At 32.2% G+C, this 72,089-nt stretch overlaps 1 protein-coding gene across 2 annotated transcripts; it reads left to right on the top strand.

The window, feature by feature from the left end:
• The first annotated feature begins 37,471 nt into the window (after positions 1-37,471).
• LOC139502894 (uncharacterized) lies at positions 37,472-66,129 on the top strand. Of its 2 annotated transcripts, XM_071292561.1 has the most exons (7): positions 37,472-37,600; positions 39,140-39,229; positions 43,810-44,081; positions 61,370-61,532; positions 62,957-63,106; positions 64,217-64,345; positions 65,176-66,129. In XM_071292561.1, the coding sequence occupies exons 2-7, from the start codon at positions 39,157-39,159 to the stop codon at positions 65,289-65,291; spliced, it is 903 nt and encodes a 300-aa protein (XP_071148662.1). In that variant the 5' UTR covers positions 37,472-37,600; positions 39,140-39,156; the 3' UTR covers positions 65,292-66,129. The 2 variants fall into 2 exon arrangements, with proteins under 2 accessions (XP_071148662.1, XP_071148663.1); XM_071292562.1 differs by lacking the exon at positions 39,140-39,229 and having other exon boundaries at positions 37,508-37,600.
• The last annotated feature ends 5,960 nt before the right edge of the window (positions 66,130-72,089 follow it).

Here is a 72,089-nt window from a genome sequence, read left to right as displayed (position 1 = left end):
CGAAAAATAACTAGTTGCGTGATTAAAACTTTGATGAACTAGTAAAGTAGTATAGTATGAGTAGTATAGTTGGCCAACGATTGTAGAGGAAAGCTCCCAAGTGAGTGTACAGTAAATTCGCAAGCGATTGTACATTCAACAAAAATATTCGACATGGATAAAATTAATGTATTTGGTTTTCTACTGCGATAATGGTTTTGAAACTTCCAGACAGGTAAGACTATATACCAGAAATGGTACACGTGAACATTCTGGTAGCAACGATTGTTTTCTCGATGTTTATTTGACATTTTTTATCGCTGTTTTGTGGCAGTTTCGATCGTTTTACTCGGAGCTCCTCCATTCTAAGGAAAACGTTTGGATGGATATTTCTTTTTTACCATTTAATTGAATTTACATGTTGAATGTTTTAGCTACCGAAACTTGAAGCAGAAACGTTAAACAGTAACATAAGAGTTCATCAAAGTTTTCTTCAAGCAACTTGTTATATTTCATGTGACAATATGATGGCTTAAAATATATATATAGATATATATTATATATATTTATATTTATATTTAGGATTATATATTCTCAAAAATGTTTATTAAATTGAATAAAATTCAGGGGAATATCTATTAAGAAAAACATGACCTTGTAAAAGGTTGTTCAATTGACCTCTAGGTTATATATATATATAACATGTTTACATTCAGACCAGGTGGTGACATGTAGCAATTAGTTAAAACAATGGATATACGTGCATTCTTTGACCATCAATCTCCAGGTTGGTCAAAGCATGTCAAAACATGTCAATTAGAGACAACTTAATAGATATTCATCCCTGTATCTTTTGATTTAAGACTATAATGATCAAATTAATAGAAACCTTGACACTGTTTATATTCTGTATATATACTTGTGTATTTTACTGGATAGGGGAGACCGTCCGTTATGGACACTGGTCCAGACGGGCTTCAATAAACTACGATTCCAAATAACCATGTGTTGTGTTACATGTGGTTATTTTTGGTTAACCGTGACCAAAGGATATTAAGGTAAAGTGACTTTGTATTTGATACTCTTTATTTAATTTCTCAAAATGGCTGATAAAGAATTTAATTTTAGGTCTGTTTTTCAAAATTTAGAAACACAAGTTCAAAGTCTCACTCAAAAGATATTTAAAAACGGCATTAATTCGATTGAAGGCTTTAATGGTTCAAAATCAGACAAATTAGGAATAGGTGTATCAGATGTGAGCACAATTGTTCATGATCAAGATGCTGATTAACTCATTAAAAAAAATGTTTTATTAAATAATGTTTTTTTTAAGCAAAAATGTAGATATTTATTTTTTTGATGAATCAATGGTGAAGGTTTAATTTTTTTATTGATATTTTGTTTATGTAATCATTATCATAAGGGTGAAGGTACTTATAATAGGTATTTGATTGTTTTAGTCAGTATAAAAGACTGTCAATTTTGTTAGGTATTTGATAGTATAAGTCAATATATAAAATTTGCGTACATATTGAAATGATATAATGAGAAGTTTTTATATGCTGTTTTTTAAAAGACAGAATAGATATTTAAATAAGAAAAAAAAAACAACACTTGAATATTAATATTTAAGAAATTAAATAACAATAGGTAAACATATTTTAAAGATGTTGGTTATATTTTAAAGTATTTAATTGCATGAATAATGATAATATTAAAACATTTAATATATCTTGATTTTGAATATAATAATTTAATTTTTGATTCATATTTTGAGCTGTTTTCTGAAGAGACAATCTGTAATTCTAGAATATACGCGCCTATATACATTGGTATAAGAAAGTTTCATAAGCACACTTTTGGCGACGAATTTAAGGGTATTTCTGCGATGTTATAATCATATGGTTGTTGAAATATGGTTGACGCAGTTGGAAGTAAGTGCGTAAGCACATTTGTTTAGAGAAACAAAATATTCTATGTTATTTAGAATCCAAACCTTTATTTTCGCACTGTTATTGTGGTATTTTTAAAGAACGGCAGACCTATCTTCAGAAGATAGCACACGAATGATCAAAATTGATATAATTGTTTAAGTACACTCTTAGGGAAATGTAGGGTTTTATAAGTTTTAAAAGTATTTAGCGATAGTTGAAATATAGGATTATTTAAAGAGTACATAAATCTATACTAAGGGTAAAAATGAAAATGTTTTCATAATAAAACAATTTGGGACTTAAAATATGGAAATAAGTATCATATGATTAATCGTTGTAAACAATGACGCGATACATCTTCCGCAAATATTTTAATGTGATGCTGATTGAATTAAAAGCAAATTAGCAAACCAAGAAAAAAACGAGATAAAGGGTCATAAGGTCATCTATAACTTCCGGTTAAAATGAGATGACAAATGATTTTAGTTCTGATAGATAAAGTGTAGAAAGTAGTCAAAATATATATGTTGATAAAAATTATAACACCAAAGAAATCATAAGTCTGAAAGAAAGACAAATTAATGTTAAATTTTCTCTCAAACATTTCTTGTTATCTTAATAAAAAAATGAACGACTAACATGTCGTAGACGTATAGGCTTCATGATGATTGTTTTTAAATTAATATATGTGTATATAAAATAATTATGTTTTGATTAATTATTATAATTCTCGCTTCAGATTGATCGCTGAAAAACTGTTGATTGTTTAGAAATCCTATAAATATCAATAATCTCTGAATCACAGCTTTGTTTATGAAAAAGGAAGGAAAGTGTTGGTTGAATGTCAAACCTTATTTAAATCATTTTTTCATTCCTTACTAGAGAAAAGTTTATCTTATCAGTTTAATTTTTTTTTATTGTTGTTCTTTTTTTTAAATAGATAACATATCGATAAATTATTTTTTCAAAATTAAAGCAGTTAGAACTTGAGGACGACTTTGAACTATCAATGCAGTAATTTATTTTGTTGCTATATTTATAGGTATTTTTTTATTAATCTATTCTTAAGTTTAATATTTGGTGTTTAGCCAAGAGAATTTAGTAATAGAGAGGTTCAAATAGTCACACGATACCTTGGTGGCGATCAAATGGTGTCAACTAATGTTGAGGGCGATGGTACTGCCTCCAGAGATGTTAAAATAGCTTCTGCACCATTACAAGAACCAGCCACTAAGAACCATTATCCAGTATTGGATATTGGCTTTGATCATTGGACACAACGCAGACGATTAGATGTACATAAAACTATACGATCACATAACTTATATTGGTAGAGGGAATCGTTCTACATCATCACAGGTAGATTTGCCTGTAATGTTTCAGCCGGTGATAACTGAGCAACCTAGTCAGGGACTCTGAATTACCAGAGTAGGTAAGCTAGGTCAGTTAGGAGTAAATCAACGACAGATGGTGGATCACATGCAAGTTGGATTTTCGACGATGGATGGTGGATCACATGCAGGTTGGAGTTTTCGACGATGGATGGTGGATCACATGCAAGTTGGATTTTCGACGATGGATGGTGGATCACATGCAGGTTGGAGTTTTCGACGATGGATGGTGGATCACATGCAAGTTGGATTTTCGACGATGGATGGTGGATCACATGAAGGTTGGAGTTTTCGACGATGGATGGTGGATCACATGCAGGTTGGAGTTTTCAACGATGGATGGTGGATCACATGCAGGTCGGAGTAATTGCAGTACTTCTAAATGACGGGAATTGACGTTGCAGATAAACAAATGGATTGTTGGAGTTGACAACGACGATCAGAGGAGCAGTTCACTGGAGTCGGAGTTATGAAGACGGTCCGCAGTTGATGGTTGCGCCTTTTTCTGGAAATAAGAAGTTCCGATATTTGATGTTACGAACTTAGTTATTCACACAAGAATTGTATGAACTATACATTGCTGAACATTTAGATGTTGTTGAACTTTTGAAATGATTTTGTTTATGAATATTTTTTGTTGTTTTTAGGGAAATTGCAAGCATTCATATTGTCACCGATTTTAACTAAAATATAAAATTATATTTCTTAAGAAAGGGAGGAATGTGACAATATGATGGCTTAAAATATATATGTAGATATATATTATATATATTTATATTTATATTTAGGATTATATATTCTCAAAAATGTTTATTAAATTGAATAAAATTCAGGGGAATATCTATTAAGAAAAACATGACCTTGTAAAAGGTTGTTCAATTGACCTCTAGGTTATATATATATATATAACATGTTTACATTCAGACCAGGTGGTGACATGTAGCAATTAGTTAAAACAATGGATATACGTGCATTCTTTGACCATCAATCTCCAGGTTGGTCAAAGCATGTCAATACATGTCAATTAGAGACAACTTAATAGATATTCATCCCTGTATCTTTTGATTTAAGACTATAATGATCAAATTAATAGAAACCTTGACACTGTTTATATTCTGTATATATACTTGTGTATTTTACTGGATAGGGGAGACCGTCCGTTATGGACACTGGTCCAGACGGGCTTCAATAAACTACGATTCCAAATAACCATGTGTTGTGTTACACATATGTCGGAGCCCCGCTAGACAGTCTCCCAAATAACCAAACTATTAGAAAACCGTACAGTTCCGTTCCTACACTGTGATATACAGTTGATACATTTACAGATCGGACTACTGTTCTAGATTTTATATCTAAATGAGTTGACCTTAATGAGACGTGGGTGCTATTGGCAGAGCCCGGAACTGTATAAATGGAGCCTTGGGCGACAATATATTGGTTATGTTTTAAGAATGATAAGAGCAAAAACTAACTATGTTTGCATATTATTCTATTTAAAGAATTCACAAGTGTTTTGTCTTGTCTTGTGCTTTGATTTTTATAAGAATTTGCGTTTTCATCCAAAAAAAAACTTTTTTCGAAAGTATTAATAAAAAAACATTTTTTTGGTTTAGATTTTTTTACCAATTTTTGTTAAAAAAATAAAATTTCAATTTTCAAAGAAAGTCATAATAGAATTCGGTCTATTTTCATTTCTTACACTTCTTGTCTGGATTAAGATTACTGAACTCAAAAAAATAATAAATGTGTTGGTCTAGTAAGTTATCTCCAAATGAAACATTGTTAAACTTTGTTAATTCTCCAAACAACATAAATTGTTATTGGAGTGCCGTGTTTCTGTAGATATAAACGAACAATGACATTTCCATATCTGATTTACAAATTTAATTTGATATTTGCATGCTACAAATATTGTCTATAATATATTACAGAATGAGATTTAGAACGATTTTTATTAAAATAAAGACCTTACCACTGCCCTTTTGTTAAATGATAGAGTAGTTAATTGTAGTAGTTGACAGGTAAATTTTAAACTTTAGTGCACTATTCATATAACTTGCTGGCCTTGCATTGTGGTGAAATTGATTTTATACAAATAAAATTTAGGGATGATTGTCTACTTAAAAAGAAAATTGCGGAGAAAGATGTCAACACGGTCGATTAAAGAAAATTTATGTCACGTATATTATACTAGATGTTCATTTTTTGTATTTTAAGAAAAAATATAACATCAAAACTATAGTTTTTTCAATCACTAGAATAGGTAACTGGTTATTGATCGAATGATGACCGTGAAAGTAAATTCATGTGTGTTCTACTGGCCCTTTATGACGTACATGCTGTACAAAAAGAATTCCCTGACCAGTTTTAGCAATGAAATTTCAAAACCTGTACATTAGAATATATTTAAACCGCAACACCAAAAGTTGCGGAGTGCGATACATGCGGTAGTCGGTTGAAGAGCTCTCGAATGGTGCTCATTTGTTTTCTGTTATTATGTATATATATGTCCACTTTAAATAAAACTTACTAACTTTCTTACTTTCAATCGTGTTAGTAACAGTGAAAAACATGTGTTTATCTCTTGGACGATTCATGCATTGAATCTTCCGTCTGTCATATGTCCGGAGAGTTCGGCCAAGTACACCCACAGCTAGGTGCGTCTACTTAATACGCTGGATCAGACATTCACGATTTTTACTTCCGTCCTGTTGAAAATTTTAACTTTTATTAAAACTTGAAAAACATTTATTTAATCACGACAACAATCAGTTTGTTCTGGAAGCGTCAAAATTCAGTTTTTTTTCATCCAAACTTGTACCGATTATCCCGTCCTCCATCCGATTTTAGTCCGATTTGCATCTTTCCCATGGTTAAAAACGACCGAATATATCCTGACAGCGTCCCTATGAAGCTGAATGCGACCCAACAGACATCAGACAGTGACCAGACAGTGAACCGACGCTGACGGAAGATATCCGTTAGAAAACTGTCGCTATATTTGGGATGATCAGGTACTGTCGGAACGCAATCCTATCACAGTCTTCTGGACCGCATTTCAAACGGCTTTGTATGGACTCGTATCGTGTTCTGTAATTTTCGGGACTCAGACGAGGGTATTGTTGCCAATTTCGTATTAATAACGGGACTGTTCCGGAACGGTTTCGTCAAAGACGGTTCGTATTCAGGATGTAATCTGGACTCAACCGACAAAACACAGCAATGACAAATCTCACCAAATCATGCCCGGTCCACAGGACAATGTCTAGACAACTCAGAACATTGTTACGATTTCGATCCGATACAGCAGAATCTGTCATGACATAATCATGATTGTAATCCGACTAGACAAAATCGGATGAGTTTTCCCGAATGTTACGAGACGCATCTAACTATCTGGGGTGCTTGTCCGACCTCTTCGATCCGTAAGAATATGTAACGAACGTTTACAACAGCGTTCAGGCAATAATAGGATATTCCAGATCATTGTGGAATCCGACTTTTTTACTTTTCGTGTTTTAACGATGTCTGATTTCTTACGGGAGCAATAATCGGCACTGTGTGAACGCCGCATAAACGTTTCAATTTTCAGTTACGATACACAGGATCTTAATCAGACTTGGGATAAATTCGAATCCGGAATTATCCTGTCATGGACAACAGTAAAAATCGTGAATGTGTAACCCTGGCTTAAATCGGCTCTATTTTAATGTCTCCGCGACAAATTGTCAGCGGGGCATATTTTTTTTTTATATCCCTGTCTTTCCGTCGTCTGTAAATCTAATTTACAATAACAGTGGTACATATATATATTAAATGCTACCCCTCTATCAGCATATATGCTATATCCTATTAAGTAAAGTTAAGTTTCTGCTTTAACATGTTTAATGTAAATATTTTTAACATTTCTGAAATGGGTTTTCTAAGCAAAAGCAAATTCAGGATAAGAATAAGAATAAGAATATTTTATTATTCCAATCAAGGGCCCTTGATGGGCAGCATAACATGTACACATAGAACAATACATCATGATTTGTAACAGACAAACATTTGTATGCCCCACCTACATAGAAGAGGGGCATTATGTTTTCTGGTCTGTGCCTCCGTTTGTCCGTCCGTTCGTTCGTTCGTCCCGCTTCAGGTTAAAGTTTTTGGTCGAGGTAGTTTTTGATGAAGTTGAAGTCCAATCAATTTGAAACTTAGTACACATGTTCCCTATGATATGATCTTTCTAATTTTAATGTCAAATTAAAGTGTTGACCCCAATTTCATGGTCCACTGAACAAAGAAAAAGATAGTGTGAAGCTCAGGTTAAAGTTTTTGGTCAAGGTAGTTTTTGATGAAGTTGAAGTCCAATCAACTTGAAAATTAGTACACATGTTAACCATGATATGATCTTTCTAATTTAATGCCAAATTAAAGTATTGACCCCAATTTCACGGTCCAGTGAACATGTAAAATGATAGTGCGAGTGGGGCATCCGTGTACTATGGACACATCCTTGTTATATAATAAAATGAAACATAAAAAAAAAAAAAAAAATTCAGACAGGTGTTATTATCTTCATTCTATAAAAATCAAATACAGTTAGTTCCAGGCAGGATCAGAACCATAAAATCATTATTTGATTGTTATCACATACATTAATTAACATTTCGTCTAACATCTAGACATGTAATAATATAGCTCCCTAAATATTTAAGTAGAGACAAATTTTCATTAGTAAATAACCAAACAAATTTTGCCTCATTTGAAAGATGTATAAAATAAGAACAAATACAGTTTATCTCCTTGAAAAATATCTCCCTATCATTTTTGTATGCTGGACAACTAGTTATAAAATGTTGTTCATCTTCAACCAGATTTATGATTAGGATATGATTTAGATGTTTAAATTATTTTTGACGACCACTTCTTTAAAACACATTTTCTAATATACATATGGAAATGGGGAATATGTCAAAGAGTCAACAACCCGACCAAAGAGCAGACAATAGCCGAAAGCCACTAATGGATCTTCAACGCAGCGAGAAAATCCCACACCCGGAAGTGGTCCTCAGCTGGCCCCTACATAATTTAGTGTACTAGTTAATTATATATATAAAAAAAAATCAATACCCCTTCAGTCTGTCCCTGCTCACCAAGTGAATGATAGTTAGAATTCTAGCAGAATAAGTTTATTGTTAAAGTTTACAAATCTCAATTACACGTAAACCGTAACAGTTTGTCGTCAACAGCACATTTGTATATTTACAAAATTAATCTAAGTACATATGTTAGCAACATTTATGGTGAACTACAACCTTGCAATATCTTTTCTACATTACATCCTATACATTTGACTGACAAAGTTCCTTTTTTTTCTTAACCATATAATACTATTGTGAACCTCCTATATTTTTTTTTTCTACATCAATTTTGGAGAATATAGCAAATCACGAACTTTGTGAGGAGTAGGTGGTATCATTTTATTGTGAGAGCTATGCGATCTATACTTCTATTTATGTACGAGTATACGGTCCGGACCGTACGCGTACGGTTTTAAATACTCATATGGTCTGGAACATATCTACATTTACGAAGGGAATTATAATGTTTTAGTTCCGTTTCTTCCTCTTTTTTTTTTATCTTTTTTTTTCATTCAAGCTTTCCATGCAGGTAGTGTTTGGTTTTTTTTTTTACATTTTTTTGTTTTGTCTTTCAAATTTTAGCATATGAATAAATTATTACTTTTTACTGTATTTTTCATTTGTAGATTATATGTCAAAAATGGTTGCTGATGAATAGTTTACATTTTTTGGATTATTATCATTTTATTTAAAGACACAAAGATGACCAAGACAATAAGATAAAAAATAAATCAGTCATCATGGCAGAAATCCTTATAATTGAGCCCTTGTATGAGTAATTTTCTTTCTGTAGAACCTCTAGTCTTATTGTCATTCTGAATTCTGCCCAACATTGTAATTATATAGAATGTATACATATAATTTGAATTTTGAATCAGTGTGGCTGTATCATATCTCTATCGTTGTTTCGGGTTGCCTTTTCTTATCTGAACAGCAATAGTGTATGTTTCTATAAGGGCAACTATAATGATCAGCTTATATGGTTATGTGAAGTATTTGGAATTTGCTTTTATGCATTAAAACAAAGGGACAATCAAACTCATAACCAGAAGACAAACTGACATTGCACACACGTCATAGCAAAAAATCAAACAATAAAAAAAGACTAGCGCCAGTCTTCAAAGCACTACACAGAAAGCTAAGGATCAACAAATACCTAACAAATACTGGAAGAGGTCTCAGATGCCCAGCAAGGGTGAGCAGATCCTGCTCCACATGTGACAATAGTCTTGATGGTCATGTTTAATTCAGCTGACAAGTCTCGTGCATTCGAAGTGATGTCATATTTGAGGAAGGTTACAGAGGATTGTGGTAACAACACTTGGAAAATATCCGTGTCTCAGATATTCCCTAATGGTCAACCAACTCGTGATGGGTCTGTAAATAAGTCAAGGGAGGACTGCAACTTTATATGGTTGATACCCTAGGTTTTATGAGCTTCTTTGTAAGCAGCAACCCTCTACCACATAAATCATGTAAACTTCATAACATGACATCAACTTGGATATTTACTTCATATAAAGGAACTTCATCCATAGAAAATGAAATGTTCACAATAAGGAAGCTGAAACTAGAATTGTGAGCCTTCTCACAATAGCATTCCCCAATCCCGCACTACTTTATGCACATCCTCATGTCTTGTACTATAACTGTCCATCCTTCCACACCAGTCCATCCGTTACGGAGGAGTTGCGCTTACCAGACAAATGGACAGACATGCAGACCTAATGACAGATGGACGCGGACGGACGAATGGATGGACATGGTGATTCGTATATACACCTAAAGCTTTGCTTGCGGGAGGTATACTCATGATCCCTTTGTATTGTTCACAAGAGACCATATATAGCTTTAGGTTAGATACGGTTTGTAAACAATTATATCTGTGTTAACCTTGACGTTAATTTAATGTACGACGAATCCAGAGTCACATATTTGAAATGTTTAAACTTAGATGATTGGCCAAATTATTTTTATTTCAAAAGTAGTCAATTATAATTTTTGTTAACGTCGCTCGATTCTGGTGATCTATTAGTAACGTGCATGCTTTGCACGTATACGTAGGAGGTATTAGGGTCGTTCTCGGTCGGATATTGGTATTTGCAACCTGATCCCAAGCACGCACTCAGTGGGGGCGACCGACTAGAAAATTCTTTTTCATTCTTGTATACTATCAGATTATTACGTTTCCCAGATAAATTATGGAATAACCTATGTACATACATGGTTTCATGAGAAATAAACTATCTAATAAACTATCTATCAGCCGAGTGATCTATGTCAGTGCTCGAGTCTTTGGCTCGTGGGCTTACATTGACCGAAGATTAATAATACATCTGGGGCCGTGTCAACGAAACTGTCATATAACTAGGACGTGTCTAAGGATGGTCTCAGAACAATACATTATATACTTAACTATAGAAACCACTAAAGAAATAACCAGCAAAGCCCCTGGATGACTGCGGGTAGGCAGAATAACCAGTGGCAGATCACGAGGGCCATAGAGGGTGTACGCACCCCTTACTTGCACTTTTCTTTTTATTAGGACTATAATATAATTAATCCCACTAGATATCGTTGTTAACCTTGTCATTTCCCGTATATCTAATTTTTATGGGACAATTCGTTATATATAAATAATTTGTTCGTTTCTATTTACGTGTAATATATTATTGATTGATATTTCAACGTCACATGATTTGGCAAATTGCCACCGTGGACGTTGACCAACGTCACTCGGTCATTATTACAGTAAATAAACTCATCATAGATACCAGGACTAAATTTTGTATATACGCCAGACGCGCGTTTCGTCTACAAAAGACTCATCAGGGACGCTCGAATACATTGCTTAGGTTAAAAATGACAGGCATGATGCCTTCAAAGCGACAAAGGATGGATCAAGGACGTATTGACCCCCTATTTCACAATTCCACCCAACAGAAGGTAATACTCTATAACAAAATGTTCCACTGCTTTAGTATTAACATACAAAACATGTTTAACCCCACACGCCCCAGTCCATTTGTACCTGAGTGATTGATAATGATCCCCAGTCAGTAATTCCTATTTAATTAAAAGTCAATAATACGGACCATTTGATTTTCGCAGGGGGAAGGAGAGGGGGAGGTTGATTTTGAACCTGATTTTTTCTAAAACAACTATGATTGTACCTGGGTTGAAAACAATAATCTAGTCCACTTTTTTTTCTATAAGACAAAATTAATTTCCAACAAATTCATTATTTTTATTTTTATTCGTACTATTTTTATAAAGAAAAAACAGCGTATTTTTTTTTTTTCGCATGTAAATCCAAGGCAACCCCCAAAAAATCAAATGGTCCGTACCTTAATTTTTGTTGGTATTTGAATTACTTTTCTTCTGTTCCTTAATGTTTTTAACAAGATAGGGCTGTGACCGGAATGGCTGTTCCGCCGAAATGATATACTAGGTCCTTTTTCAAGGACCGACTGCAACTTGCCTGCTGGGAATCCCCTTTTCTCAACCGTCATTCACAACTTTATTGTCATTTCAGACTCATTCGTATAAAGCCTTTGATAGATATGGAACCACTCATTTTCCTTGTTGGGTTAAAAATTTCAACCGTAAATTGGGATAAAACAAATGCTTGTTTGTCTTTCTTTATTTATGTCGGTCGTATCGTACATTTCATTAAATGGCCGTAAATCTTGTTTACAACAAGAAACCTGTGAGGTTATGCTAATTAATCTTACAACAAGCGTCAGTCACCGTTGCAATTATTCGTCTCTCCTTCGACTTGACTAGGATAGTGATCCGGTTTTATCCTGCAATATGGTGTCCTACTATACAGATACAGCCCTACAGCCTAACAGTCCTACATATATCGCTATGCTGTATCTGTATACTATACTGATATCGCTTTAAAGCTCCGCCCACTGCCGGACTGAGTGTTGTATGAACCTGCGTGACCTCAGAATGTGTATTGCAGTCGCCTTCCAATGACGTATTGTTTGACCTTATGCGAATTAACGATTCAAAGCTGTCCTAAGATACGTAGTCATACCTGTGTAAAATGCTCTTATGGCTGTCATAACTAAGAGACATATTTCCTTTGATTAAGATAGACAAAAATAAATAAACAAATGATAATAAGGATGAGCATAATTATTATTACCATTCTTCTTATTTACGACTCTGCGTTCATGTATTTTCAAACAGGAATGGTTACATGTATCTGATCGTAAATATTTAACGACTCGTACATCGAGTACCTACATTTGTACTGAACGAAATGCCGCGCAAAAAAAAAAACGTTGATAAAGTACTCAATTAGGAAAGATATAATATGACTGTATAGTTATTATATACAAAATCACGGTCAAGAAAAATAGTCTAAGATTTACGTAGCAGGAGATTCAAATTTTAATTGACGAAGTGGAAAAGAACAAATCTTTACTATTTAGCCGACTGAGCAACACAACTATTATTTCTATTATAATTAACATGAAAATATACATCGAAAGTAATTTACATTTTAGTTGATAATCATAAGGCCATCACCAGTCATATCACGAGAACTCTTCAATTCTAAATTTAAGGTTTGCCGGGATATAGGTATAGGAAGATGTGGTATGAGTGCCAATGAGACAACACTCCATCCAAATAACAATTTATAAAAGTAAACCATTATAGGTTAAGGTACGGCCTTCAACACGGAGCCTTGGCTCACGCCGAACAACAAGCTATAAAGGGCCCCACAGTTACAAGTGTTAAACCATTCCAACCAGAAAACCAACGGTCTAATCTATATAAAAAAAATTAGAAACGAGAAACACGTATAAATTACATTAACAAACGACAACTACTGTACATCAGATTCATGACTTAGGACAGGTGCAAACATTTGCAGCGGGATTAAACGTTTTAATGGTACCAAACCTTCTCCCTTTTACTGAGACAATAGTATAACATCACAACATAGAAAAACACACGATAAAATATCAATTAGAAGGCTTAACTCAATCAAAAAACGTAAATTAACACACCATGAACGAATAAATTTGAGATGCGATACCTGAATGCATATACATAGTACATTGTATAGATCAGCAACACTGCAATAGACATATTTTGTCGAAAATTGCATCTGGTGCAATAAAGGAGTAGGTTCAGTAAGACCCCTTTTTGGCCCCAAAATATAGCAGTTTTACAAAATTGGGAAAATGTAATCGTTAAGCTATTTGTTGGAAAGAAGAATGATTCTGCTATATAAATATGGGCTGATTTTGACAATACAATGCACATATACCCAGTATTAGCATCATTAAGTCATGCTAATTTACTGAAATCTTCACAATTTTAGCATTTTAGTTAAATTTCAGACGGTTTCCGTCTGAAATGAAAGTGGCCGCATTCGTGTTCATTCATAATATTGAAATGTAAGTTGTATTTGATGATAATACATGATATATATAAAGGTTGAGGATGAACACGGATGCGGCCACTTTCGTTTTTGACGGAAACCGTCTGAAATTTAACTAAAATGCTAAAATTGTGAAGATTTCAGTAAATTAGACAAAAACCATCTGACAAATTACGATTTTTGGCATATTTAATAGATTTTTCATATTTAAGCTTGCATAGGAGCGTTTTTAATGACTTAATCAGGTAAAATCTGTCACATAAACTAATGGAATCAATTGAAATAGTCACTTAAATGTTTAAAAAGTGTCTAAAATATTTCGTTAGGTGAACTTGAAAATTGAGGCCAAAATCGGCCCTTACCGGACCTACTCCTTTGTATCCATAGTCATGGTACTAGCATTTGTTCATGTTTGAATATTAATAGCATGTAATCTTTATTGTTGGTGGTTTGTACTTGGTTGAAGGTCAAATAGAGACAGCCCATTGCTTCTACGGGTGTGTTTAACTACATTGACTACTCATGAGAGTCCTGTGAGTTGTCAATTTGACTATCATATCACATTTCCTATATCTTTCTATCAGATTTCGTCCATTTTTGTACACAATATTTGCCACTGAACGTTAGACCCCCATTTGTCACTGTCAGTACTGTGGTGTCTTTTTCACGTTTTTACATGCCGTCTCATATATATAATCATGGTGGAACTTTCTAGAGCATGAATTTTTTATGTGTTTTGTATTTCAAAATTAAAGAATATATACATATGGAAAAAGTAATGCAACGCCGTATCTTTTTTTTTTTTAACCTTAGAAAACTAGCCTCCTTTTTTTTGATATGATATGATAAATTATTGGTATAATGATATTTAAACATTTTACTGTAATCGAACATTACGATGTCAGACATTCAAAAAACATAACTATAAAATGATTGTTCACATCATGTATGGTTGATCTTATGCGAAAAGGGATCAATACTTGGTGCAGCTTCTATTCGACAAATTTGTTGCTGAGGTAACCTCAACCATTCCTGATGAAGGACATTGTTTATTTCATGCAATGTTTGAACTGGGGTGTCTTTGTGCACTTTGCGCCCAATAATGTCTCATATATGCTCGATATGATTTAAATTCGGGCCTCGATCAGGCCAAGGAAGATAAACCAACTTTCATTGGACCGATGGATCTTCCTCCAAGATACTAATTTACAACGTTGGCGAGCTCTGCACAGTTGGATACAGGCCACTCTTTGTTCGTAAACAAAGGTCTCAGAAATGGGCTTTTCGCACGATAACCAGTAATTATGAGTCGATTTCGAACAGTTCTTGTTATAGTCTCCTGTATGTCAACCACTCTCTCTTTTTAGGGGGGAGGGGGGATTGTACTGTTTGCAAATGGTTCCTTCTGACCAACCTTCATAAGGTTTGGTTTTCCCTATTTGTTGTTATATGGGGGTATTTCTGATCTCGGTAGGTCTTTTAAGCCTCGGTCACTCCTTAACGGATAGCTTGATCGGATGCCTAAACGGATAACTTTTTTTCAATCTGTTCATGTCCGTTAGACGTCCGTTCTTATCCGTTAGACGTCCGTTCTTATCCGTTAGACGTCCGTCCATATCTGTTACATGCCCTTTAGCGTACGGTTTATCCGTCGACGACTGTTCTGTCCGGTGGAAAATTTTGAGCATTTTATGAAATGTCCGTTGAACGTCCGGTAGGCATCCGTTTTGTACGATACCTATCCGTTTCGTTTCCGTTTTGTATCCGTTACGTGTCCGTTATACATCTGTTGGAGGTCTGGCAGATAAATTCACTAACGGACTTCTAACGGACGTCTAACGGATAAAACGGATGTTGAACGAATGTGAAACGGACTTCTAACGGACGTCTAACGGATAAAACTGATGTTGAACGAATGTGAAACGGACTTCTAACGGACGTGTAACGGATAAAACGGATGATGAACGCATCTGAACTGGATAAATGCCAATTGAAAATGTCGCGTCAGAAATGCCAATTAGATTTCGTAAGGTTCATGAATTCTTATTATTCATAATCGATCTTAGAGTAAGGGCACGTCTTCACAATCAAGTAGCTCTTATTCAGACCAGACACTGCCCTTTGGCGGCATTTTGAATATCAAACCAAAACCAGTTACACAGAAACATTTTGAATATTTATGCAATTTACATGTTTTATTATTGTCGCCTTTAATTTTTCCGTATATCTTGTCCATCCGTTTTATCCGGTACGCTTTCGTTAGGTGTCCGTTTTATGCAGTACTCGTCCGTTGGATGTACGTTCGACATCCGTTCTGTCCGTGTCCGGTACGTTTCCGTTTCTGGTACGTTGCATATCCGGTGTGTGTCCGTTATGCATTCGTTACGCGTCAATTTTTATTTGTCAGTACATCAACGGCCTCCCAATGGATAACAATTTTGTCAACGGACACCTTTTCTTTCATCCGTTAGTCGTCTGTTCGTGCTATCTGGTAAGGTGTGACCTAGGCTTAACATGATTTGTTGCCTGATTTTTATTCATAAAACGACTTATAGTTGAGTATGGTGCTGACCAACTATAATTTGTCGAACAGACATACCTGCTTGTCTCATGCTGATATTCCGCCGTCTTACTCCAGTTAAGAGTTGTCGAGAACCCATTACATGGTTTCATTCACATAACTTTACAAACTTGTTAAAGTTTGTTAAAGTTATTGACCAAGCAAGTCGGCATATATCATTTAACCCACACAAATACACGGACGATAATCCGCAATCCCGGAATCCCATGAAAGTTTCTTGTAGGCTAAAGAAAGGGAAATTACACTCTTATGTAGTTAAAGGTGTGTAAGTATTTAATAACTATTAACTTTTTTACATTTTTTGAGAATTCGATTTAATGGTAGATTTTTTTTTCGTTTCTGTTAAATTTATTCTCAATTTTTATATAAATAAGTGACGAATCTGTGTAGAGACCTCTATTGTTGAATACTGCTTCATGTTGCCCTCTATAGATGTCCTTAACTTCTGTTTGTCGTCTGTATGCTGTCTTATTGACGTATAATCTACATCTCCAGAGCTAGTTTTAGTTCGGTTTGGTGTACTTTTTGAATATGCAAGAAAAAATCAAAATTGACAGGGTTATTAAGTTAAGATTAATTGAATTTCTTTCGCTAAATAATATGCTTAGAGGAAGATGAACCAAGGATAGATCTACATAAATTTATACAGATAAAGTAAACTGAAAGAAAAAAAAATCTCGTTTCAATCTTTAAATTTGTTTCTACTGTGTTAATTATTGAAGACATGTCGTATCTTTATAAAGTCTGGTTGATCTGCAGCTTATTCCCCCTGAAATATGACCCTCCTGAAAATCGAGCATAAAAAAGTCACTTAAAAGGCATACATACATGTATCTAAATAGTCGGAATAAAATCCATTGAGTAAAAAACTAATCCAAATCGGATTTAATTTATTTGGATATTCTATAAAAAAAAATGAGTATGGAAAACCCGACCAAAGAGCAGAGAACAGCAGGAAGGTCACCAATAGGTCTTAAATGCAGCGAGAAACTCCCGCACCCGGAATCGTGCTTCAGCTTGCCCCTAAACAAAAAAAAAAGTATATAAGTTAAATTAGAATACAGATAGATAGATATACATCACTGTTTTAACAAAAATTACCAAAACAATGTTTTTTTTATCGGTTTGACTTTGAAACACTGATTTGAGATTTACATTGAATACAAAAAAAATCATAAAATTGTCAAAAGTGTTTTTAGTCTCGTTGCACACGATGATGTTTTTTTTTTTTTTTTTTTTTTTTTTTTTTAAACTTTATGGAATTACATGTACACACCTTTCAAAATCCAGGGTCCGCTCCTACAGGTCAGAGTATTTTGAACTGTGCAATATATCTGATGTAGTTTATGCACACTTTTACTATGCATTATCCATATTATAGCACAGTAATAACAAAGAGACTTTACCCAGGTCATGTGTTAAAAACAATGAGGATAAAAGCAGTTATTTTGCTGTTTACGGGAAAAGTAAAGAGAACTTATCGAGTCGACATTTATTTCGATTAAACTCGAGTGAGATTTAAATAATGTTTAACTAGTCCTATTGCAATAACTTATATCACAAAACAATATAGAGTGTTTTTTTATTTTGCATTTCAAAATACCTTTTTCCATGTGTATATATAGACCGTTGAAGAATCTTAGAGATGTAACTTATTTTACGGTAGTTTGCAGGATGTTAGACTAGAAGTAAAAGTCGAAGCCTTATGGGCTATAGCTAGCTAGGACACAAGATGTTGTTCCAAGGTTAATATAGTTAAACTGATTTAAATAGCAATTACAGTCAATCTTATGAAAAAAGACAGGGTCACCGCGGATTATTAGAGAAACTATGTGGAGCTCGCTTCGAAATTATAAAGCGTATTGATAGCAACATTTAGTATAATTAACGGATGCGTATAACACATTCTTAGTCATTTTGTAACATTCAAATTACATCGACCTAATATACATTTTCGTAAATTCCATATTCTACAAGCCGTGCACTTGTCTGTCTAAACTGATTAGTATATTACTATGCAATGTAGGCATTTTAATTATATCATTTTGAAATTGGCGTACCACACGGCCGTTTCTTTATTGAAAATGACACATTAAATTATCATAACAAATAAGGTGAACAAAAATTAGAAATAAACTGAAAATAGGTGCATATCCCTTGTTGATGTGTGCAAATGTTAAATGCTTATTCAGCAAAGTGAAATTGCCTTTTAAATTTGTTACACACTATATTGTCTGAACGAAACGTATATATCTAATTTTCTAAAACCTATTCGATTGCCTTTTCTCTGAAAAAGAAGCTTATTGTGCACGTCGTTTGATATGCATGCCAAAATTATGCAAGTATTGAATAAAGATGTAAAATATTTATCACTGAGACAGCAACCTAACAGACAAAATAAAAACAAAACACATGCGTTTGGTATCCATCTTCCGATTTTCTTTATTGGATTCACTATAGTTCCAGCTCTAAATCGATTAGGGTGTTAAAAGGGAGTCGTAACATCTATAGGAGCGATCTTCCATTTCATAAAGAAACAAAAACATTTAGTTGATAATATGAGGAAGGCGCTACCTTAACTGCCAGCTTTATACTAAGACAATGTCCTATATATTGATTGGTTGTTGGTTGTTTAACGTCCAGTGGCAAATATTTCATGCATGTTCAGAACAAATGATCTAGGCTATATTAACATATTGTTTATGTCTAAAATAAAATTATAAGTTCAGATGGAAAATGTTTAGGGAACGAACATTGAACTTGAAAAGGCATGAGGGGTTATGGTATTTTTCCTGAAAAAAATATTCTGATTCCCGAAATTGATGAATAAAAAATCTGTTCAAGCATAGGACAAAACAAATATTTTGAATCCAGATCTTCACCAAAAATGATTTTATCTTTCAGATATATGCAAAATAAATACTTTTATATATCTAAAAACATAAAAACTTCCCAAACCGCACATGTAATATGTACACATTAGTTGTTTAGCTGATAAAAAGGCCGTATTTGCCAATTTGTTATGATAAACCTTAATACTAGTGTTAAATTTTGACTAAATAACTTTAATTGATAGGGCTGAAGGGCTTCGGTAAAAAAAATCTGACTCGAATAAAAAAACATTTGTATTTCTGATCATCTTCAGTTTGTGAGTTCTACATCAATTTTATGAACTAATTGAGAGTCGGTTTTATGACATTTCTTGCATATTTTTTTTTTGTTACATGTACATGATGTAGCTTACTTTTCAAGTTTTATATGACTGCAAAATAAAATTGAGAATGGAAATGGGAAGTACAAGCATGTAAAATTTTGCTTTCGAGTAATGCTTAATCATGTCAAAGTTGTTTTCAAGAAAACACATTTGGTTTCCAGACAATAACTTGAGTATAAGTGAATGGATATCTATGAAATTTTACTAGAAGGTTCAATACACAAAAGGAAGATCAGAATTGATTTTGGGGTTATGGTACAACATTATTGGGGGTGGATTTTTTTTCAAAATTTTGGGTTTTTCTTCCAAAAATTACTTTATTTACATTGATTATACTCATCTAGTATAAATAGATGCAACAAATACTGATTTAGCAGGAGACGCACTCAAAATAGGGTGATTTAAATATTTTATCTGTAATTTGTGCATTTTTCCTATGATATGTACTTTTTGATAATGTTGATGTGAGTATCATGATAAAGAAAATATATTTGGTAAGTATATTATATTCACAATTGACATGCGCCAGTGCGCTGCAAAATGATCTTCTTTCCCTCTAATTCCAAAAATTGCACATGCTTTTTTTTTTCTCACAGAAACACATAAGTTATTTAGTAAATAAAACACCTGTCATTGTTTGAAACTTTCAGTAATAAAATTCTAGTTTAGCCTGTTTGAATGTTTCACTGATTGTGTGAAAATTTCAACAGAAAATGTACAAAACACTTGATAAAATTGCATTATCTGCAGAATTATTGATAAATTTCCTCACAATATATTCACAGGGACATAGAACTAACATATTGTCCATGCTATTCTGATCTGAGTTTTTATTCATACATATACTGGCATGGCTGGTGCTGTTTCAAGTTGTCTTCTTTTTCGGTTTCTTGAGAAGTATTTGTTTAACCTGTGCAGTCACTACAAAGTGTTACAATTCTTATTTAGACGCAACACATAAATAGTGACCAAAAAGGTACTGCTTTCACATGAGAGAAGCTAGAAAAAAAATTAAATGTACACATTTTCAATATTTTTGTAGGACTTACTATCATATGAAATTAAGGAGATATGTAGTTAGAGACTTCTGCTAAATAGAAATATGTGGGTTCACCTGATACCTGTTTTCAAATTAGTCCATATTGAAGTTTAAAGGATCTTAAGTTAAAATATGTTTGAATTCAAGTGACATACAAAAAAAATTGTGTTTTTTATATGCTAAATATACATCTGTGGTTGTATCAGGCTGTACGTGGCGAAGCATTTTATTGCCTTTAGGTTTGTACTTTTTTTTTTTGCTTTGGTTATGAAAATAAATTTGTAGTTCTGTTGTAAAGTTGCTAACATGAGAATACCCAAATTGCACCTAAATTGTCATTTTTTTAACAACTTTTTTTATGTACCAAACAAAAGTTTATTCTGTGCTTATTTTGTAGACTATATAAAAAAGAAGATGTGGTATGATTGCCAATGAGACAACTATCCACAAAAAAACAAAATGACAGACATTAACAACTATAGGTCACCGTATGGCCTTCAACAATGACCAAAGCCCATACCGTATAGTCAGCTTTAAAAGGCCCCGATAAAACAATGTAAAACAATTGAAACGAGAAAACTAACGGCCTTATTTATATAACAAAAATGAAAGAAAAACAAATATGTAACACATTATAAACAAACGACAACCACTGAATTACAGGCTCCTGACTTGGGACAGGAACATACATAAATAATGTGGCGGGGTTAAACATGTTAGCGGGATCCCATCCCCCCCTAACCTGGGACAGTGGTATAACAGTACAACATAAGAACGAAATATATCCTTGTTTACAATTTAGTTACACCAATTTAATTTTGAGTCCATGTAGAGTCATTGAAAAATGGGTTTGAAATTACATCCAAACAATCCATGATACTGTAATGAGCCTCATTATGAGGTCAGTACCCAAATTCCATACATCATTACATGCATGGTTAATTTCAAATCCTTAAAACTGGGATATAAACAGAGATTTTGTTTTATTTCTTCAAATATTTCGAACAATTTGACATAATTCCATGCTTTTACTATTATTTTTTGAAGAAAAGTATGCTGGTAACAAATTTAATTTGCTCATTTTAAAAAGATGATAATAAGATAACTTCACATGGTGAAAGACAACTTTTTTTGCAGTTTTTTTTTTTGCTGAATAGGTGCAATTTGGTTACTTAGTACAATTTTGGTACTGTGATGTTATATAACCATAAGTGTGTACTAAATTTTATCATCGGTATAAAGACATCATTCGTAAATATATCTCAACATGCAGACTTCTAATACGTTCAGGTATTTCACATCCAATCTTTTATGGTAATATTCTTTATAAAGCACAAAGGTGTCAGTATTCACCTCAGAAACTTACAAAACCTTTGAATAGACTTATTAAGAAGGGATATAATTACGATACTGTTGTCAAGTCATTAAAGATTGCATATTTTGGCGTTAATATTGAGTCACTGATAAGGTCTTTGCATCGGAACTAAACACATTTATTCTAAAAACAGTTGTTGGCATGACACGGGTTATGTTCTTCTCATATATGTTATGATGGTATGATACTAAACCCCTAACGGGAAGGATTGTGCCTGATGTTCATATGATGAAATCATAATCTTTCAGTCAGTTTAATTGAAGTCTGGAGCTGGCATGTCAGTTAACTGCTAGAAGTCTGTTGTTATTTATGTATTATTGTCATTTTGTTTATTTTCTTTGGTTACATCTTCTGACATCAGACTCGGATTTCTCTTGAACTGAATTTTAATGTGCGTATTGTTATGCGTTTACTTTACTACATTGGTTAGAGGTATAGGGGGAGGGTTGAGATCTCACAAACATGTTTAACCCCGCCGCATTTTTGCGCCTGTCCCAAGTCCGGAGCCTCTGGCCTTTGTTAGTCTTGTATTATTTTAATTTTAGTTTCTTGTGTACAATTTGGAAATTAGTATGGCGTTCATTATCACTGGACTAGTATATATTTGTTTAGGGGCCAGCTGAAGGACGCCTCCGGGTGCGGGAATTTCTCGCTACATTGAAGACCTGTTGGTGACCCTCTGCTGTTGTTTTTTATTTGGTCGGGTTGTTGTCTCTTTGACACATTCCCCATTTCCTTTCTCAATTTTATTGCTGAATAGGTTGAAATGTGAACCTGATAGTGATATAGTGATAAAGTACTTGGTACAGTGAAAATGTTTTGATCAGGTTTAAACTGATGCATAAAATATGCAAGCGACTGCTGCAGCTTGAATTTTAAAGGATGTAGCCCACATACTTCCAAGTATCATGCCCTGTATATACATTGTACCTATCAAAGTCATGGTATTCTCATGGGTTATCATTATAACTCCGTCTTCCCATAAAATCCAATTTTGGACCTTTATGAAAAAATACCAACTACGAAACACTCAATTATGTATGATTTCCCAACTAAAAGACATTTCAGTATATTCGCCCAACTAAGAACTGGCTATACAGAACTCAATTACTACAAGAACCGAGTAGGCAAAACCAACGCCATAGAGTCATGCAACAGTGGAGCACCTGAAACGCCTCAACATTTCCTTCTGGGGTGTCCCTGCTATGAAAACGAACGAGAAGATATGTTACACCAAATATCCAAAGAGGTCGGGGTCAGAAACTTGAATTTAGCTACTATGCTAACGAGACTGGACGGCGAGAACACAGAAGAGACAAAAGCCAAACTACAAACAGTGGCACATTACATTGACAGAACGGGTAGATTTAATACTGCTGTTCTACAATCCAAATCTTAACCAGCGCATACCAATTTAAAGCACAGAGAAGAAAATACGTCGAGGAAAACCGCACATTGGGACGATTCGTGCCAACAGGCCTTAAGATTGAGGATTGAGGATTTGGACAATATGGAAGCATACAATATATATACAGTAGTCAGTTCTAAATGTACTACTCAGACTCAAGTCTCCTTTTGTGATTAAACTTAGAGAGAGAAAACAAAACAGTTTCCATCTCCTGGGACTGTATAAGGTGCGACATAATCAATGAAAAGATTTGTTGAGAGTTTGCCAAAGGAAGTACAAAATTAGAAGATTGTGAATTATTTGAATAAATTTTTATGTTTTAAACTTTTGTTAAGTTTTGAATTAGTCTGTGGGTTACCATTGGATCCAGAGGGGGGACGGTCCCCCTTTTCTTGGGATTTTTTTTTTATTATATAGGGAAGCACTGAAGCATGACTGGAGCGCCCCGTCAGCGGGCCCCCTTATGAAAAATTTTTGGATTCGCCATTGTCTACAAGAATAACCGTGATCACATCTAACAGTATAATTATCACTGGTCCTTGATGTGGGGAATAATGTGGCAGATGAACATCAGGCCCGTAGCCTGGAACTTCCAAAGGGGGGTTATTAGACCTCAAAAACTCGACTTTAACAGTCACAATTTGAACAGATCGTTGACTTAAACAGTCCTTATTTGTTTTCAAGGGGTGGGGGGTTCGTCTGAACCCCTGAACCCCCCTGTCTACAGGTATGAACATAAGTAGTCATGATCAACCAGTGCACCGGAGTTTACCCCGCATGCCGCATGGCCATTATAAAAAACAAATCCGAAATGTATTGCTTGCAGAGGTTTTTTCTGTGTTCCCATGGTTGGACGGAACTTTTACGCTAAATATGTTATCGTTAACTATGATTGTGTGACTTTTAAATGACACGGCTGGTAATCTACACACGCAGAACATTTGGTTCTGCAATGAAAACCGTGAGAGGATTTTCCGGTTGTGCTTGAGTGGAGTAATTGTCACCGCTTCGAAAGGTATATACATTTCTAAATCGCAATTTTCTTATTCGTCTGATCAAAATATTGAAAATCGGAGAATGCTATGCTGTGGTGAATACTTGAACAAAAAGATACATGTATCATTTACTGTTGTACGTGGAGTTAAACTACTACAAAATCAGTTGCCGCACGAGAATTTGCCTAAAAAAGTGACATTTAAATTTTAAAATGGTTCTAATTACAGACCCTCAAGTTTAAATTTACTTTTTATTCGGTCAATGGGTATGAATGTCGTTTTGGGCGGCGTGTACGCTGTCCGGTGTTGATCGACATCTTAATAAATATTAAAACCTCATATTTTCATTATGACATGCGTGAGGGGATCGGTTCTGATTGAGGACATCGTGAATGCGTGAGGGGACGTGAAATCATAATATTATATCCAAACTATGAGTATTTTAAAGTTGCCTTAATGTGGTCAGATTGTTCATGAAAAAAAAACACATTTGTGTGCATAAACAAAATTAATGAGATAGAATTTTGAAATACATTGTGGGAAGATAGGTTTTACGAACAATGAAAGGAAAAATTTTGTCAACGATTTGTTTCTAGCTACAAATAAAAGTGGAAAATTTCACATCAGCCTAGTATTGCATATTTAAAAAAAATGGATCGCGAAAACACAAATTTTGATATTTAGTTGAATATTTTGATTTATACAATACATCACAAAGTTTTCTGTATATGAATAAACAGTCTTACCAATAAATTGCAAATATGTCTCCAATAAAGGCAACAGTAGTAAACCGTTGTCGAAATTCATAAGTTGATTGTGAAAAAACAAATTCGGATTACAAACTAAAACTGAGGGAAACACATCAAATATAAGAGGAAAACTACGACACAATGTCAGCAACACAAAATTAAACTTTAACACACACAGAAACGAATTACAATTTATCAATGTCCATTTTCCGGACTTGGCACAGGACATTTTAAGAAAAAAAATGGTGGGATGAACCCGGTTTTGTGGCATGCCAAACCTCCCGCTTCTACGGCAATGGTAAATATATCAGTCAAAGACAACATTACATGACAGGACTACAATACAAATAAATGATAGAACATATAGGAAAGAGAAACACTCCAATTATAGCTTACAAAAGGTACCAGGTTTAAAAAAACACTTATACGTCAGACGCGTCTTTCGTCAACACAAGGCTTACCAGTGACGCTCAGATGAAAAAAGTTCGAAAGCCAAGACAAGTTCATTGAGGACCAAAAGTTCCAAAAAGTTGTGTCTACTACGGCTAGGGTTCCTGCCTGGAATAAGAACATCCTTGTTATTTCGAATAATTCATAATTTTGCAACCAGTGAAGTTTTATAAAATGACTATATAATAGATATACATGATAAAATCGAAGTGGTGACTAACTACACAATAAAAACTGATACATGAAATTACCTAAACCAGCATATAAAAATTCACAGCCGAGTTAGCAAAAACCATAAACGCACAAAGTGACGTAATATATGAATTTCTTAAAAACAATATCCCCAAAATAGGATAGACAGAATTCAGGATTAGATTTGCAATACTGATATAACATTTATCAATAACGATGAAAATTACAATATTAATTAATATCAAATTGTGGTAGTAAACTTTACCGATTTTTTGCACAGGGACTCGGTTAGCAGATTAAAATTTTGTAAATCAATGTTTTTAATTTATTTTTTATTATTTCCTGTCTATTTGCATTACTATTTTAACGTATTTAACGTTGCCTTTACTATTTCTTTGTTTTCTGGCAATGTGCAGTTTACTATCCATATCCATATACTGAAAAAACCTAAAGGGATCTAAGTCGCCATCTTGAATTGCCTTCCCTACTTTAGATAAAAAATAATTAAAAATATTAATAAATTACTATATACCTTACAACAGCCCTCATTTTCTTCCGAAATTATTCTTCTATCACATGCATATTTTGATTTGTGGATTAACAGAACCCTTACGCAGTTTCAGTTCCATTCGTGTCAGAATATTCAAATTTCCCGGCGAAAGCAACGTATCATTCGGAAACTTCCGGGTTGATGCGTTAACTACAACGATAAATCCTTATAAACAGACGAGTGCTGTCCCCTAACTTCATACCTACGCCACACCACGATATCCTTCATATAGATTAAATATCAAACAAAAATGTCTTTGAACAGTTAGTGCATGTATTGTTTCAATATCAGGTTATCCTCCTATCCTTCCGCCCATTGAAAATATCAAATGATTGTCCCAAACTATCGGGTTGTATTTCTGAGATCTTCTGACATCGTCCTGATATTTTTCAAATCATGGATTTATGCAGTACAACACTTATATAATCAGAGGATTATGTATGTATATGGAAAAGGGGCCTACTGATTGAACTTCATACATGCATGTATGATAAGTTAATATACTTTTTCAAAGTATTACTCCAAGTTGACCTACCAACCGGCCCTCCCCCTTTTTTATATCTTGGTACTGTTAGTAAACCTTATTAATCCCATTGAACGTGTCAATATTTTAAGTAACTTCTTCATTTTATTGATGTGTCTACGAAAAAGTCAATGATTCATGTTATTATTATTATTATTATTACATAGCTTTTATATAGCGCCTATCTAATAAACATAATACTCTAAGCCCGACAACCCAAATGTTACCCCGTTTGAAGAAAGATTCTATTCGTTAACATGGTTAATAATTTTGCGCTCGATCTGCAATAATAAATCAGGGGACAGCACTCGTCTGTTTATAAGGATTTATCGTTGTAGTTAACGCATCAACCCGGAAGTTTCCGAATGATACGTTGCTTTCGCCGGGAAATTTGAATATTCTGACACGAATGGAACTGAAACTGCGTAAGGGTTCTGTTAATCCACAAATCAAAATATGCATGTGATAGAAGAATAATTTCGGAAGAAAATGAGGGCTGTTGTAAGGTATATAGTAATTTATTAATATTTTTAATTATTTTTTATCTAAAGTAGGGAAGGCAATTCAAGATGGCGACTTAGATCCCTTTAGGTTTTTTCAGTATATGGATATGGATAGTAAACTGCACATTGCCAGAAAACAAAGAAATAGTAAAGGCAACGTTAAATACGTTAATATAGTAATGCAAATAGACAGGAAATAATAAAAAATAAATTAAAAACATTGATTTACAAAATTTTAATCTGCTAACCGAGTCCCTGTGATTTTTTGCCCAAATCCACGAATTTGGACACATATTTGAAATTTTTTGGTTAGACTTTTATTCATAAATAGAAAACATAGTCATTTATTGTTATTTCAATATTCTATCTCATAATTTTTGTTTATGCACACAAATGTGTTTTTTTCATGAACAATCTGACCACATTAAGGCAACTTTCAAATACTCATAGTTTGGATATAATATTATGATTTCACGTCCCCTCACGCATTCACGATGTCCTCAATCAGAACCGATCCCCTCACGCATGTCATAATGAAAATATGAGGTTTTCATATTTATTAACATGTCGATCAACACCGGACAGCGTACACGCCGCCCAAAACGACATTCATACCCATTGACCGAATAAAAATTAAATTTAAACTTGAGGGTCTGTAATTAGAACCATTTTAAAATTCAAATGTCACTGTTTTAGGCAAATTCTCGTGCGGCAACTGATTTTGTAGGAGTTCAACTCCACGTACAATTGTAAATGATACATATATCTCTTCGTTCAAGTATTCACCACAGCATAGCATTCTCCGATTTTCAATATTTTGATCAGTCGAATAAGAAAATTGCGATTTAGAAATGTACATACCTTTTGAAGCGGTGACAATTACTCCACTCAAGCACAACCGGAAAATCCTCTCACGGTTTTCATTGCAGAACCAAATGTTCTGCGTGTGTAGATTACCAGCCGTGAATGAAGTACCTATGATTATTTAGGTAATTTGTTTTTGACCTCACTGATAATGGAATGTTGAAGCAGACGAAACATGGCGTCAGATGTTGTTCTCCTAACTTCGGTAATTTCCGTGGTACAATAACATTTAAATAAGCTACACAAATTACCAAAATTTCTGAATTCTTGTTTTTGCAAACAAATAAAATTCATGTCGTATTTAACATCGAAATTATTTCGATCTGTCCCGTTTTTTCAAGATCGAGTTGAAATGTTAAATTCGGCCGCCATTAAAAAAAAATAATCGTACGAGATTTAATGAGAGTGACGAAACTTTTCAGATGGGTCGTGTAGAGAGTTATCGTTCTTTATTCCAAAACGATGCTTCTATCATAAGTGCCAGCTAAAGCTCGCATATGAAGACTTTTACCACGGATTTTGAGATTTTTTTCGAGGTTTATAAATTTTGATAATTGATAAACTATTACAAGGTTAATAAGAGAACATCCATAGAATGCAGGTTCAAGATTTACCGCGCTGAAGTACGTTCATTATTCATTTTTCATTATTCAAAATTCAATAATGAATAATGAAATAGATCATTATTCACTATTCAACGTTAAATGATGAATAATAAATAATGATATAGTTTATATTTCAGTATTCAAGTAATGAAATAAAAAAAAAATGACTGTGACACTAGTACTTAATCTTTATCCCGTATTTCGGAACTCGTCGATTTGGTGCTATTCAACAAATATTCAAATTGATATACTAAGAAAAAAATCACCCTTTGAAATTTTCCTCTTTATCTATTTTTTTTTTCAGTTTCAGAGCTTAAACTAGTTTATTTCCCTAACCATTTTAACAGAATTTTCTTTGTAAATGATAGTTTAATTTTTAAATTTTTAGTTTACAGATATATCTTATACCACATTCGAAAGCTCACCAAAAGAGTAATAAAAGGTATATAGTAAATATGTTCCACGACACCTATTAGAAGAGTTACGGAGAACCTAAATGTCGAAATACGCGTGAACATTAAAAAATAGCTTATTTTGAATAATGGACTGCTGCGACCCGCCATTCCTTACGGACAGAACACTTTATACACCTTTTGAAAGCTTGTTGATAGAAGAACAAAATGGATATAAACAATATGTGCCACAGTGACCATTGGAGGTGTTACGGAGGACAAAAATGGCAAAATACGGAAGCTTACCAATAGAGGAACATAAGGTACATAGTAAATATGTTCAGCAACGCCTATTAGAGGAGTCACGGAGAACGCAAATGTCAAAACACGCGTGCATTTTTAAAAAAATAACCTATTCTAAATAATGAAATGGACTGCTGCGACCCTTAAGCCTGTATTTTCATACATATATTATACCCACTTCGAAAACTCATCAATAGAGTTACAATGGGTAAATAGTAAATATGTTCTGCAACGCCTATTAGAGGAGTAACGGAGAACCTAAATGTCGAAATACGCGTGAACATTAAGAAATAACTTATTTTAAATAATGAAATGGACTGATACGACCCACTAGTCCCTTTATTAGAAAAGTTTATACACCCTTAGAAAGCGTGTTGATAGAAGAACAAAATGGATATGATAAATATGAGCCGCAATGACTATAAGGGGTTACAGAGGTCATGAATACCAAAAAACGCATGAAAATTCAGAATTAGCCAACTTTGAATAACAAATTGGACTGCTGCGACACTTCGGGCCATAATTACAGATGTATTTTATACCTCATTCGAAAGCTTACCAAAAGAGGAACAAAAGGTATATAGGTATAAAGTAAATTTGTTCCGCAACGCCTATTAGAGGAGTAACGGAGAATATAAATGTCGAAATACGCCTGAACATTAAGAAATAGCTTATTTTGAGTAATGGCATGGACTGATGCGAGCATCTAGCCCCTAAATACAGAACAGTTAATACACTTTTTAAAAGCTTGTTGATAGTAGAACAAAATGGATATACCCAATATGTGACTGAATAACAATATTAGGGGTTACGGAGGGCATGAATGCCAAAATAAAATTAAGAAATAGCCATTTTTGAATAAGGGAATAGATATTTTGAGTAATGAAATGGACTGCTACGTCTTTTCAGCCCTTATTATTTATATATCTTAGACCTCATTCAAAAGCTAATCAAAAGAGGAACCAAATGCATAAAATAGATATGCTCCGCAACGCCTATTAAAGGAGTAACGGAAAACCTAATGTCGAAATACGAGTGAACATTATGTGGAACGCATCTATCCAATCGAACTAGAGATAAAGGATACTACAGATACAGTTTAGTCGGATTCATATCTTGACTTACATCTAGAAATTGACAATGAGTGTCGGTTGAAAACAAAACTTTACGACAAAAGAGATGATTTCAGCTTTCCAATTGTGAACTTTCCATTTCTAAGTAGCAACATTCCAGCAGCACCTGCATACGGGGTATATATCTCCCAATTGATACGATATTCCCGTGCTTGCATTTCCTATCATGATTTTCTTGATAGAGGTTTGCTGCTCACAAGGAAGCTATTACACCAAGAGTTCCAAATGGTGAAGTTGAAATCATCCCTTCGTAAATTTTACGGACGCCATCACGAGTTGGTTGACCGTTATGGAATAACCGTTTCACAAAGGATATCGGATATGTTCCTTACGTCGTAACTACAATCCCCTTCCCTTTCATGAATATGACCTACTGAATTAGACTATTTATCGGATTTGTAATCGCATAAGCAACGCGACGGGTGCCACACGTGGAGCAGGGTCTGCTTACCCTTCCGGAGCACCTGCGATCACCCCTAGTTTTTGGTGGGGTTCGTGTTGTTTATTCTTTAGTTTTCTATGTTGTGTCGTGTGTACTATTGTTTTTCTGTTTGTCTTTTTCATTTTTAACCATGGCGTTGTCAGTTTGTTTTAGATTTATGAGTTTGACTGTCCCTTTGGTATCGTTCGTCCCTCTTTTAAGAAATAGCTTATTTTGAAAAATCCAATGGACTGCTGCCCCTTATTACTAACATATCATATGCCTCATTCCAAAACTTACCAATAGAGTATTTAGGGGCATGCTCATGCGGATTTGGACATATAGCTTCAAATCTATTTTGTTCCTCTATCAACAAGCTGACAAGGGTGAATAAACTTTCTGTATAAAGGGTTTGCGGGTCCCAGCAGTCCATTCCATTATTTCAAATAAGTTATTTCTTAATGTCACGCGTATTTCGACATTTAGGTTCTTCGTTTCTCCTCTAATAGCCGTTGCGGAACATATTACTTTATACTTTTTGTTGCTCTATTTATTAGCTTTCGAATACTTCAAGTAAACAGAAAAGCTGTGCATCATGTCACTTTAAACCTTCTTCTTGGAGCACATGGGGGTATCTGGTTTGATAGCTTATTCTTAAATGACTTGATTAGAATCTTAAATAGATAATATAATCGCAATTTTACATTAGACGTTTTACTAAAACACTTAGTAAATGACAATAGGGAAGTAAAAAGATGTAGAGAGGGCAGAACAGCTCTTCTTAATCCACTGATTGAAAAGTTCTAACAGACTTTTTTAAACTGCTTCTGCCCCGAAAACTCAGTGCAAAAAATTACTGCTGCAATTCATTCACTTTATATCAAACCAATGTATCGTTCTGTCATTAATGAGTTTTATTTACTTAATTCAAAGGAGTAAATTCACAGGGACATATAGGTGCAGAAGATTTTATGAGGTTATTGGATGAACTTAAAACCTGTCATGCTCATTATTTAGTGCACATTTTACCAGTTTGCATTTGTTTGAGATGCAATGAATATAGACATGAAAGACTAAATCAGCTTTCAGAATGTACTTATGTGACACCTTACCATAGTCCTATTACAAATAGTCCTTTCCGTCATTTACCAGGAGAACTACAACAGATCATGATAAATGATTAGTACACAATTGATTTATTGATAGAAAAAACATACTGAAAAATAATAAACAGGAAAAAAGATTTGAAGAGGCCATATTTTGAATGAACATTCAAAATTATTGTAGCATTTTCAAAGGTCTCAAGGTCTATTGATTCACGGAAATGTGTTTTTTTATGTATTAATAAAACAATTTCTCATTAAATTTCCAAATATAGGCAACCAATGTTCAATAGTCATAATTCGATAAAAAGGAAACAAATCAAGGCTGCAAACAAAAACTAAGGGAAACGCATCAGTCGCTAAAAGAAAATAAAGGAACAACAGAAATACTAAACTCAAAGAAAAAAATCTATGTAAAACAATCGCTAATAGCCTGGTCAAAACAAACGCTCGAAAGCTTATAGATACGGACCAACTAATAAACAACTGTCAAATTATTGACTTGGTACAGGCCATTATTTAAAACAAATAAAAAAAAATGTTTTAGTTTAACCAGGTTTATGTGTTTTTATTGTTTGTTATTGTTTTGATGTATTATTGTGTTTCATTTAGCTTGTTGAATGTGTTGCTTTGTTGCTTTGTTACTTGTGTAGCTCATTTGACAAAAGAATGTCCTTTTCCAATTACTGTTGTACAGGGGACTTAGACTCTCTTGATTGGGTATTTGAAAGTTTCTCAACGTGACAGCTTTATTTCTTATTTTCCTCCTTCCAAAGTCATTAAACCTATACCTGGAATAACTTTTATAGTTAGGTAATGAGGTTTCATGATTGCCAATGGTCTAATCTCCAGCTAAAGACACAAGGATATGAATATTACAGTATAGCCTTCATCATGAAAAAACTCTTTGATTGTATTTACAGCAACAGTAGTATACCGCTGTTCAACAGTCATAAATCTAATCAAACAATAAAACAAATTTGGGTTACAAGTCAAAACCGAACAATCAATTATAAGAGGAAAACAGAACATCAAAAGCACTGAACTACAACGAAAACAAACGGCAAGTTAAACATACATAGAAGCTGTATAGTCAGGAATAACATTTAGCCTCAGAAACAGTTCAAAGAGATTATTCAAAAGCAGAGATCAAGTTAAGTGTAAATGTTGAATAAGATTCTAGCATATCAAATCACACAAAATATTAGAACCCTATCATTTCTGTCATCAATACAAGTGTTCTCTAAAGATAAAAGATAAATTTTAACGAGTGAATAAGCCATATGGTACTAGAATTAAACATCAGCTCACTTTACAAACCTTAAGACAAAATTATAAGCATTCGCCGAAAATTGGAGGGTTTGTTAGCATTGATAGCATGTAGAACTTGCATTACATTTCATAAACAATGCGTCTCCGGAGTGCTTTTATGGATGCTTCTTCAGCGGCTTCCGCTTGATCTCTGATTTTGAAATGTCGACTTATTTTTTTTGTTTTGTTTCGAACTTTTCTCTAATGGTTGACATTCTTCCTACCACAATGAATGAGAAAGTGAGCCTAACATGCTTAAGTGGAAGAATCGGAATTACAAATAAATAATCATGCATATTATATATACATTCGGAAGCATCTGTATTTTCTTCCAAAAATCACTGAACAAGTTAACAAATACTACACTATTGCAATTGCTATTGTGACTATGTTGAACGCATCTATCCCATCGAACACGAGATAAAGGATACAACAGATACAGTTAAGTCGGCCTTTATCTTGACTAACATCTACACATTGACAATAAGGGTCTAAGTAAAAACATTCTAGCAGCGCCTGCATACTGAGTATATATCTCCAAATTGATACGGTTTTCCCGATCTTGTATTTCCTATCAATATATGATTTTCTTGGTAGAGGGTTGCTACTCACAAGGAAGCTATTAACCCAAGAGTTTCAAATGGTGAAGTTGAAATCATCCCTTCGTAAATTTAACAGACGCCATCACGAGCCGGTTGGCCGTTATGGAATAAAAGTTTCACAGATGATATCGGATATATTCCTTAAGTGGTAACATCAATCCCCGTCCCTTTGCATGAATGTGACCTACCGAAATAGACTATTTACCGGGTGTGTAATAACATCAGCAACACGACGAGTGCCACATGTAGAGCAGGATCTACTTACCCTTCCAGAGCACTAAGATCACCCCCAGTTTTTGGTGGGGTTGTGTTGCTAAGTTTTTAGTTTTCTATGTTGTGTCATGCGTACTATCATTTGTCTGTTTGTCTTTTTTTTTAGCCATGGCGTTGTCAGTTTATTTTCGATCTGTCCCTCTGGTATCTTTCGTCCCTTTTTTGCAAACAAAGTTTACCTTATATCCTCCTCCTGCGTTGTATCATATATTTCATATTACATCACTTATGAAAACAGTTTGTGACTGAGGTCAGACTAAGATAACCGTTGACAACAAAATTATCTGCAATAGTAAAAAAAATGAAAATAAGGTATATATTGCATGCGTCCGAAGCGCTATTCCGGGTTGATCTTAATCATTTACGCTCAGAGCCTGATATTTGAAAGACGAGGATGTAAAAACAACCAGAAACAGTTGAAGAGCTATTCGACCAAGAGAACAAAAACATAAGACAACATAGTTGACGTTCAGCTGCACTTGGTGGACTTGAAATATTAGGGTTTTTTTATTTAAATATTTATAATTGGACAATTGAAGGGAATTAAACGAATTGCAGAATCAAAACTCCTTTTTTTTGCAAGCATGGTTTCTAAAAAAAAAAATCGAAATTATATCTGTAATTACCAATGTAATTTCAACTGATCTTGCGCTTTAATTTGCATATGGAAAGTCTTTTTGAAGATGTGTGCGATAAGGATGATTTCCGTTACAATTATTATTGATTCTAATCACTTATCAGTGTCACCAAACGGATATATAAAAGAACTGACGGTATGATCCTAGTATGGGACAAATAGTTGAACACTAATTGATGAGTGTATCACAAAACACCTGTATATATACGGACTGGTCCATGATGAGCAAACCGGTTAAACCCCACCAGTCAAGTAAAATAAATCAAGTATTAACATCGGAGCAGTTAAAAGTAAATTAGAAATATATTATAATTGCTTCCTTTGTTGAAAAACCATTTAAAAACAAATAATATAAAGGTCATACAATTATTCAAGCATTTAGAAGACAAAAGTCAAAACATAAAAGCGCTTTTAATGCTAAACTCACCTGAACGTTTGAAAAGTCCTTGATTTATCCTTTGTCTAAAGCGTTTGAAAGATAAAGAATTTTGAAGACTTCAAAATGGCGCAAATTTATATTTTATTTATAGTTAAATGGCAAAAACATCAAATTTTTCTGTTTTATAAATTGCAATGAAAATTTTATTTAGAGAAAGAATCATACCAAAACAGGAGGAAACATCAGGAATCTTTTACGTGAGTATTTCTTTATATTTGACTTGTTTATCTAGTTTTTATTTGTATGAGAAAATGTAAACAAAGTTTCTACTGGATCCATATGCTCATGTACAAGTTCTATAGCTGATATGTATGTTCAAACAGCTCAGTCAATTGTTGATTGTTATACATTTTTTTCAGTTATTTTTTTATTCATATTTTGGACATCTTCACTCGCCTGTCCAAAGCCAAACTGATCCCTCTTTAGGTTTGTCTTGTCTTGACTTAATCTTAATGGTTTATATATTGTTTTCAAAACAAACGACGTGTAATATATGTCGACACAACATATAATAAACAGTACTGCCTGGTATACAATATGAATTTGAAGTATACAAAAGGAGGATGATAACAAACATTTACCGATAATACCGTGTCATAAATATGCAAATGAAGCTATTGTGTTTCTTTGAAACCTACATGTAAATAAGTACCTGTGTTACTTAGTACTCTTAAATCAAGATACAGGGGCAGATCCAGCCATTTTCAAAAGGGGGAAAAGGGGGTTCAAACATAAGTTCCAGGAGTTCCCCCTAATCCGCCCCTGAGACATAATATACATAACACCTCATATGTGAAATATTTTACATTTACTGTATCATCGAACAATTTTGTAAAAAAACTAAAACTTTAGCATTTTATATCATGTAACTTTAATATAATAAGAACTTGTTCAAATTTCGAAGATTGCTAACATTTTAGTTTCATAAATTAAATCGTTTTTTGGCAGCTAAAATTTTAGCCGTAAGAGTTTTGAATTAAAATTTCTGTAGGCTAAAAATTTAGTTTTAATATATAAATTTATTGTGTATTATATATAAAAGTGGAATGCTAAAGTTGTAGCAAACATGTTATTTCTTTTCTTTTTATTGCAGGATGATACTTTGTTTCTTTTTATAGATAAATTGTATTCAGCTGAATTATTGAAAAGCTGAATGCAGTTTCTCTGGCACAAAAGAAATTAAGGTTTTTCAACATAGATGCGAATTGTTTCTCTTTATGAAATGGTTATTTAAAAAGATATATGTAAGTAATCATACATTAAATTTAAAACACAGGTTTTTAGCGAAAAAACATAGATTTTTAGCCATTTTGCAATGATTCAAAACAATCCATTTTGAGAATGAAAATTGCAGAGTATCAATATTTATTGCAGTCCGTTATATATAGACCCTTCTACAACGAAATTTGTTTTATATGCACACGTATAAAAATTGCGGTTTTTATCCAACGCAATCATAGGTTTGAACGTAGTTTTCAATTTAGACTCATATATATATATATATATATATATATATATATATGATAGTAATCATTGTAAGATTGTTATTTAGCAAAACTTGTAGTTGGGGCAATTTTACAATACATATTACATGACAGAAGTAGATATTCTTGTAAAATCACGAGTCAAGAGAAATTTGATATGACATAATTGAAATAAGACAACGTATAACATATTTTAAAGCAAAATTTGATTACAGACATGAAAAGAAATAAATCAAATGTTACACAATATGCCTTTCTTTAAGGATGGTATAACAGTAAACAAATGAAAATGGACATGAAATAAGTTATATTTAAATATTGCACACATGATTCTCTTGTTTATCGTATTCTTTAGATATTTTCTTGTCCTCAGAAATATAGACGAATAATTGTAATCAAATTGAATATGGTTCCTTTGAGTGACTGTTACCTTTTATGATATTTATTTTTAACGACCAATAAACAACTATACGGGTACTATCAAATAGCAGTAGCTGATTCGTTATTTGGTATTTACGTTTCGAAGTATTGATTGTTACAGGTTTACATTGTACGCATTACTATTCTAAAGGTACATACAGAAGTGAAGCATTAGATTTTAAATACAGTAAAAGGTAAGGGAGCTTCAGTAATTTGTTATTTGTGTTTTCTTGTCATAATTAATAATTTTCCTCAGAGTTGTTAACCCTCATTAGGTTATAGAATTGCTACACAAAAAATACTATACAAAATGTGATCTGAGATATTTTTATTTGAAATTTTCATATTGTTTTACCTCAAAAAAACTTTCCAAATATGAAACTAATTATGAATGTATAAGTGATCAGTCCTCCCCCTTCCACCACCCACATGATATGATTGTCGATTTGTCCGTTTCTGACGATACACGTGCCTTCCGTATTATAATCCTGGTAACTAAAATAAGGTTATTTACTTGATGTCCGTTGTATTTATGATGTCTGCATATTACATGTTGTAATGAACTATTATATTATTTACATGGTGTATATGTTTTATTTTCTGTGTTGAAGGTGCACGAGTGGGAGGTTAGCCTATAAAAAAACAGGTTCCGTCCATATATTTTTCTTAAGAGGTCCATATAAAACACCATAGCTGCCTTATATGTATTTATTTCTATACATGCACTTTCTTTTTCTACAAAATACATGTAAAACAAAACACACTGTATGGTCAAAATTGAGATCTTTACGTGAATGGGGAGGGTTTATGATCATTTAAAACAATATATCTATATATAGAAAAAAGTAGAAAGCAAAAGTATGTGCATATATAGAAAAGTTATAAAGAAAAAGTAGGTGCATATATAGAAAAAGTATGTGCATATAAGGAAAAATATAAAGAAAAAGTAGGTGCATATATAGAAAAAGTATGTGCATATAAGGAAAAATATAAAGAAAAAGTATGTGCATATTTAGAAAAAGTTTGAAGAAAAAGTATGTGCATATATAGAAAAAGTATAAGGAAAGAGTAGAAAAAACGTGTGCATATATAGACAATTATATTTCGCAGATGCCGTTGTATATGTTTGCTTCTATACTGTTACCAGATGATTCATGTACGTAAACTAAGGTTGTGGTTTGTTTGATTTCAGTTCTCTGATGATAAAAATTCAATTACCTCGTACATTGTATTGCACCCCTTTGTATACACATGTTGATGTCACGATACAAGGCAACCGTTCCCAAAGCCAATATATATACATGTATAGAACATATTATTCTGTAGATTATTGAAAATGAAAAACAAATCATGCATAAGCGCAATAAATCAAAACAGATTTAACTCTCGTATCTCCGGTGATGCGATATCTTTTCTTTACAACTATAAGTTAAAATCAAAATTGATAAACAAAAAAAAACCGTTGTATTCATCGCCTTAAGATTTAAAATTTAAATGCTTCTAGCGAAAAAAGGTCGTATTACACGGTCACTCAGAACAGTCATTTATCAACCTAATATAATATATTTAGATATAAAACTAACATGAATAGTAAATGTTAAAGGCAGTGCATAAACACGGAACTTAAACGTCTACATGATTTCACATGCAAAGTAGGAGGGGTTGTGAAGTACAAGTTTGTTTTTCTGTTATTTAATTGTTAATTATTTGTGTGCGGTGTCATCTACTTATAGATAAGGCGGTATTGAAAATGTCAGCTGCTACATTGGCCATTATGCTTATGGTATCAGTCCATATTTGCCATGGAAAGATTTCAGTGACATGTATGTATATATATATTCTACTTGCTGGTTATTTGTAAGGATATTTTATTCAGCGTGTTATGATTTAAGGCGAAGTATACGTAATTGCACGCCTCTAGCGGAAATCGGAAGACAAAACGTGCATCGTTAGTTACGAAAATTATCTCCCTTACTCTACGAATTGGAAATGGGCACATGAAAGAGAAATATGGGGGGGTGGGGGGGGGGGGGTAATCATTTTATTGACATTATATCATGAACCCAAACAAGTATTCCTGTGCTATCTCAAAATTTCAAAGAAATTATCAGACTCCAATCAGAAATTTTAGTATCACAAATCTATGGTGTGTTATAGTATGCAACTGTTTTTGTTACGTCTAGCCTCATGCAGAAGCGGCCGCCGGGGTACATAATATAGTTTGTATTTATTTCAACAGAAATTAAAAATAAACAAATATACAAATGACAATTATGCTTCAGGTCGTATCATACTCGTTGAAATCAAATCAATATGGACCCCATAATATATTTTTTGAATGAAATCTTGTAGCGTATTCTTGAATGTAACTAAAAATGACCGTTAGTATGTGTGTTGAACTAGAAAGGCGTGGGCATGTCCCGTTTTTTTATGCAATTGTAATTTTAGGATTATTTATATTTGTGTAAAATATAAACAACAGCTAGGAGTATAAGTAGAAGGACAAAACTTACAGAGAGAAAAAAAAACGAACAAAATAATAGGAGTCCGTCTACAAAACATTACACAGAAATTAAGGATTTAGCACTGTGATATTTATCTCAGAATAAGTAAATCATCTAATCTATCGCGTCCAAATTTCAGTTCTCATGGAGCAGAAAATAAACAGGTGTCTTCTATTCCGTCCGCAATTTCTAAGGAAAGTAAAATCTAAATTAAGAACCATAGTTGAAACTGAAACTACACATGCATGATAAAAATAAAACATGCAGTTTTCGACGGGCTAATTTTCTTTAATACTTTTGAAATATTTATAAAAATATAGAGGGTCACGGGCTTAATTTTCTTGAAAAAAAATATATTGATAGTTCAATCTTTAAATTTCAAGATGTGGGTATTTTGTTATATATTGAATGATAATTGGTAAACTATTTGTAAAACAAATAGTATTTTCGCCACATGATCAGAAAGGACACTCAGAAAAATATACATCCGACCTGTGGCAAACAGTTGTTCTATTTATATGATACCCCAGCTCCTTATTTTTATATAACATAAACAAAACCAATTTATTTGCATTGGATATAGACATAATACGGAAGATAAACTAGTATAGAATTGAATTATGAACAGTCTCCTTGCCAACTTCAGGAGCAAGGTTGTCGCCTTTCCAAACTTTCTAAGGTCCTTATTGTATTGCCGAGTTTATGAGCTACGATCATTGCTTAGAAGCGATCTACTTACTTTAAACTGGATACATTCAAATGAATTTACACTAGAAACATTTTTAGCATTATCTTGGATGAATATATTCTTATTACATCGCTCTTGATAAATTCGTATAGTAGTATACCATTAATTACATACGTACATTCGTATAGCCTTACGTAGTACGTATGTATTTATTACATGACACCAGTACATTTATTTCTTGACAACAGCACATTTACAGCATATAACATTAATTGTACAAAGCTTTAGAATTACACTTAACAATACGCATATACACAATGCTAGTGATCTATGCAATGAGAAGTTATCTTAAAAAAAAACTCTTTTGTTTGGTCTTTTTTCTGAAATTCATATACGGGTTCTTCTTTTGACCTTATTATAGCCATTCTCAACATGATATGCATTTGCAGATTTCTTACTTTTTACGAGTCTTACATGTGGAAATTTAAAGATTTAAAGGTACAAGAAATTATTGTCTTTGTTAATGAATTACCAGAAAACATTGATGCCATGATAATGCCTTGTCGTGTAGTTCAAGAAAAGGGAAAGCCATCGAGAAAGGAAATTTTAAAGTTAAATTGTAGAATCACGTGCACGTGTGTGAACTTGACAAATAGAATGGGTTGTGTACGCATTACCTATGAATAGCACTGGAAATAATGAGAATGAAAAGAAGCGATCCCTATATTATAATCGAATTTTTCAAATACATTGTACGTATAGAATCATTATGTACTAATCTGGACAACTCAATATTTGATTTAACATTATTAGAACAAAACAAATATTTCAAAAAAGGTATGGAACCCTGTCCAATCAAGAAAAACGGAGTTAAAGTCTATTCTGTAACTTTCTTTCACTTGCATTAACCAATGTGCATTATTTTGTCATCAGAAAAATTCTTCATCATTTTTCAGTTTGTATCGTTATCAACCATGTCAACCAATTATGCATTTATCTTTTTAGCATTTCCAATACTTAGGAAAATGTGTTGAGCACACTTACGATTTGTATGACAATACTGTACGGTACAACTGGTATAATAGCGTTATAAAGTAGAATTTGTGGTGACGTTACACAAGACATCAATAACGTCGCCGTATATTTTATAATTATCTGCTAAAAATCAAACTACAAGATAATATAGCTTAAAAACCAGCACGGTTGCTAAAGACTTTCTTTGCACCAATGGATTCGTCGTTTATTTCAAAATCGAATTTCGAATTTAAAAAAAATCTCTTGACCAACAAATTAGAAAATCATTATAAAGTAAAAATATCTGCATTTTTTTTTTTCATTTTCCCTATATATTCTTTGTATTTCTGGACTATCATGTTAATAGTTTCAACAGCTTGTATCTGGAAAACGAAAAAGGTTACTCCCTTTTATTATTTTATATTCTGATGTATTTTTACAAGCGGAATCCACATGTAAAATTTAAAAACATTCTGTTGAGTGGTTATATTACGTACACTTCGCCTTAAGCCTGTTAAGGGATCTTTAGAGCTCTGATAATACTATTGGTAATAGAACGAAATTACCACTTTGAATACTATATATGTGCTTGAATTTTTACTTGATAACATCTTTGTTCGCTTTGGAGATTCCGTATATCGTCAAGTTATTAGAATTCCAATGGAGACTTACTGTGCACCACCTATTGCGGACCTGTTTTTATATTGTTATGAGTTACAATTTATGACTAAAATAAGCAAAGACCCATCGAAACAACATTTGATACAAAAATTTAACAATACTTTAAGATATTTGGATGATATATTGGCTCTCAATAATGACGACTTTAGTATGTACACTAAAGAAATTTATCCTATTGATGAACTTACTTTAAATAAAGCTAATACTAACAATGACCACTGCCCTTTCCTTGATTTTGATATCCATATCACTAACGGGAAGCTTAATACAAACATTTATGATGCAAGAGATGATTTTTCATTTCCTACAGTTAATTATCCCTTGTCACCGCCTTATGGTGTTTATATATTCCAACTTGTACGATTCGCTCGTGTATGAAACAACGTATTAGATTTTAGCGAGAGAAATTTATGTATCACTGAAAAATTATTACACCACGGTTTTCGATATCACAAACTAGTCAAAACATTTACTAAATTTTATCATCGGTATAAGGTAAAAATTCGTAGATACAACTCAACATGCAGACATCTTATACGTTCAGGTATTTCACATCCAATCTTTTATGGTAATATTCTTTACAAAGCACAAAAATGTCAGTATTCACCTCAAAAGCTTACAAAACCTTTAAACAGACTTATTTAGAAGGGATATAGTTACGATACTGTTATCATGTCATTAAAAATTGCATATTTTGCCTTTAATATTGATAGAGTCTTTACATCGGAACTAAACGCATTTATGTGAAAAAAAAAACAGTTGTTGGCATGGTTATATATTTTATGATAGTATGATACTAAACCCCTAAAGGGAGGGATTGTGCCTGATATTCATATGAGGAATACATAATCTTTCAATCAGTTTAATTGAGGTCTGAAGCTGGCATGTCAGTTAACTGCTAGTAGTCATTGTTATTTATGTATTATTGTCATCTTATTTATTTTCTTTTGGTTACATCTTCTGACATCGGACTCGGATTTCTCTTGAACTTAATTTAATCTGCGTATTGTTATATAAATATTTATCAACAAGGTCTAGGTGAACCTTCCGATGAACTTTTTTTGAAAAAGGGTGAGACGTTCTTTGACATACCCCCAGTTCATCAACTTTCTACTCAGACACTGATGACGTTTTACAAAGTCTGAGTAAGAGCTGCAAGCTCTTGAATATCGAAAAAGTTGGAAAATATTTATCCAATATGCAGATGAAGTTGGTATATTGCTACTAAGGTGATTTACTAAACGAAAACCCTCTAAAGATATAAAGAGGAGAAAATTACACCGATATCAAGAAGAGAAAAACGAAAAAAAAAATCTACATAACGTTAAAACGCAACGTCATTGACGTTACTTTGGAAAATCTTTATTTAGGTGAAATGATGTTGTTTCAAAACTTATACTAACCTGTCGTAGCTGTGGTTAATTTACTGATTTTTCAAAGATTATTTCTTATGCTATAAACCTATGAGAACACAGTAAATTTAATTCATAAAATAAACCTTTTTATATGTTATCAGATGCTTTTCCAACTGATTCTTGTGTCTCTGATCCGTATCTTGTTGACGAGGACACCATGGTTATTATGAAGTTTGAAGGCGATATAGGCAGCCAAGAATGTAGACAAATGACGTTCACAACTCCAAAATCTGCCTTTTATTCATATACAATGTGTATGAAAGAACGTTACTACAGTAGTCCAAAATGTCAGAGTAAAGTTTACTTTCGTTGGTATTGGTCTAACTACGACTACGACTACATCGACAGTTATGATTATTATAATAGCAAAGAGGTAATATACCATGTATATATATTGTATATTATACAGATAAGGGAAATGAATAAGAAAACAAAAACCAGAACAATTTAAGAAACAACATTGGATTTTTGTACTTTTTATAGTTGAGAATAGTTTTTTTTTTCATAAAATTAAAATAATATCAGAAAAATCATACTAAAATTGTGTTCGCATTGTTTAAAATAATCAGAATTATTCTCCTTTTTTATCAAAAATGATACTATTTTATTTGAAATCAGTTATTTTTACCATTTTGAGACAAGTCTTCTAATCAGAATCGAGATATAATGAGAATTAAAATACTTAAAATTTTATTTTTGAGGAATAAGAATGTAGTTATTGATTTATTTTGAAACAAATTATTAACCGTCATATGATTTCAGTACTTTTTGAACATCAGGATTGGCTGTTCCTCCTAAAATAATCTTACTTTAAGGAAAAAGATATTAAATTTTTGTACGCGTTGCCTAAAATGCAAATATTGTTTCATTTTACTGAAAATTATTGACGGCCATTGGATTTTTGTACTTTTTATAGTTGAGAACAGTTTTTTTTTCATAAAAAAAAATAATATCAGAAAAATCATACTGAAATTTTGTTCGCATTGTTTAAAATAATCAAAATTATTCTTCTTTTTATTAAAAATGATACTATTTCATTCGAAATCAGTTATTTTTACCATCTTGAGACAAGTCTTCTAATTAGATTTGAGATATAATGAGAATTAAAATACTTAAACTTTTATTTTTGTGGAATAAGAATGCAGTTATTGATTTATTTTGATACAAATTATTAAACGTCATATGATTTCAGTACTTTTTGTACATCAGGATTGGCTGTTCTTCATAAAACATGATTACTTTAAGGAAAAAGATATTAAATTTTTGTATGCGTTATCTAAAATGCAAATATTGTTTCATCTTACTGAAAATTATTGACCGCCATTAGATTTTGTTCTTTTGTTCATAAAATTAAAGGAATGTCAGAGAAATCATACTTAAATTTTATTCGCATTGTTTAAAATAACCAAAATTATTCTTCTTTTTATGAAAGATGATACTATTTTATTTGAAATCAGTTATTTTACAATCTTGAGACAAGTCTGCTAATTAGAATTGAGATGTAATGAGACTTAAAATACTTAAAATAAATAATTGCATTACTTTTTGTCCATCAGGATTGGTTGTTCTTCATAAATTATGTTTACTTTAAGGAAAGAGATATTATTTTGTTATAAATGATTTTCATATGTTTTTTTGTAGGAAATGTGAATTATTCAAGAATAAATCTGCTTATTTCTTTCTTTTTAAGGAATATATTTATGTTTACCACCATTGGATTTTTGTACTTTTTATTATTTAGGAGTAGTTATCTTTTTTATTAAAAAAAGACTATCAGAAAAATATAATGTAATGTTGTTTGCATTGTTTAAAATTATTTCTATTTCTTGTTAAAAAATACAGCAGTTATTTTTGTAATTTGTTATTTTAAATGCTTCGATTGTGACGAGAATATAGAAAGTCCGTGATTATGATAAGGTTTTATTAAGAATTGTATGATGATAAGGATACAAAAATTTAAAATATTGAAAAAAACAGACTACATTTTTCAATAACTGCAGTTTCCCGAGAATGTTTGGAAAAAAATAAAATAAAAATCGCGATGTAGATATACCGTTTTAGAACTCGCCGGTTTTGAAAATATAACCTAAATAAAACGAAAAAGACCATTCTTTAATGATGATATTTTAATTTAGGTTTTATCTGTACATTTCTTTTCATATTAATTCATAAAACTTTGCTAAATAATTAATAAACAAAATGTATCATTGAACGTTCGATTTTCAAGAGTCACCATTTTAATTAGATTAAACGAAACTTAGATTCCGTAATTTGTATTAGTTTATCATGTGACGTATTAAAGTTCAATCCGTCATCAAGGTTGATCGGTACTATCCGTCCGATCAGTCAATTACTTTTACTATAAGTCTGATGGATTGCTGACGTGAGTTTGACGCGAACTTGACTGATCGGTGACTGATCGATGACCGCTGACTGATCGCTGAAATAGTAACGCCTAAGGTTGCAAGTACTGTAAAAAAACAATGTTTTTTTTTAAAAAGAAGTCTTACTTTTATTATCACATTAACATATTTTAATGAAAACCCAAATGTGCACTTGTCTTGTAATACAGATGACATACATCTTTTTTGTTTGTGTCTTTGAGACGGAAAAAAAGATATGTTCTTTTATTGACATAATGGAAGTGTTTACATACATGTATAAAGTGCCAATATATGTTATAAGAGAGGCAACAGATACAAAAAGGATAAATCAAACGCATAAATCGAAAATAAATTGACAACATCATGGCTTAGAAAAAAGACAAACTCAAATAGTGGAACAGCAACCTACATAGTGTTATAATATTAATCACTATAAAACAGACAACTATGTCAACATAGGGAAATAAAATGACATATAGAAAAAAGCACATTAGCAAAATTGATGGACAACAATACTAAAAAGACTATAGCACAATAACACAAGGCAATATTAAATGTATGCAATCTAAATACCTCCTCTTATCATCTTTAATAAATCCAAAATATGTCCCTTAATATGAGGCGGGCTTCACTTTAAAAGAGAGTCTATATAAGTACCACCACTTAAAAATAAGATATAGAGATGATACATTTTGAATCTATAAAACAGTGCATAAGAACGGCATACATGCCATTTTCAAGTACACTTACATTCGTGCTCTATGTCTTAAAATCACCAGATATCCAATTTTCCCAAATCATTTCCGTGATATTTAGTTTTATCTACAAAAACGTCCATAATTATACCAACTACTATAAAATCCAAGTGATTCTAGTGTTTATGATGTTATTGGTCTTTAATTTAATAATTTAATTTTTTTCTTAACTCCTTTCAAATTCTTTATAAAAATTTAATAGACTAATTTATTTTTTTAGTCCTTCTGTTTCGGCAAATGATAATTAGAAACTTTAAATCTTTCTTTTGAGTCTTTTGCCCCTCTTTTGAAATATCAATTCAAAGACTCATATCCATCGCCAGCCAACTATCAATGACTCCTGCCGCTTGACTTTTTTATCTTTATTTTTCTCATGTTGTTTTTAATGTTAGCTCGATTTTATGTTTAACAGTTTTACGGGACCTTTATTTTTACTGAACTAGTACACGTTTTGAAACAGGGGCGAATTGAAGCCAAACTTTTGGTGCGAGATCTTCCCGCTATGTTGATTTTGTTTCTAGATACATGCAATATATATTTATTACACTAAAAAAACAATTTTGAAGACCAAAAGTACGCTTCTGTTCTCAACATGCTAATTGTTCTTAATAAAATACACAAAAAACCGTAGGAAATAACCATTACACTTTCATAACAACCTACAAAAAGGAGGTAAGTATGAGATAAACTGAAAATGCGATTTGTGACCCTATTATACAGTACTACCTGTGACTTTATCTTATTAATGGTGGCCATAAAAAATATGTTCACCATGGTGGCCCTATATGTCCATCATCAAACCCCCTGTTGCTTTTTTAATACACAAGGTATTACTCAAAAACTAGTCAAGGCTAAAGGGAAATCTTGAATGCATCGAAGTGTTAAAATTATATAACTTACAGGTCAGGTGTCTCAGGTAAAATATACATGTATGTGTGTTTGTCAAATTTAACTGAGACTACTATAACTGTTATAGTAGTCTCAGTATTTAATAACTGTGATTATGACAAGAAATTCAAAAATAAAATGAAATAATGAAACTAATTGAACAAATAGTTATCAAAAGTACCAGGATTATAATTTTATACGTCAGACGCGCGTTTCGTCTACATAAGACTCATCAGTGACGCTCAGATCAAAATAGTTAAAAAGCCAAATAAATACAAAGTTCAAGAGCATTGAGGATCGAAAATTCCAAAAAGTTGTGCCAAATACGGCTAAGGTAATCTACTCCTGGGGTAAGAAAATCCTTAGTATTTCGAAAAATTCAAAGTTTTGTAAACAGAAAATTTATAAAAATGACCATATAATTGATATTCATGTCAACACCGAAGTGCTGACTACTGGGCTGGTGATACCCTCGGGGACGAAACGTCCACCAGCAGTGGCATCGACCCAGTGGTGTAAATAGTTATCAAAAGTACCAGGATTATAATTTTATACGTCAGACGCGCGTTTCGTCTACATAAGACTCATCAGTGACGCTCAGATCAAAATAGTTAAAAAGCCAAATAAATACAAAGTGCAAGAGCATTGAGGATCGAAAATTCCAAAAAGTTGTGCCAAATACGGCTAAGGTAATCTACTCCTGGGGTAAGAAAATCCTTAGTATTTCGAAAAATTCAAAGTTTTGTAAACAGAAAATTTATAAAAATGACCATATAATTGATATTCATGTCAACACCGAAGTGCTGACTACTGGCACTACTGGACGAAAAAACAACTGTCCATACCAGTAACAGTCATTGTACGACTATTTTAGTCTGTGGAAGACTGAAGAAGACTGTCAAATCAACCTTATTTCGTTGTTACAGTTATATTTTGTTTGTCCCAACACTTTTATGGGTTGTGAAAAACATTAAATGCTATCATCAGTCATTTTAGGACTGTTGCAGTGGTTTACGGCGTTGTCACAGCCAAATACTATTCATAACAGTCTTTCTAAAAGTTGTGGCAGTTGTATAATGTTTGTCCCAACTTTTTTATAGTTGGGACAGTTGAAATTTGTTTGTGTCAACTTTTCAGACGTTGAAGCAGTCAAAAAATGTTTGTTAAAATGTTTTTAGAGTTGTAACAGTCGTAAAATGTTTGTTACAACTTTTAAAGGTTGTTACAGTCATTAAATGTTTATTAAAACTTTTAAAAGGTTGCCACAGTCGTAAAATGTTTAAAACAAACATTTCATGGGTTGTTACATAATGATAATAATAATAATAATGATTTATTTTATTATAGTGTCACATATTTGATCAGACATATATATACACAATATCATAAACAACACAAAATAAAAAGATCAAATACCCAGCCTTATGTAGACTTACGAGACACTTATGTACAAACATTTCTAAAATCAAAAAGTTAAAAGGTTTCATTAAACAAGTCATTGTAGTCTAAATGTTCAAAAATTCAAATTCTAAAAATTTTAAAAAGATTTAAAAAGATAAACTTATCTTCATACTGAGCTTTAAAAATAAGAAATAACAATAGAAAAATATTAATTATCACAGATAAACTTACAAAAAAGTAAAAGTTTTTCCAAAATGACTAAATAATTTGAGTTAAAATCACTGTTTATAAATATAAATAGAAAAACATTAAATATTTTTGCTTGATAAATTCTCATGTGCTAAATAGTTTTCGTCTCTGAAAAGATTTAAAAATTGCATATGACAAAGAAGTTTGTATATCTTCACAAGACATTATTTCGATAAATTTACTGTCCATATCCAAAGTATCGAAGCTATCAATTAAAGTTCTGGCTTTAGCAAACAATTCAAATCTAATATCGTCATATAATGGGCAAAACAACAAAAAATGTTTTTCACTTTCAACATCGTTGCTATTACATAGTCGGCATAGTCTTTCATCTACTGGTGTTCGCGGTCGGGCATATCGTCCTGTCTCGATCGCCAACGGCAGAGACCCGCTACGGAACAGGGTAACAGTTCGACGCACATTTTTGGGGAGTTGTAGCTTAAGGTATCGCTCAGTTTTAACGTTTGTTTTGTATAAACGGTATGTCCTTAATTTATTTCCGTTTACATTGTTCGAATCGTCAAATAACGCTTGTTTGAATTCATCGTTATCAACCACATCAAAGCGTTCCTTTATTGTTCGCATAACAGTTTTTGTAGAAATTAATGTATCATTAAGAATAGCAGTGGCATCAACGGTTTCCGCAAAACGTTTCACTTTAACGTACCATCCTTGATGATACAGTTGTGAAATTACCCATAATTTATATGATCCCTCATCTGCTGTTGTTTTTTTGTTTTTTTTAATTATTTTGCGATCGTTCTGTCTTTTGTCGTATTCCGTTTATGGCATTATAATTATGTCTGTTCATTTGTGGCGGACTTGTGCGTTTGACGGTTTATCTTTATTTTTTATTCAGTCTATTCAAGAGTCTTTTATAATTAATATCCATTAGGGACATTTCCCGACGATAATAAATCAAATCTGTCAAGTTTTCTTAAAAACGGAAATCATATTCTTCACCCGTAAACGATTTGACGTTATTGTACCTTTGTCGGCAGAAATAGCGGGTCTGCAAACTATATTTTACAAAGAATCGTAGACATGCCATGGTAGAAGGGAAACTACATATAATATAACGGATGACCTGGACATTTCAATCGGTGAGTAGAAATGAACAATATTTTAAAGCATGTCTATCAGAATAATCATGGATCCACGATTTTGAATCGAAAATGTGCACATTTCGTGCCTACCCCTCAGGCCTACCCTCATGCTTCAGGTATGAATCGACGTTCTTTATCACCTCACTCGTGCATATTACATATCTTTCTCTATATATATATATATATATATATAGTTGCATGTTCAAATGCAAAGTAAGAATTTGGGCTTGTAAAAATTGTTCCCGGGATTGTAACCCCCTTTTTTTGGAAGATCAATTGTATTTGAAGGTACATTTAGTTTGAACCCCCTTAATCCTGGGTTGAGACCCCCTTTCTTTAAATGGCTTGATCCACCCGTGTTCATCATCTTACTGTGTTAAACCCTTCATGATGATGTGGGGCATTCACAATGGTTTTAGTTTTGCTGGATGGCCTTTTAGTTTTACTACAAAACCTATATTTATATTGTATATAAAAAAGAAGATGTGGTATGATTGCCAATAAAACATCTGTCCACGGCACAAGAGACCAAAATGACACAGCAATTAACAACTATAGGTCACCTTTTGGCCTTTAACAAGGAGCAAAGCCCATACGGCATAGTCCGCTATAAAAGGCCCCAATAAGACAATGGAAAACAATTCAAACGAGAAAACTAACAGCCTTATTTATATAAAAAAAAATGAACGAAAAACAAATATGTTACACACAAACAAACGACAACCACTGAATTACAGGCTCCTGTTCTGACTTGTATGTTAATGTATTGAAAACTGCATGACTCATACTAAAGTTATTTCTAACTGGATTTTTTTTAAATTGAGAAAATTCAAGTTGAATATTATGACAAAGTAAATATTTATGTGTAAAATGTGAAACTAGCATGTTTGAGTATATTTTTAAAATAATTTCTGAGTCATGAATAACAAAACATGGATATATTTTATATTTCTAAAGCATGTCTTGTACATGTTATATTATCAATCAAAACAACTATTAATCAAATCAGTGTGGCCTTAACTTTTTATTTTCATGTGAACTCTGTCAGTTTAACATGTTTAACATTAATATAATATTTTCCTGGTTAGCATGGTTAATCAAAATTCAATTATGCCTTTTAACTTGTTTTGGTCTTGGGGCTGCTGTCTCTTTTGCATATATACCAATCATCTCCTTTTAAACATATTTCAAGTGTCTTTTAATTTATTCCAATGGCCTATACTTATGCATTTTATGAATTTTATAGATATTGAATTACAAAAATTAACTTAATTAACTACATGGTATGTCTCAGATCATGGAAGTAATATTTAAATATTACTTCCATGCTCAGATCAATTTGGTTAAAAAAAGATACTTAACATGTTTTACATGTTGAATTCAATTTCAAAATAAATAATTTTAAAAATATGTTTACTGAGCCTCAAATTGCCCTCAATTGATGACCATGTAAATGTGATATTAGAAAAGGTAACAATCAGGATGTTGACACTGAAAAGTTAATTATCAGGACTTCTTATATACATGTTATATGTAATAAACAGATTAAGACACAACAGTTTCATGAGTTTATTGCCTTGAGGGATGAAAATTAAAATGTCATAGGTATTGAAGATGATTTTATAATGATATCAATAAGTTTTAAATGTCCTTTTCAAATTGTGGATAAATTTATAATTGAAAGTAATTTAAAAATGTGAAACAACATGATATAATCTTTTTTTTTGGATATTATATTAAAAGTTTTAAAAGTTTATCTAACATGTCTAAGTCATGCAGCCAAATATTGATTTATCAACATAAAAATGAGTAAATAACTAATATAAAATAAAGAAAGTATGTTGTCTGGTTAAATAAACTACAAAGCATTATTTAATACAAGCTGCAATAAGTAAAAAGTAAACTGGGTAACATTTAAGATGTCAAATTAAACTGAAAGTTTACTGCGAATCATAAGAAGGAAATACTAGCATTTTTAGGTTGCTAAAAATGTTTAAATTAAAGAAAGGGTTAACCTTTGAACAAAGATTCTACATTTCATCAGAGACATGTATACTAAATCTGTATTTATATGTCTCTGATTTCATGATTTACATAAAAAACAAGGTTTATTCATTCATGACACAAAATGACAGTCAACAGTGCATTTTTTTTTGGTCATCTTTGTAGTATTTATTTCCTATTATTAAATGATCCAAAGAAATCACCTGTTATGTTTTAGAGAGAAATAACTTTGTCTGGCTTTAAATAATTGATCAAAACAATCTTGTATAGTGCTAGTCTCAATTAGACAGTAACCCTTCAATGAAGTACACACTTAAGAAAACATTAATGTAGAAAGAGAGAACATATTTTTTTGAAATAAAACCCCAAAAAAGGGTTTTATTCTTCTTCGCATACCGGACTTATAAATTGAATTGTATAAGTCTCATAAATTCATTTGTGTACATCATAGAACTTTGTTGTCAAGAAAATTATGATTACTAGTATTTATACATGAATATACATGTATCTTCTATATAAATTTAAAGAAGTATAAAGTTATTATAATCATGATAATTATACAATATTGAATACTTTATTCTTAATTTATGTTTTTTCGTTTGTAGAATTCACATTGGTTTGAGCATGATTCCCAGCCAGATTATGAAGCCGACATAAAAAGGAAATACATGTACATATAGCATGTATAGGTGACACTAAGTATCTCGCATACCTGTAGCTGTAAATTGTGAAACAGTGGATTAATGGACTTATTGTTGTTGGAAATAACAAATAGGGCTTACAGCAATATGCCATGATGTTGATGGGATTTCATATCAAATTGGACAAGCAGAAAATTGTGCATTGTACAAATAGCAAACTTACAATTTGAAAGAAAGACTACATTATTTGATGACAGTGAATACCTTTGATAATTAATTTATTTGAAATTGAAATAATAATTTGGAATTAAAGAGAATTCAAAGTTTTCTGGGAATATTAATATCATAGTGCATCATATTTGAATTCTATGAAATATCTTAGATAGTTATTCAAGAATAGCAAATTGGATTAATAAAAAGAATCAGTTTCAGTGAATATCAATAGTGCATCATATCTGAATTCATGAATACCTTGGATAATAATTTATATGAATTTGGATATTGAGAATACCTGGTTTGTGTGAAATTTATAGAAGTTAATGCTTGCATTCCTATTGTTAGCTATATGTACCACCAGGGGGTGTTACACAACCTTGATTACCCATGAGGGTCTGTCGGGGTCCGTCACTATTGGTAAGTGTCATGATGACGGAAGTTTTTAATGACCTTGACTGCCTTTACAGCCCTTGCATGGACGTTGGTTGATGTAAAATGACTGCTTGCTGTACTTATATAAGAGTCTGAATGTACATACAGTATATAAATATAATCAATCATCTAAATTAATGTTCATTCTGAAACTGGCATTTTATACTAGTCAAAAATATTAAACAATACATGTACTTCAAAGTATCATTTTATTGTCTTGCCTTCCACAAAAGTCATTTAAAGTTGATTGTATGCAGGACATAGGTATTACAATATTGGGCTGATGAGGTAAACTTTTTTATAAAGCTTTACATTTTAAAAGCAAGAGCTGGATGCTTCTTATCTTGTATTCAGATAGCTAATATGTTATGAAGTTTCAGTCTGTCATTATATGTCCATTGCACCTGACCTCATTTCATGGTTTAGTGACTGCATGTAAAAAATACTGTTTTTCTAAGTGAGATGCTCTCTTATACGAGTACATGTACATTTTGTAATTAGATACATTTTTTGTATATACAATATATGATATAAAAAAGAAGATGTGGTTACACTGGTATGATTGCCAATGAGCATGATGAGACAACTCTCCACAAGAGACCAAAATGACACATAAATTAACAAATATACATGTAGGTCACTGTACAGCCTTCAACAATGAGCAAAGCCCATACTGCATAGTCGGCTATAAAAGGCCCGGAAATGACAATATAAAACAATTCATACGAGAAATATGAGTATCTTGCAAGGTCTACTTGTCTATCAGGTTGAGCTGACCTGACCTTGACTTAATTTCATGGATAAGTGATTAAGAGTAATTTCAGTTTAGGCCAAATTAATAATTGTGTGTCTCCTATTTCACTCTCCAAAAAATTCAGAACATTTTATTCCATTAACATGATTAAAAAATTTTGTTTTTAAATTTCTATACTTTTTCTGTTAACATGGTTAATGTACATTTTTGTACTGTGATAACATTTCCCATATTTGAAAGCTAATACACTGCAGTCTTAGTCGTTTCAAAGTTTGGTTTCTGATCATAGACAGAATGGAACAATTGAGTCTTTGTCATGTACATGTATGTCTGACTGGCAGGGTTCATCAGACATTAAGCTAAATGTCATGGGTTCATTGGACAATGTTGAATTTTATTGGTTTTGTCTATTTTTTAATGTTTCTCAGATGCGATAAGCTAATTTGTACATGTATAGGATCACTATTTTTTTTGGCATATGACATGAATGTTAGGTGTACATGTTTGATTGGCCGGTTTTATCTAACAATGAGCACATTTTCATGGTTTTTGTCCAGCCTGCAACTTTTGTTTCAGAAAGCTCGACATAGGGATAGTGATCCGGCGGCGGCGGCGGTGTTAGCTCACTTCTTAAAAGCTATATATTTTAGAAGGTGGAAGACCTGGATGCTTCATATTTTGTATATAGCAATGTATAGATGCCTCATGTTACGAAGTTTCCGTCAGTCACATGTCCAATGTCCTTGACCTCATTTTCATGGTTCAGTGACCACTTGAAAAAAAAGTTCAGAATTTTTGTAACGTTGAATTCTCTCTTATTATAAGTAATAGGATAACTATATTTGGTATGTGCGTACCTTGCAAGGTCCTTATGCCTGTCAGACAGTTTTCACTTGACCTCGACCTCATTTCATGGATCAGTGAACAAGGTTAAGTTTTCGTGGTCAAGTCCATATCTCATATACTGTAAGCAATAGGGCTAGTATATTTGGTGTATGGAAGGACTGGAAGGTGTACATGTCTAACTGGCAGGTGTCATCTGACCTTGACCTCATTTTCATGGTTCAGTGGTTATAGTTAAGTTTTTGTGTTTTGGTCTATTTTTCTCATACTTTATGCAATAGGTCTACTATATTTGTTGTATGGAATGATTGTAAGGTGTACATGTCTAGCTGGCAGATGTCATCTGACCTTGACCTCATTTTCATGGTTCAGTGGTCAAAGTTAAGTTTTTAAGTTTTGATCTTTTTATCTAATATTATATGCCAAAGGTCAACTATATTTGGTGTATGGAAATATATTATGATCTTTATGTCAGTCCCGCAGGTTTTATTTGACCATGACCTCAATTGCACGGTTCATTGGACAGTGTTAAGTTTTTGTGTTTATGTCTATTTTTCTTAAACTATAAGTAATAGGTCAACTATATGTGTTGTATGGAAGCATTGTTAGCTGTACATGTCTGCCTGGCATGGTTCATCTGACCTTGACCTCATTTTCATGGTTCATTGGTCTTTGTTTAACTATCTTGTTTAATGTTAAGTTTATGTTAGGGTTGGCAAAGTATTACCCGCCCAGGTTTTACTGGGCGGGAAAACCCGGGTTTTCCCGGGCTGGGCAATACTCCCTGAAATGGGGAATACTGGGCAATACTGGGCAATATGATTTTTTAAGCTTATTTCAACACAAAATAGTATAGACTTGTTGTAGTTTCATAGTATTATAGCTAAATATAAACATTTTATACAGATAACCATTGAGAGTCATTTCTAGAAGATTAAAAAATCAATTTCATTCTCTTCTCCACATAAATTCTATGTAGGAAAAATACAATATTTGCACAATTTAGGATTCCTTGTTAATTTCCAAGCATTGTTTCAATAATCTTAACACTTTATTGCAGTGTTTAATTGAATTGTAAATTAAATTGCTATATACACAATCATGATTGCTAAATAAACACCCTACAGGGTCTTGTCATTAACTGTTATAGAAATGAAAAGACTGTTTATTGTTATATAAACATATTCTGTGTTCTAATCTGAATAATTACTTATTAATTAGTTTTGTACATTTGTACATATAATAATTGTTTCAAAGTAATTTTCCTTACATGTACATGTAATCCTTAAATTCTTTATACTATTTATATATTTGATGAAAATATTTTTTTATAAGAGTAATGTTAGAATAATTCTTTCTCAGATGTATACACTTGTACTTTTGTACATGTATGAATCACAAGACTCTCAAACAAGTAAACCTTTTTATAAATAAAAATAGGTTTGTATATATCTTAAATGCATTGCATTTGTGTTTGATTACTGAATCCTCTGAAATTCAAACCAGTATTTTATATTACCCAGTATTGCCCAGTATTACCCAGTAAAACCCATAAACTTTATGTGACAGTTGTAATAACGCTTTATACTTAGGACTATCAACATAATATCAATGATTAGTAAAGAAGGCGAGACATTTCAGTGTGTGCACTCTTGTCATTAATTTGAATAAGGAGATGTGGTATGAATTTCCATGAGACAACCATCAACCATAGACCATGTAGACTAAGTGATGTGCTTGTTAGCTATATAATAGGTTACTCCACACCCTTCAACAATGACCAAAACTAATACTTCATAATGAGCACCCTATATAAAGGGTTCAGCCTTGCACGCAACACTGTCAATGTAAAAAAAAAGATCAGACGAGAAGCCCTACAGCATGTACAGTGATGACAGTTTGATTTATATACAAAAGCTACAAACAAACAAATATGATAAACAGCAAAGCAACAAAACACACTACATACATTGAAAAATAAACCTGTGTCAGGGTGGTGCAACCTTCATGTACATGTACAATTCTAGCATAAAGAAAAAATATTCAAAAAATACCTGATATACACAAAAAAAATATCATATGAAACCAAAATACCATATATGTATATATGACTACCAACATAATTTAATCAATATTTAATAGATCAGTGTTAAAATATGTTAACACATGCAGAAGAATATCTCAAGAATGTTTTGAAGGACTTTATGAATGCCTACTCAATCCAATCTATTAGAAAAATCAGTTATTACAGAAGAGTGTCTACCATTCACTTGCACTGGGCCGCACTTATATTAGAATTTCTTTTGACAACCCTGCATACATGTACATCCTTATCCATTTAAGGATTCTCTACCTTCATAAAACTTTAGAGGCGTTGGTTCAGCAGTCTTTCATTTATATTACATGTATTAGAATAGTATGATAGCAGAATATATCGATATGAAAATATCATATGTAATGTATATCATGTATATAGAATAATATATATTTAAATGGATGAAAATCATATACATGCATGTATGCATGTAACTGTATAAACAAATATGTATATAACAACAAACCAGAGTATACTGATTTGTATCACTACAATGTAAAATAGTTATTACAGTGACGTAATTCCCTGTCATTTAATCTATACATTGTCCATCCAGGAACTTGTTTCAGGAAAAATATATCTCTGTCATGTCTGTTCACATGGTAGATTTACCTCACTTTTACATGTAGGTTTATATATGTGATAAATTTGTTGAGAAAAACCCGGCGAAATCTAAACTCGATGGTTAATATTTTTGTGTCCATGTGGAGAGCTATTAATTAAGACATGATTTGAACCTCAAATAAGACACCACTCGGTACAATAACAGTACAAAGTTGAGTAAATCTGACTATACTATTAAAAAAAACCGGTAAAATAATATATATTGAATTTAGATACAAGACATTAACGAATATTTCAGTGTTTTCCATAGCTACAAAAGATGCGTTGAAAGTTCAGCATAACTGAGATTTTTTTTTAATTTATAAATCAAAATTGTTAGAACCGAGTACGGTAACTTTTATACTTTTCAAATAGTCACAAGAGCTTAAAAACAAAAAAATGAATTCTAAAAGTGTCCATGTCGTATGAACTAAGCCCTCGGCAGTTTTCTACTGGGATAAGTTTGATAAGTGTGTATATTCCCGCTGGGTTTATAGTATATTGACCGTTATTATGAAGTAATGTGATTCGTAAATCTACGGGTAAAACCTTATATGCATGAATGATTTCACAACTTTGTCATGATATTTCGAAAAGTGTCATGTTATAAGATACAGTTTTTTACAAATAAATTGAGACACCTTGTTCAATTTATCTGACAGGTGCATGTAACTGTGTTTGTGAATTAAATGCGCATAAACCAGTCCGATGTGAAATTGCAGGTATCTAACGGTGGTCTGATTTTTTTCGAAGAGATGCGAGACAAGGGAGTGTCAATTGAGTTATTAATTTACAACATTTACCAGATAAGCGTGGAATCCCAAAATTTTCAGCGGCAGATATTTCAATATGTTATTTGTTTTTACAATCAGTTTCTATTTATACTAATGTATTAAATGGGTATGGCAGTTGTGTCTTTTTTTATAACAGCCTTTTTAAAAAATTGCACACGATGTAATTGTATTTAAAATAATTTAACCTATCCCGGACTGTCAGATAGAAATTTGGTATCCGTGACTTTTAAGTCTATAAAATGACTACCAATATTTGAAAGTTGCGACACTTATGGATTATTAAACTGTTGCTGTATATAATGGTTTTAGGAATCATATTTTAACTGTAACAACCTTTTCGACGTTTAAACAGTTTATTTACGACTGTTTCAACGTTTTGCGTGTTGGGACAGTTATCAAATAACTGTAACAACTTTCAAAAGGTTGCAACAGTCGTATTATAACCGTGACAATATTTTCGGCGTTTAAACAGTTTATGTATGACTGTTACAACGTTTTTCGAGTTGGGACAGTTGTAAACCAACTGTTACAACTTGAAATTAGTTGTATCAGTCCTTTAATGTTTGTGACAGCTATTTCTAGCGTTGTTGCAGTCGATTTATGTTTGAGACAAACACTTGAAAAGTTGGGACAGTCACAAAATAACCGAAACAGTCAAATTTTACAACTGTTACAACTTTAACAAACAATTACAGTCTTAGAACGACTGTTACTGGTATGGACAGTTGTTATTTCGTTCAGTAGTGTGGGCTGGTGATACCCTCGGGGACGAAACGTCCACCAGCAGTGGCATCGACCCAGTGGTGTAAATAGTTATCAAAAGTACCAGGATTATAATTTTATACGTCAGACGCGCGTTTCGTCTACATAAGACTCATCAGTGACGCTCAGATCACAAACAGCTTAATTAAAAGATAATTGTCTCCTGACTTTTAGTTTTGATATTATACTTTTTAAATAATTTTTGATCAATTTAACTTATTTTTTATATTAAGTCTATTTTTTTGGTGGTGAAGAATAAATGAATATCATTTTTAAATATACTGCAAACATTTACAATGCCTGCCTTTTTCTATTGACAAAGGTGTTTCTCAAATTAATTTTTCAAGTTTACAATTTTTATCATAAGTTATTATTTTTAGACTTTTCTTTAAATTCTTTTTTTATTAAGGACTTTAAAAGTCTTAATTCATTCAAGTCCCTGCAATTATTAACTTTATCTAAAAGGCCTATAGGTTTATTGAAATATTCTTTGTAAATGTATACCAAGAATATATGTATCATGCTAGTCCAGCACTATCGACAATATAATACACTGGGGAAAAAATGAATTTAAATAGACCATTAAAGTGTCACCATCTTTAGAAGTGCACTTTATTTTTCTGTAGACAAATTTTGAAAAAAATTAACCAAACTGAAGATAACATATTTTATAAGTTTCAAGACAATTTCTTTAAATAAGTTCTTTTTATAAGATTCACTTGATTCAGATATATAAGAACATTTTTCATTATGATTAGCATTTTAAATGAACATTTATCAAAATTTGATGATAACTAGGTGGACATTTGGAAAATAAGTCTTTTCGGTGATTGTTTGTGCACAACTCTTGTTGTGAGATTTGAAGAAAATTTAGATAAACAAAATTAGTTTCCTAAACGATATAATGGTACTTGTAGTTTTCCTGAATAATATTAGATGTTATCAAAATCTATTGTAAAAGGATTGATGTTGATCATCTTATTTTGTTAAGAAACCAAATTGTTTAATTACTTTCATTTTTTGTATTTAAAATATCACTTGCATGATTATTAGTTATTATTAATAGTAATAATTCATTTAATAATGTTAACAAACAATTGCATACAATGTACATCATGTACATTTATATAAACCTTTTACTTAAAAAACAATTATTAAAAGTCTGTTAATTTCAAATGCTAGTCAATTACTTTAGCTTTGACTTTTTGTCATTTCTACTCAAGATTCTTACTAAGAAGAAATTAAAAGAATAAGAAACAAAACAGGAAGAAACAAAACATACAAAAATGAAAAAAAACAATTAAAAAATAAAAAATTTAAATAAAATTAAAGACAAAAAAATAATAATAAATTAACAGACTTTAACAATATTTTATTCTACATTTTCATAAAAAGGTGAAATGTCAATTTTAAAAGAAACCCAAGTTACCTGTACAGGTAAATTTTAATGAAACATACCAGCTGAAAACTTCAACCCTGATTGATTTTAACAGGTAACATAATTAGATAAAAAATCTGCCTATGATTTATGACCCCCAATAAATGGCCAACATCTCAAGATTGAATACCCCAATAAATGTTCACCATTGGATGTTGACCATGCAAGAGGGTGGACATAACTAAGAGGAAGTCACAGGCTGTACTGTAATAGAAACTGAACCATTTGTTAACTACTGAAATTAAGTGTTTGTACTCAATAATTACACTGTCTTTTACATTTTTCTTTCCTTTTAGATATCAGGAGTTGGTTGCTTATATGATGCAAACAGAATGTTCTCACGGTGTTTATATGATGGAAGTCATATTTCATTTGAGCTGAGAAAATCAAAGAAAGGGGTTCCAGACAATGTAAATGACACTTTCAAGTTTCAAATTGAAACAAAATGGGATTTCAATTGTAAGTGATTGTATTGCTGGAAATCTGGTTGTCTAACTAATATTTAGACTAAACATCGCTGATACAGCAAACCTTAACATACATGACATCAATATACATTTCCCAATCGCAGGAGTGATTTATGTTTTAAATATCTGTTCACACAACAACTAAAGAAGAGAGATCAAGGGTACCAGTATTAGAATTTAGTACACCAGACGCACGTTTCTTCTACATAAGCTCATCAGTGACGCTCATATTTAATATATCAAAATATTTATAAAGCCAAACAAGTAGAGCATTGAGTATTCAAAATTCCAAAAAGTTGTGCCAAATACGGCTAAGGTAATCTATGCCTTAATAAGAAAATCCCTAGTTGTACCGAAATATTCAAAATTTTGTAAACAGGAAATTTATAAAAATAACCACATTATTGATAGTCATGTCAACATCGAAATGTAGACTGCTGGGCTGGTGATACTCTCGGGGACGAAACGTCCATTAGCAGTGGTATCGACCCAGTTGTGTAAATAGTTATGAAAGTTACCAGGATTATAATTTAGTACGCTAGACGCTTGTTTCATCTACATAAGACTCATCAGTGACGCTCATATCAAAGTATTTATAAAGCCAAATAAGTACAAAGTTGAAAAGCATTTAGTATTCAAAATTCCAAAAAGTTGTGCCAATTACGGCTAAGGTAATCTATGCCTGGGATAAGAAAATCCTTAGTTGTTTCGAAAAAAATCAAAGTTTTGCACACAGGAAATTTATAAAAATGACCACATTATTGATATTCATGTCAACACCGAAGTGTTGTCTACTGGGCTGGTGATATCCTCGCGTAGTACTACTACTACTACTATTACTACTACTACTTCTACTACTACCACTACTACTATTACTACTACTACTACTACTACTAGTACTACTACTACTACTACTACTATTACGACTAGTGCTACAACTATTAATACTACTCTTCTGTTACACAATAATACAAGACATTATTAAAATTTAGATACTATCAAGTTTAGGTACACACATGTTTATAAAATGAAATCATTTCAATTAAAATGGACAATGCGAAACATTTAAATCTTTCGGTATGTTTTGCCTTTAAAGCAACACAACATTCAAATTGAAAATATGAAGAAAATTATAACACTTGACACTATACATATCAGAATACCATAGACAAGTTTAGCACACTTTAAGTATTTACAATGTGTCAACTGCATACTGCATTAACTAAAAGTTAAAAACAGAAAATTCCCTTTGATTTAGCTTCTTATAACTTCATTGAATTTAATAATTTCGTTATTCAGCTCATCCATATTTTATTGCATTTGCACAAGTACAAGTGCTGATGGTTTTGAGTTACTTCACTTTTATTGATTGTTCAGAAGAATTTTATATATCATTTACACCTAATTTGATTTTAGATGAAATGATTGGAGGAATATCCGGTGGCATTGTTGGGATGTGTATATTCACTGGAGTAGGAATCTATTTGTGTATTAATTGTCGCCGCAGGAAACAAGTAACAGGAAGATACTGCTGCACATGTCCCACATATGTACTCAGTTGCTCGAGTAAGTTCTTTGATATCATTTGGATTCTGACAATGCAAGTGAACAATAACAAACATTATTGAAGCAATCAATGCAATAGTTCTACTAAAAATTAAACTTCCGTTTTCGTGTATTTCTTTTATGTTTTGTATATATATATATTTATAAATTGCTAGGACCAGCACAGTAAAACGAATTGTCCGAATTCAATAACATGACACTAGGTTTACAGACACATATAAGAATGTATTGTTTTACTCCCCAAGTTTTTCTGATCCAATCTCATATCATCTCCCTTATGTGATGTTGAAAAACTAGCTAGAGACCAATTGACGAATTTTTTTATAATGATAGTTTACTTAACAATCCAAAACAAATGCAAATACCTTATTGATCTTTACAATATATATATATGTCTGGATCCAAGAAAAGAAGGCATATGTCCAAACAGCAATGGACTGTTAATAATATTAGACTTACATTATCAAATTTACCTGTTTAAATTAAAACTAGAGTATAACTATTAGTTGACATGTAATGCTTTCTGTAGGTTGCATACGTGGTCCCCTTGAAAAATGCATCATTATGTGGTATCTACAGCAAAGACTGAAAACGGTTGAATCTAAATTGAATAATTGCGCTGAGGGTATAACTTACACCCTTACATGCAAACGAAGTTTTTTTTCGTAATTAGAAATAACAAAATGGAAGCAAAGACAAACTGTGCAATGTTTGAATCCTAACACATTTGTGGCAAACAATTGTATATAGTGTTAATTATTGAAAACCGTAGTATGTTTTGCTGTATATGTCAGAAATAACCTAAACTCAATTGTATCGTACTAGAGACAATGCTTACCAACAATGTAAGCTTGAATTTATGTTTTTTTGTAAGCATTAGCTAAACAGATCTTAATCATCGTCAAAAATATACAACTGTTCCTTGCATTTTGAGCAAGCTATATAACCAAACGTCTATAATTTTCACCAAGTCATGAATATGACAGATGTAATTCATTCGTTTGATGTGTTTGGGATTTTGATTTCGCAAGTTGATTAGGGACTTTCCGTTATGAATTTTCCTCGAATTTCAGTATTTTTGTGATTTGATATGTTCTATCATATTTTCAGAGTCCATGAAAGAGGGAATATCACAAGGTTTCTCAGCAGAATTAGCTGGAGCTGGTATATTGTTGTGTTCCTGTGTAATTTGTAGACGACAAAATTGTAAACAACAGGAACAAGATCAGTGCGAAAAAGGTACGAAGGCCTTGAATGATGTTATATTCCGTCAAAATATATGAGTAAAAGTGTTCACGGGAAATTTACACCAACAAAGTACATTATTGTACAATTCGAATTATTCAAAGCGAATAGAGAATAACATGAATAATGATATGACGGGGATACGTAATTTTGAATCTGATATCACACACAATTCTTTCAAGATTCAGTTTGCTGAAAGATATAAGTACCAACTTACAAGAATGTTGGATATGTTCTACGTGTATGTACATGTACAAGGATTTAGATTTTAAAACGATTTGGCCTCGAGTATCTATGAAAAGCAAATAATGGCAGTAATACGCATAAGGTCTTTATAATTGTTATAATACGTTATAAGAAACGCGTGTTCATGAAAATATGTTTGTGTTCATTATTTCCATAAACTTATACAATGTTATATTACATAACAGAGACTTACAAAATGTATCTAGTCGATTTATGTTTCTCAAAATATACAAAACAAAAATCATAGGAAGCTATAGTTGTCCAAAATTGACTTTTGTTGTGTATACATATTGGTCAGATGCAGCAATAGTAATTTATATAATACATAGAATAAGAACACAATCGAATGCAGATTACACAATACATGACAATACATTGTTATAATGTAAACGATACGTTTTTTTTCTGCAATATTGTGCGTACAACTGCAATGTGGTAAAGGTAATTTTCGAAGTCCTTCTCATCCCTTAAAAAGGGACTTAGTCAACAACGAAAATTTGTATATATATTTATGTATCGGCCATAGTGATACTTTTCTGTGTTGTTTTGCAAAATTGTCTTCTTGTTTATCTTAATAGTTGCTATGGAAACTGATTGCACCTCAACTGATTCAGAGAACAAAGGGGAAGTCGTCACGGGGGAAACCGTTACGGGCTTTAAAGATCAAGACACAGCGCCATTGTGTGACAGTTAAAACGGCAGATATTTGAGGATATATAGAAGAAAAAAAACATGCTTAGATAAGAAATCAATAATTGTAACTCTGTATTTTGTATATTTTTTTAAAACAGTACATTGCACCTTTATAAATGCTTATTAACATCTCAGAAATTTAAAATTTAAATTGATTTAAGATAACTGCTGTGGTAAAGTGTTTTTATTGTTGATAAGACTGTGTTTGAATAATCATACGTATACTTTGCATTTTTTAAAGTAAAACAGTACATGTACTATTAATCAAGGACTAACTTTATTTTGAATATACAATTCAAACGACATGCCGTCTCGTTTTGCCTTATTTACCTTCGAGTAGCAGAATGGGGTTCTGCTTAATTGTTACAAATGTATTACATGATAGTCAATGAATTCGAAATTGTTCAATGGGATAAATAATACTTGATACCGGTTAAAAGTTTTACTTTAGCAACGACTATGTAGATGCAACGCGCTTTGCGTACACAATGTAAGTTCTAGTAAATAAAGATGAGTTTATTGGATAGTCTTTTTATCATGTTCTGTTAGCAGCATCCTATGCTCTTGATAGGATAACACAACACTCGGATATTGTTTGAATTAGGAAACCAATATCTTATATGCAAGAGTAACGAAATGCTTCTTCGTTATACATAGAAATGTTAAGGGGTTAACAATTTTGAAACTCAATTCATCCTATCTGTCGTAATTGTTTGTTCTTCACTGACCCCCGTTGTTGTCCATTTCGAGATGAAAGTTAAGATATGAGGGAACATTATTTAAATCTGTAATATCATTTATATCAAATTATAATTAATAAAAGCGTTAAACATATTCTCCGAACATTGATTTATTCAATAATAGAACATCATACATAAAGTGGAATGTGAAGTCAAATATATGTTAATTTATTTTTAATCTTTTTTAATAAAAAAAAAATCGGCAAGAAGACGAGCAAAGCTGGACACCATTATGATTGCCAATTGTTTTGTTTTGTTTTTATTTAAAAAAAAAGCCGTCACTTAAACGTTACAAATTATGATGGCATTAAATATAATCATGTATTTGAATGGTGTCAGTTAAGTCATGTTTTGGTTTATAAATATATTTTTTCATCTACATTGTTTTCATAAAAACATAATTATAATTTACGAGAATTAACATGATTAACTTGTATAAACTATTGTCAAATTGATGTCTACTGCAAAAGATTAAGTTTGAATTCTACACCTTTGATTGCCTTTCAATTTTCACGATGACAATGTAGTACGTGTATATTTGCTAAAAAAGTGAAAATATTATTGTTTTTTTTTAAATACTCTTCATGCCGATCTTAAAGGACGTGTAAGTCCGAACAAAGAACCGCTGTATAAGGTATAGTCATCCGTAATACAATTTTGAATATAAAAACGAACGTTGTTGCATGACTAGATCAAAATATGATAAATTGACGTCACTGATGCAATTATTATAGATAATATTACAGCAAAAGTCCAATGTTTTTAAAGATCTCCATTGATCACAGTTGGATAGTTTCTGTTACAACTATATATAAATCGAAGTTCATTGATTAACAGATAAATTGCAATACGTTGTGTTGACCATTTGCTCATTGTTGTATATTCAAAAGTGTAATACAAACATGATGTAAATGTAAAATATGTTTATAGCTGACTATGCGATATGGGCTTTGCTCATTGTTAATGACTGCACGGCGATCTATACTTGTTCATTTCTGTGTCATTTGGTATCTTGTGGAGAGTTGTCTCATTGGCAGTCATACAGCATCTTTTGTTTTATGATTATCAATAACAGCTGCATTGTCTTTCCTGTTATGCCTATACTGATATATTGGTAGATTTACAATGTTACTGTACATGTACATATGATAAACATATGATAACGAACTACACTTTCAATATTACATCGAGATATATAGTGTGGAAGGAGAGAAAGCTGGAAATCGGGATGTTAGAGTATTATGAACAAATTATGTACTTTAATACACAATATATCAACTATGCATGGCTTAGTAAGGCTTGTATGAATGCAATATATGATATACACGAATCTAATAAGATCAAGAAGAAAGAACATTGTTTTATATATAATTTCCTGTTCTTTTGTTTATTCAAAAGAACACAAACAAATCATGGGCATTTAGGAGTTTAACCTCATTTATTTTTTTTATTTTCTGTTGTCTTATGTTATTCAGGGTGGATATAAACTTCATACCTATAACAAATCCTGTATAAGTGAGAACAAACCAACTTGAGATATCATGACAAAAATGTACTTGTTTTTAATATGGTTGAGTCAATGAAATATCAATAGCAACAGACAGCTGCGTAATGCACACAATGTAATGTTCTGTTTATCATTAGTCCGATGTATGCAAACATAATCAGTATGTATAACGCGTAAATAATTATCTAGGTGATGAATTGATGAATTATGAGAAATGTTAAAACATATGTCCTTTGATGTTGAGACGCATTTTTTCTCGCGAATTCGTTACGTCCACAATAACAAATCAGCAATCATACATTGATGCTCTGTATAGAATGATCTTTGGTCTTTTAATTGTAAACTGGAAAGAGAGAAACAAAGGAAAACTGTACAACATGTGTAAAAGTGATACCTTATCAACCTCTAATTTTGTGGTGAGGAAAAGTTGTTTCTATGGGAGTTTTTTTTTCGGAAACCGTAACATGTTTCTTTCTTTGTTAAAATACTTTAAAGCCATAATACTTATAGAAGTTGGCTAAGTATCATTGTCTTACAGATTTCCATGATGCACATTCAAACAATACAGTAGAGGACGTTGTAGATTATTATAGGATCAACATATAACGTATATTTTTAAAAGAAATATAATTATAGTGCTTTCAGTGGATATACACATGCTTCATGTAATTGGAGGAGGTTTGTTAAAAAACTGTGTCCAGGTACACCAAAATAAGGTCGAAATTACAATTCTTATGCAAGCTGACAAAACTTTCTGACCATTAGGATTGAAAAGGGGACGGTTCACAAATATTATTCGTATTAGATGGGTTATTGTTAATGAAAATATTATGGAAATTACGATACATGGCAAGTTTGACGCCAATTAAAAAATTGCCTACGCGTCAAAGAACAAAACAGTACGTGTATCGTATATACATGTGGCCATTTTCCCCACAAAAACGTATTATAAATTGCAATAATGGCAGTTTACTCCTTTTTAAAAAAGGAAACTACTAGCAGGTAACATTTTATGGACTACAAATAATGCACACATCTTTTTCACAAATATCTTTTTTGTAATGCTTTTCATTATATATAACATGTATAAAGGGTTTCTTTATACGTTTACCTCCTTTCCACTGATAATGTCGTTACTTTTATACCATGGGGAAAACCTGTTATCGCACTCTGTTGTCGTCCATGGTTTATAGGTATGCATCTGCAGAAGAAGTAGAAAATGTCATCTATTGTAAAACACATTATAAGTAACATCTTTGTTTATATAAAAGTATGACGTATATAAGTGTAATGGTGATCTAGTAGATGATCTAGTGGATGATATTTTAGCCGAATCATCAAAAGGTCAAAATTGGCAAGTACCAGACTACAATAGTTATCAAAGGTACAAGGATTATAATTTAATACGCCAGACGCGCTTTTCGTCTACATAAGACTCAGTAGTGACGCTCAGGTCAAAACAGATAAATAAAGTACAAACGAGATGTCGATCAGTTAAATGTCCCTATAGCTTACTTCAAAATCGTTGTTACCAAATGAGAATACAATCATGTTAAATCAACAACAAAAAATATCCAAATATGTCGTTATTTGTATAATTGGATAAAAAAAAAAACGGTGCTAGATGCGTGCAAAATCAATGTTTATACTGCTGACCTTTCTCGTCTCAAAGTGTGACGGGATAGCTTTTTTATATTATTTTATTGTAATAATGTATGGAGGAGGACAAGCACACTTCAAATAATTTACAAACATTATTGATAAAACACGAAAATAAAACCAGACTAAGAGTAAGGTCGCATCAAACAGCTGATGCTATTATATCAACCTAAAAAATAATAAACGTACTGTGCTACTGAGATCTACAGGTTTTTGTTCTGTAAAATCATCATCGTATATTTTATAATCAGAAGAATATAAATCAGCTGATGCATGCATGCTTCTGTGAACACTACTTGGACGGTACTGACTGATATTATCCTCATCATCACTATTGAAATAGATAAACAGGACAATAAAATTGAAGATGCATAGTTGAGTAAATGACATGTGCAAGGAAACAATCACATAATTTTGCTGTAGATTGTTTAGCTGAAATAGTCCGACGGGCCAAGTGAGCTTTTCTCATCACTTGGCGTCCGTCGTCTGTCGTCGTCCGTCGTCTGTCGTCTGTCGTCTGTCGTCTGTCGTCCGTCGTCGTTAACTTTTACAAAAATCTTCTTCTCTGAAACTCCTGGGCCAAATTAACACAAACTTGGCCACAATCATAATTAGGGTATCTAGTTTAGAAAGTGTGTCCGGTGACCCGATCAACTAACCAAGATGGCCGCCATGGCTAAAAATAGAATAAAGGGGTAAAATGCAGTTTTTGGCTTATAACTCAAAAACCAAAGCATTTAGAGCAAATCTGACATTGTGTAAATTTGTTTATCAGTTCAAGATCTATCTGCTCTGAAATCTACAGATGAATCGGACAACCCGTTGTTGGGTTGCTGCCCCTGAATTGGGAATTTTAAGGAAATTTTACTGTTTTTGGTTATCATCTTGAATATTACTATAGATAGAGATAAACTGTAAACAGCAAGAATGTTTAGCAAAGTAAGATTTACAAATAAGTCAACAGGACAAAAATGGTCATTTGAACCCTTTAATGGTTATTGCCCTTTATAGTAAATTTTTAACCGTTTTTCGTATATCTTAGTTATCTTTTACAAAAATCTTCTTCTCTGAAACTACTGGGCCAAATTAAACCAAACTTGGCCACAATCATCATTGGGGTATATAGTTTAACAAATGTGTCTAGTGACCAGGCAAATCAACCAAGATGGCTGCCATAGCTAAACATAGAACACAGGGGTAAAATGCAGTTTTTGGCTTATAACTCAAAAACCAAAGCATTTAGAGGAAATCTGACAGGTTGAAATTGTTAATCAGGGCAAGACCGATCTGCTTTAAAAAAATTAGAAATGAATTGGACAATTGGTTGTTGGGTTGCTGCCCCTGAATTGGTAATTTTAAGGAAATTCTGCTGTTTTTTGTTATTATCTTGAATATTATTAACAGCAAAATTTACAGCAAAGTAAGATCTGAAAATAAGTCACCATGACCAAAATTGTCAATTGCCCCCCTAAGGAATTATTACCCTTTATAGTCAATATTTTAACAATTTTCATAAAATTTGTAAATTTTTACTAACACTTTCCACTGAAACTACTGGGCCAATCATTATAGATAGAGGTTATGGTAACAGCAAGAATGTTCAGTAAAGTAAGATCTACAAACACATCACCATCACCAAAATACAATTTTGTCATGAATTTATCTCTGTGTCCTTTGTTGAATATGCCCATAGACCAAGGTGAACGACAAAGGCTCTTACGAGCCTCTAGTTTTAGGAAACCTTCAATTCTTTGCAATATATTTGTATTTTCAACATTTCTATTTGATTTAACAAACCGAAATATAGTAACTTTATGTTTGTTTTTTTGATGATCCATGTATCCGTTTTTTTCTGTACCCCCTGGTTTCTCATTTTGGAATTGTTGGTAAGAAATTTATAAAATTAACATATACTTTTGTTTTCTAGTGATAATATAAAGTTTTTTTTATAAGACATTAGACAAGTATTCATTTCTTTTTTTTTTTTATTTCTAACATCTAGCAGTCTAGGGTAGAATAATATATGCTGACAAATAATAAAATATAAATATAAAAAACTCATGTGTGTATAGATCTGCTATGCACTAAACACCGAACAAAGATACAAAATATATACATCAATACGTAAAACTTTAGACATAACAGGAGTTCACTTACGCTGGTTCCAATGTTTTTGTACGCTTCACCTTCCTTATCTTTATATGATACAGTAAGCAAGTGGTTATTATGACTGCACTAAGTATGCTTCCAATCGAAGTAGCAATCGCAATAATATACTTAGACTCCAATGCTAGTTTTTCTATCTTTATATCACAGTACTGTCCAGTAAATACAAAATCTGCATCCTCTCGGCAACTACAAAAAGGGATCAGCGGTTTGTTATAACTTTTTTGTAACATTAATTTACGTAATTATATTATTAGAAACATACACGAAAAAGTTTATCATTGTGCAAAATATTACTTGACATCTGCAAAATAATGCCCAAATACCAATGATTTCTGTATACATTCATGTGTTGTTAAACATTTAAAATTTGCAAACTATTAAATAATTCTTATATGATTTGCGTATCTATAAAAACTTGAACGGGATTGGTCAATTACATATTTTTCCTTTGGTTTACACTTCAATAAACCATGTTTCCAAAACTATTTTCATAAACTTCACTGTGATATATTCATGCAAAATACACATACATGCAGGGATCCTGGAATTTTCAGCAAATTGAGATTGAAAACCAAAAAACAAAAAAGTTTACTTGTTTCTATTTTAATGCATATAAAGCATAAAAGAAAAAAAATGCCTTTAAACTTTAAAAATGTACATAAAATTTAAATTCATATAAAATTCCGGGAAATTTCAAGAATGATTTGGCGAATTCACGTCATGG

The sequence above is a fragment of the Mytilus edulis genome, chromosome 14 (genome assembly GCF_963676685.1).
Source record: "Mytilus edulis chromosome 14, xbMytEdul2.2, whole genome shotgun sequence".
Lineage (NCBI taxonomy): Eukaryota > Metazoa > Mollusca > Bivalvia > Mytilida > Mytilidae > Mytilus > Mytilus edulis.
The sequence above is the reverse complement of the archived record's forward strand: the minus strand, read 5'-3'. Positions and strand labels throughout refer to the sequence as shown.

Bases quoted from the DNA above. Each gene is read 5' to 3' on its own strand.
- LOC139502894 (XM_071292561.1), top strand. From the start codon at position 39,157: ATGTCAGCTGCTACATTGGCCATTATGCTTATGGTATCAGTCCATATT. The intron at 44,082-61,369 runs GTAATATACCAT...CTTTCCTTTTAG, and splicing joins ATTATTATAATAGCAAAGAG to ATATCAGGAGTTGGTTGCTT. The intron at 61,533-62,956 runs GTAAGTGATTGT...ATTTGATTTTAG, and splicing joins AACAAAATGGGATTTCAATT to ATGAAATGATTGGAGGAATA.